This window comes from Sturnus vulgaris, chromosome 1, assembly GCF_052056855.1.
Source record: "Sturnus vulgaris isolate bStuVul1 chromosome 1, bStuVul1.hap1, whole genome shotgun sequence".
Lineage (NCBI taxonomy): Eukaryota > Metazoa > Chordata > Aves > Passeriformes > Sturnidae > Sturnus > Sturnus vulgaris.
The window spans coordinates 154,823,334-154,893,740 of record NC_142243.1 but is presented as its reverse complement, the minus strand read 5'-3'; the positions used below and the strand labels follow the sequence as shown (position 1 = coordinate 154,893,740).

The 70,407-nt window shown below is 46.1% G+C and overlaps 3 protein-coding genes across 3 annotated transcripts in view; 1 reads left to right on the top strand and 2 right to left on the bottom strand.

Annotated features, from left to right (window-relative positions):
- Nucleotides 1-4,824, top strand: part of LOC106855614 (ly6/PLAUR domain-containing protein 2-like) — a 5,793-nt gene extending 969 nt beyond the window's left edge. The window contains exons 2-3 of the mRNA XM_014880448.2: nucleotides 3,392-3,511; nucleotides 4,100-4,824. Coding sequence (XP_014735934.2) covers nucleotides 3,392-3,511; nucleotides 4,100-4,311 — 332 coding nt within the window. The 3' untranslated portion in view covers nucleotides 4,312-4,824. The remainder of the gene's footprint in view (nucleotides 1-3,391; nucleotides 3,512-4,099) is intronic.
- Nucleotides 4,825-18,084: 13,260 nt separating this feature from the next.
- Nucleotides 18,085-22,264, bottom strand: LOC106855597 (secreted Ly-6/uPAR-related protein 1-like). The gene is made up of 3 exons (XM_014880426.2): nucleotides 22,213-22,264; nucleotides 19,268-19,387; nucleotides 18,085-18,293 (listed from the first exon to the last, which is right to left on the bottom strand). The coding sequence occupies exons 1-3, from the start codon at nucleotides 22,262-22,264 to the stop codon at nucleotides 18,085-18,087; spliced, it is 381 nt and encodes a 126-aa protein (XP_014735912.2).
- Nucleotides 22,265-41,048: 18,784 nt separating this feature from the next.
- On the bottom strand, nucleotides 41,049-45,350 carry LOC106855611 (prostate stem cell antigen-like). The gene is made up of 3 exons (XM_014880445.2): nucleotides 44,961-45,350; nucleotides 42,662-42,766; nucleotides 41,049-41,483 (listed from the first exon to the last, which is right to left on the bottom strand). Exons 1-3 carry the CDS (start codon nucleotides 45,010-45,012, stop codon nucleotides 41,272-41,274), a joined length of 369 nt encoding a protein of 122 aa, XP_014735931.1. The 5' UTR covers nucleotides 45,013-45,350; the 3' UTR covers nucleotides 41,049-41,271.
- Nucleotides 45,351-70,407: the final 25,057 nt, after the last annotated feature.

Below are 70,407 nucleotides of genomic sequence, written 5' to 3'. Positions count from 1 at the left end.
TTCCCTCTGAAAGCCACGTCTCCCACTTTAGGCAGTTTTCAAGAAAAAAGAAAAAAGTCTTTGGAATATTTCCATATGTTCAGGGTGGTGATGGTGCCATTGGGATTGTCAGGTCAGGCTCTTTAGGAAGTTTCACAAGGCAGAGTGTGATTAAACCATATCATTCCTTTAATGCAAATTCCCACTCTCACTTTTCCCATGTTCGTGCTTAATTTCATTCTTTTTTATTTTTTTAATGTTATTTTTAACTTTCTGTACTTTTTTTGATACTTAGCCCTGAATGTTCCATGCAGAGTGTGTGGGAGCTCTCCAAAAATGTTACATGTGGGATTTATCCAATTATAGCTGTTAGAAATGGGAAAGATGAGCTGGGACACTGCTGGTGGCCGAGGTACTCCAGGGCTGATTTTTATCATGGAATCATGGAATGGTTGGGGTTAGGAGGGACCTTAGAGATCAAAGTGAGGCACTGGAACAGGTTACCCCAAAAAGTTGTGGATGCTCATTCCTGGAAGTGTCCAAGGCCAGGTTGGGCAGGGCTTGGAGCAGCCTGGTCCAGTGGAGGGTGTCCCTGGCCATGGCAGGGGGTGGAATTCCATGATCATAAAGGTCCCTTCCAACCCAAACCATTCTATGATTCCATTCCATGATTCCATGATCCTCCCTTCACCCTTTCTGTCCCTTGTTTCTGCCACCACACCAATTTATTGGACAAAAATGATGGTCCCAAGCTTTGTTGGTGTTCTCCTGGATGTCCAAGATAATTCATGATCAGGAACAGTCCAGGATCTGTGACTGTTCACTGGGATGTTCTCAGATCCAGACAGTGCTGGGTCTGATTTTATCATATGGTGCTTTGTTAGGATTTTTTAACTCCTATTTATTTCCTTCTTATGCAAGGACATTTTCAGTCCTCCCTCCTTGCTGAGCAGACTCTGCAGAGGAGAAACAGGTGGTGGCTTGTTCGGTTTTCTTTTCAGAGAGGAACACAAATCCTGTGGGTTGGATTTGTCCAGCATCACAAAATGTGAGACTAAGAACGATGCTTCTTCCTGAAGATGAATTTCACAACTGTCAGGCGTGGAATTAGTGCAAACAAAGCATCAGGTCACGACGGGCAAAGCACGAGAATAAAGTTTGCTTTAGCAGGAAAATTGCTGTGTTTGTTTAGAAAAGGGCTTTTTCTGGCTCATTAATTAGGATGGTGTCTATTTTCACAGGGTGACTTGTTTGCCTGAGCCTGCTGACATCCCGTTGGAGCTGTGCTGGGAGGAGCTGAATCATTTCTCCTTTTCAGCGAGGTTTAATGAATTTCAGCAGGAATGTCACACAGACGGGGTGACAAGGGCTTCCCAGACCAAAGAGGGGCTGCTGGGGTGTGATGGCACCAAAACACATCAGTGTGGTTGTAACGCACACTTTGAGGTGTCTGTTGGGGGGTGGAAGAGAGCATCTAGAGGAGAGGACTCAGATCAAATGTTGGGTTCCTCAGAAAACCCCACAGAGAGCAAAATGCCCTGAAAAACTTGTGGAAAAATGTTTTTGGGGTTTTTTTGGTGATAGGAAGCACCAGACACTGTTTTGATTTGATATATTTAGCTTGGAGTGCTCTGTGTCACAACGATCTGGGATCTTCAGTGGTTTTCTCCGAAATTTGCATCTCAGAAGACTTTAGGCACTGGAAGATTTGGGGTGTGATTTTTCTGTGGTTGTAGGAGCTGAGAAGCACCTGCAGCTCTCAAGGGCTTTACAGCTTTACAGGGATGAGGAACATCACTGAAGCAGTGATGGACAAGGCAGGAGGAGCTGGCTCAGGATGGATTTGGATTCTTGAGTAACAAATTTCGTGTCTGTGGTCTCTGCCTCTGTCACATGCAATCCATTCATGGTGATGCTGTCTGCTTTAATTCTTCTCTGTGAGGGTGGTGGGATCCTAGAACAGGTTTTCCCAGAGAAGCTGTGGCTGCCCCTGGATCCCTGGAAGTGTCCAAGGCCATGTTGGACAGGGTCTGGAGCAACCTGGGATTGTGGAAGGTGTCCCTGCTCATGGCAAGGGTCTGGAACTGGAAGTTTTTAAGGTCTCTTCCAACCCAAACTGTTCCATGATTTAAAATAACCCCTCACACATTCTTCTCACAAATCCAGAATCTCAGCACAAGGGGAAGGGTTGTGCTCAGTTTGTTCTTGTGATGGAGGCAAATTCCTCCTGTCAGGGACACCCTCCAGCCTTTGGGAAGAGCTGGAAGCACCAGAGGAAATTCTCACTGCTGCAACTCACGTCCAAGTCTGACTTTTCTTGTGTGTGTATCCAGATCCTTCACCAAGGGGACAAACCTGACCAAGGTGACAAATTTCTGTGCTGAAGTGACTGACCTGGTAGGCAAGGGATGAGCTGTGGAAATTTCCACCTGGACTTCAGGAAAGACTTTGATGCTCTCTCCTGTAAGATCATGGAATCAGGGAATGGTTTGGGTTGGAAGGGAACTGCAGACCATCCATGCATGGATGCCATGGGCAGGGAACACCCTCCACTATCCCAGGTTGCTCCAAGCCCTCTCCAACCTGGCCTGGAACACTTCTAGGAATGGAGAAGTCCACAACCTCTTTAGGAAACTTGTTCCAAGATCCTCATAGACAAGCAGTGGAGGTGTGGGCTGGGTGGACATCTCTCTTCTGAGCAAAAGCTGGGACTTCTCAGGCTGGAGAAGTGAAGGTTCAAATTGGTAATCTTATCTGTAAACTCCTGAAGGGTGATAGCAAAGAGGACAGAGACAGGCTCCTTTCAGTGATTCCCTGTACCAGGACCGGGCAAAGGACACAAACTGAAACCCAGGAAACATCAGGAAACACTTTGTGACTGTGAGGCTGACTGAGCACTGGCAGAGGTTTCCCAGGGAAGTTGCAGAATCTCCATCCTTGGAGATTTTAGAACCCCACCTGGAGACAGTCCTGGACAAGAGGCTTCAGGTGGTCCTGCCTGAGGGCAGGGATTGGGCTGGTGGAGCTCCAGAGGCCCCTTCTAACCTCTCCCATTTTGTGATTCTGGGAATTTGGGAGTCTGGGATCTCTTACTGATGCTCTACTAAAGTCAAGGAGAGACGTAGGTCCAGAAAACAGAGAATTAAATCACCCCAAGCTCCTTCCTGTGTCACAGGGTCTCCTGTGTGTGTGGCTCTGTCTTGTTTGACTCATCACAAGGCATCTGAACCCGACCTGAAGCTGTGTTTTGACCACCAGACCTTTGTGTTTCTCATTTCCACATGTCCGAACACGTTCTATTATCCCATTCCCATTCTCAGCACGATTATTTCGGAAAATCCCCCCCAGGAGACACCTGGAGGGGCACAGACAGAGCCCACACTGAGGCCAGCCTTGTTTTCCCTCCTCACAGGACACTCCTTGCAGTGTTACACGTGCAGGGATTTGACCTCAGTTGACAAGTGCCAGACAATTGAGAACTGCTCAAAGGAGGAGACCATGTGCAAGACTACGATGTATTCCCTGGAGGATGGTAAGGACAATTCCTTCTTTAGCCATGCTTTTAATAGGATTCAGTGTTTTGACAGTGCTGGTGTGGTTCCTCTTCCTACTTATATGTGGGAAAGAACTCTACTGGGAGCTCCAGCTCTCCTGCTGTTGTGGGAAGCAGTGTTTGTGTGAGGGAATATTCGATGAATGCAAGCTCCTGGTTAATGCTCAGAAATAAGATTTTAACTTTTTGCAAGGTCACGTGGTGATAGGAAAACAGGGAGTGGCTTTAAACCTAAAGAAGGTGAGTTTAGATTGGATATTAGGAAGAAATTCCTTCCTGTGAAGGTGGTGAGGCCCTGGCAGAGGTTTCCCAGAGAAGCTGTGGCTGTCCCATCCCTGGAAGTGTCCAAGGCCAGGTTGGACAGGGCTTGGAGCAACCTGGGACAGTGGAAGGTGCCCCATGGCAGAGAGACAGGGATTTGATGATCTTTAATCTCCTTTCCAACCCAAACCATTCTCTAATCCTATGACACCAACTCCCGGTCATCAGAAGACAAAAAAGAATGGTGATGCTCTCCTCTGTTTTTCCCAGTCCTAACTGCTCCTGATTTTTTTTTCTTTGCCATAGTTTATCCCCCCATAGGAGTCTCCACTGTCACCAAGATGTGTGCCTCCAGCTGTGAGCCCTCTAGTGTGGATAACATCGGGATGACACGTCCTGTCACCTGCTGCTACTCTGACCTGTGCAACTACGATGGAGCAGCAAGTTTGAACGCCAGTGCCTGGCCAGTTGGGGTCCTGGCAGGTTCCCTCTGGGCCTTTTTCTGGACAAGACTGTGAGGGGATGATGGGGAGTCGTTTATTCTGAAAATTCCATGAAGAAAATTAAACCACCCCCCCGCCACCAGCCACCAGCCCAGCTTTCTATGTGGATGCCTCGTGAACAACACTTAACAACTCCCAATTTTTTATTTTTTTTTAATATCCATGCTTTTCCCACAACTAAGAGAGAAGCAGAACTCAGGAAAGCCCAACTCAAATGTTTAATTGATTTTTCAACAACTCCCACGAAATTTACTGTAGAGTTTCTCTGCTGTGCTGGTCTGGTTGGGTTTGAAGTAAAAAATTCAAATGTGTGAAGTATATTTAAGGCAAAAAACCTTGAGTAGAGCCTTCCTTACCTCCTTAGAGCAGGCCCTCTCCACCCCATCATTTTCTGCTGTTCTTCCTAGATCTCCTTCTTTGTACCCAAAAAATTAAGGACACATTCTGTGCCCAAAACATGAGGCAGGAGACTGAACTTCCCATGCCAATGATCTGTTCCAGAGAGGTTAAAATTTCATGTTGTCTGTACCCTTTGAGCAGAATAAAAAGAATCTTGTGTTAAAATGGTTGTAATCACGTTTAATTTTCCTCTTTTTTTTTTGCTTCTAAACTCCATCTTTCAATATTGTTTAACAGTTAACAGAGTTGGGTTTTGGGGTCAGTCCCACAACAGATGGATGAGACATTTCCCATTATCCCTCACTGGCAGTGACTTTCTATCAACATTTCTTTCATCAACTCCCTTTATACAAATCTGTCTTTACTGGGAATGCTGAATTTTCCCTGAATTTGGATATCAGTGGAAAGAGTTTCCCCCTTGCTTTAATCCTCCAGCACACCATCTGCAATTCCTTGTGTGTTGCTCTGTGCTCCTACATTTTGATCCCTCCCACTCTGGTTCTGCATTTTCCCATAATCCCCTTTCCGAGGTCCAGCAAAAATATCCTCCTCCAATTATCACCCTGCTCCTGATATTTGGGATAACCAATCCAAATGTGATATAAACTCTTCCACGTGGCACGTGAGGTTTCCAAGAGAGGTGGTGCAATTCCCATCCTTGGGAAGTTTTCATGGCCTAGACCAGTGAAGTCCTGAGAAACTTGGGCTGACCTCAAAACTGGGAGGTTGGAACAGAAGTTTGGATTAGGAACATTCTGAGGTTGCCTTTCCAACCTGAGCTCCCTGTGAATCATGGTCTCACTGGGATCACTGGAACACAAACACCAGCATTTCCAGGCTTTCTACACAGGGAAGAAATTCTTCCCTGGGAGGATGATGAGGCCCTGGCACAGATTTCCCAGAGAAGCTGTGGCTGCCCCTGGATCCCTGGAAGTGTCCAAGGCCGGGTTGGATGGGGCTTGGAGCAGCTTGGGATAGTGGAAGGTGTCCCTGCCCATGGCAGGGGGTTGGAATGAAATTATCTTGAAGCTCCCTTCCAACCCAAACCATTCCATGATTCCATGGAAGCTCCTTGGTGGGGATTTCTCCAGCTCTGCCAAAGTCACAGACCCCAGAGCCAGGGATGGGTTGACCCAAGAGGTGCCCCTGGGAGAAACCTGGGAATTCCCAACACTTATCCCACGACTTCATTTGGGGCAAGAGGTGACATTTCCCACTGTGTCCTTCAGCCCTGCACGTTTATGACTCTCTCGAACCACGGAGAACATTTTGAGATCCACACCCTCCAAAAAATCATCAGACACGGCTGATTGCAGCCACCCTTCAGCCGTCATGGCTCTGAGGAGGAGCTGATCCTCCCCTCCCTTCCTTGGCCACGGGTGCCTCACCCCTTTGATCCGTGGCCAGTTTGGCAGCGTGTTTGCCACATTCCAGCTGTTCCCTGCAGGGATCGTGGCTGTGGGGGAAGATCTGGGCTGAAAGGCAGAAAATCTGTGTGGGTGAGGCTTTGGTGTCACCCCCTCCCTGGGCTCTCCAAACTCGGGGTGATGCTCCGTGGTGAAAACATCAACCTGAACCTCTCTGTGGTTTGTATCTTTTCTGATATAAAAAATAATGTATTAATTAATATATTAGCTCTGTTTCACCTGGTTTGAAGCTGTCCTCAACTTCCTGCTTCTGGAAATGTCTCTGATTATTTATTTCCCCCCAGTAGCCACATTTTTTTGGGGTTCATTTTTGCTGAAATTTAATTCCCTCCTCATCCAGTTGATCTCCAGGTCCATCTGTTTTTTCTAACCCTCCTCACTCTTGGGGGCTGTTGAAAGCTCTCTCTGAAGGTTTCCCTGCATTAGTTTAGGAATGAGTCTTTTGCTCCTTTTTTTTTTTTTTCCTCCCCAAGCTCTCCCAACCCTTTGGGTTTGCCTCTTGTGTTTGGAAGAGTTTGGCTCAGTCTTTTCGAGACCTTTTTTGAAACACTGGGAGAGGACAAGGGTTCATATTTCAGACAAAAGGCAAGGAGAACTTCAGGGAGAGATGGATAACTTGTCAAAAGCTGCCTGAGGAATTCAAGCAGGGCTTTGCTTGGTCCGTGGACACTGGCTTTGGAGCAGACATCCACCCCACACCTTCCTGACTCTTGTTTGGATCTGCAATGAGTTCCCACCTCATATTTTGTTAGTGGGAATTAGTAAAATGATCTGTGTTTTCCTCCTAGCTCAGCTTAGGCATGAAATTTTGTAGAACAACCTGGTTCTGGTTTGTTGCTTCAGCTCCCAGCCTGAGACACCTTCCCAAGGGCCTGGATCTGTCTAAACAGATTCCCTCGGGAGCAGTAGGGCTCAGGCAGGACTCTGGATAAACACAACCTCGCTGTACACTGAGATAAGCTCCCTACAATATTTATCTGAATATATTTTGGTTTTTTTTCCCTGTCCCCAGAGTCAAAAGCAGGTGAATTCCCTCTTGGAAGCCCTCCAGGTAAAATCCAATTGGTGACTGCAGGATATAGCTCAGGAATCTGGGAATCAGCAAACAGCCGTGCCAGAATGAAAAACAGGGATCTGTGTCGTGCTTCCAATCCTTGCAGGATAGAATCAGTCCAGGGTGTTTGCTAATTCTGCCTTGGAGGAAGTGTCCCAAGAGGCCAAGGCAGTTGTGATTTCCTGTTGGGATTGCAGAAGCCTTCAGTGACATCCTGAGGAGGAGGCACCGAGATTTTCTTTTATGTCCCTGCATAAAACAAGCCCTTTGCTGAAAGTCTGAATTTTAACAGTGCTTGAGTTGTTCTGTCTGGAAGTTAATCCCTCTAATTCCCTGGGACAGGGACACCTTCCAATATCCCAGGTTGCTCCAATCCCTGTTCAACCTGGCCTTGGACATTTCCAAGGATGGGGCAGCCACAGCTTCTCTGGGAAACCTGTGCCACCCATACAGGGAAGAATTCCTTCCCAGTATCCCATCTATCCCTGCTCTCTGGCAGTGGGAAGCCATTCCCTGTGTCCTGTCCCTCCATCCCTTATCCACAGTCACTGTCCAGCTCTCTTGAACCCCATTTAGGCACCAGAAGGAGCTCTAAGGTCTCCCTGGAGTTTTGTCTTCTCAAGGTGAACAGCCCCAGTTCTCCCAGCCTGTCCATGCACTTACTTTCCTGGAAAAAAAAAAACAAAAACCCACCAAAAAAATCTGGATAGATGTGCCCAGAGTGAGCATCCCAGTTTGCAAGCAGAGCCGTGCCTAGACCAGGAAGCAGAAACGTGCGCTGATAAAATCCAGGAAGTTTTTTCAAAACTGATGTTAAGAACAAATCTTCACTCCGAGGAGGCTCCCTGTGGTTATATAAGGAGATTATCTTTGACTTCAAGGCTGTGTCATGTCAATGTGACTCAGGCCCTCAAGGGCAGGGCTGTGTCACCAGGCCGTGGTTATGGATTTGCAAATCCCTGCTCCCTGTGGCAACCCCACCATCCCCTTTGCAAACAAACTGGGAAGGACTTGGACCCGGCACAGGGATCCAAGGGAGAATGGAAACTCTTGCTGATGTTTGGAGAGATATCCACCTGCATGTGACAGCAGCTGAGCTATGTGAAAGGTGTTTTGGGGGTAGAGCAGGAATAAAAGGAGTTGCCTCCCAGTATGGATCCAGAGGTTGGAAGGCAGCTCTGGAGTCTGTGGTCCAACCCCCGGGGCTAATTTGGGGGATGATTCATCTGCTTTTCTCAACATGTGGATGGAAATGCTGTTCCAAGCCCATTTTTGGTGAATTATGGAGTTTTATGGACTTTTCTTAGGCTACAGTAAGGTGAAGGTGGGGTTCTCCCTTATTCATGGATGAACAATATTTCATGGGATAATGAAATGGTTTGAGTTGGAAAGGACTTCAACATCATCCAGTTCCAACCCCCTGCCATGGGCAGGGACACCTCCCACTATCCCAGGTTGCTCCAAGCCCCATCCAAAATGTCCTTGGACACTTCCAGGGATCCAGGGGCAGCCACAGCTTCTCTGGGCAACCTGTGCCAGGGCTTCACCACCCTCACAAGGAAGAATTCCTTCCTAAATTCCAATCAAAATTTACCCTTTATTTTAAACAGAATTGTTCCTGTTTGCCGAGACATGTTTACCACCTGAATTTTTTGAGTAATTAATTATTTGAATTTCTTCACAAACCACACTGAGATTTTTTTATTTTATGAACTTCTGCAAAGGGCTTTGGTTCAGTGTCACACACAACAGTTTATGACACAGCTTCCTTGACTCTGAAATGAGGGGAATATTTATCAGCCAGATTTAATACTGAAGTTTTTCTGCCTAAATTCAGGCTGTGAGTTCCTCAGAGGAAAAGTTGTTGTAGAGCTTCAAAGCCTTGTTCCAATAATTTGTTATCTTGGCAATGAATCCTTCCCAGTGCTCCCATTTGATTGTATCCAAGGAATTTGGGACACTTTCCAGGTGCAAAGTTTTCCTGAGAGAAGGATCTCACAGAAAGCTTGGCTGGAAATGTTGCATTCTCCACCCTCCAAAACCAAGGTCTGGATGCCCAGTGCATCCTTGTCCCAGTTATCAGCTGGAATTAGAATATGCAGCTATTTATAAGGAAAACCTACATCTGGATCCCAAAAATAGAGTGGGATAAAGCCTCGTGAGGAATTTTTAAAAAAACCATTGGAAATAACAGTGCTGCATTTAAACAGCTCAGGTTTGCCATGGGCCTGCTTTCCTTCAAAAGCTGTTTACTCCAGTGGTGACTAATTCCATGTATTTTTCCAGACCTGTAGGATGGCAGGATACAGCCCAGGGACAGAACTTTGAGTTTCCAGGAGAGAAGCAATGCTATAAAATGAGGAACAGGGATGGTTCAGCCTCATTTCTCCTCCTGTGATCAGGAAAAAAATGATCCCGCTCTGGACTGGACCTGCCTGGGCTGCAGAGAGGAACCTGCTGCCACCCATTCCCATGGGATACTCATTCCCTTGGGATTGAGTGAACCCAGGACATGGCAGGGACATTTCCTGGGGTTATTTCTGCCACAGTGCTGGGAGGAGGTGACTTTGTCACTCCTTGTCTCCAAAAACAAAGCATGAGGATCTTGGAGCCAATCCAGCTGCAAACATCTGGGGGCTTATAGTCAGCTTATACAAACTCCTAACAACCTCATTAAGCTCAGGTGCACTTAATCCTTAATGGACCAATAATGTTATCACATGTTGTTCCAGAGTCTGGATGATTACAGGATTCCATAAAACCCAGCAACTCTTCCTTGGCCTCCAGGGTTGGCAAGAGGCTGCCAAAATAAACGAGGTTATTGAGCAACAAGGGAGGGAGAAACAAGAACACAGCATCCATCCATCCATCCATCCATCCATCCATCCATCCATCCATCCATCCATCCATCCATCATTCTATCCATCCATCCATCCATCCATCCATCCTTCCATGCTCCTGCTGTCCTGGCCTTCCCAGAAAAACCCAGCCACTCCCCAGGGCTCCTAATCCAAACACTGCTGGCACCACGGTTCAGAGGTTGGGACATGGATCAGGATGGATTCCATCACTGGCTCAGGAATTCTCAGCTTGAACAGAGCCTCCCTGAGCAGTTCAGGGTGAGGGACCCAGCTGTCTGCTTGTGGGGTGGAGCATGGTTGAGCTCTAAAGCTTGGAAAAATCCATGGAATCATGGCAAGCTGAGAAATGACACTGAATAAAAGACATGGATGAAAGAAAAAAAGAGGTGCTGAACACCCCATCTCAAACTAGAAATTAGGAGGGATTTATTCATAGAGGGGGCAGTCAAATATTGGGACAGGCTTCCCAGACAGGTGATTGGTGTTCCAAATCTGTCAGTGCTTAAGATATATTTGGATAATGCCATTTATAACAAGGTTTAACTTTTGATCAGTCCTTAGGTGGTCGGGCAGTTGGATTAGAGAGTCACTGTAGGTCACTTCCAACTGAAATCTTCTCTTCTCTTCTCTTCTCTTCTCTTCTCTTCTCTTCTCTTCTCTTCTCTTCTCTTCTCTTCTCTTCTCTTCTCTTCTCTTCTCTTCTCTTCTCTTCTCTTCTCTTCTCTTCTCTTCTCTTCTCTTCTCTTCTCTTCTCTTCTCTTCTCTTCTCTTCTCTTCTCCCTCAGAGACATTTCCAGATAGAAAGGGAATTCCATGCAGGAAGATCCATTTTTGCTTTGTGGCTGTTTCTCACATGACATAGAATTTCTATAGGTTTTAGATGCACTTGTGTGACCAAATGATTGTCCCCTGAGCACAAAGTGAGTGCTTGACTCCACACACGGATATTTCTTTCCCTGGTGACCTCATGGCTCATCAAAAGCAGCCTCCTGACGGGAATTGCATTTTATTCCAAAAAATTGGAGCATCAGTGGGACTCTCAGCTGTGTTTTTCTATGGAGTAAGGATTCATGAATTACCTTTTAAAAGGGGTAATATTGTAGCTCAGAGATTGTCTGAATAAAACATCTCAGCTTCTTTATCCAACCCAGGAGAGGGTAAACAACACATCCTCCAGGGACCCTTTTTGTGATATTCTCTTAACTGGTGACATCTTGCACAGAGCTTGGATTTCTCAAGGTGACAGTCACAAATAATGATAATTATTGTCTTTGGAGCGCTGATCTTCCACGAGCAGATCAGATCAGGCTGGAGCCCATGGAAATACTGCCCAAGAGCAGGGAGAAGAAGAGCAGTAATTTATTCTCCGTGTGATTTTTGACCATCGCAGCTGTGAAAGTCTGGAATATGAGTCACAGAGATCCACAGATTTCAGATGAATTTTTTTCATCAAAGAAGAAATAAGAAATGGAGCAGAGTAGAAATAGGGGTGGGAGTTGACTTTTAGAAGCTCAGGAGACCCTAGGCACGTGCTCCTTGGGTAGTAAAATCCCCTTGAGATTACCAAGACTGGCTCTCTGTGCTTGAAGAATCCCACCAGGCTGTGACATCTTTGCACACAGCTGGAACAGCAGAAATTAGATTTCAAAAAACCCCTTTTGTGATCCAAGGACACCAGAAGACAAAAACCCCTTTCTATTTGCATTCCCCAAAGTTCTTAAGCTGCTCATGGATGGTGGATGATGACATTTTGTTTAAAACTCCTAATTTTGTGGGGAAAAGTCAGATATTTTGCTATTCACTCTCCCCTCCTCTCCAGGATGACTTTCCTGCTCTGCTGTGATTGTGCCAAAGTCTGTCACCATCTCCCACGTGTTTGTTTCTCTTTCAGAATTTGGGTGGCATCTCCCAACGTGGTGACAGCTGTCTTGATGCTAAAAACACCTCTTCCCCCGTGGCTTCTCTCCCTGGAGATTGGCAGCAGCCAGGAAAGATTAGGAACAACGTCTGGCTTGTTTTCAGCCCGGCTTTGTAAGGACACAGCTCATCTGATCGTGGCTTTGTGCAGGTAACAACACAGAGCTGCTGCTTTGGATTCCTGCACAGAAGGAGTTTTTGGAGGCCCCGTGGATTTCAGGAAACAGGTTTTTGGGTGGAAAAGGTGCTGTTAAAGCTTCCACTGGGACTGGAGGCACCTTTTAAAGGATTCAGAAGGTCTGTGAGGAAGAACAGCATCAAAGCACGTCGGTAATCAGCTCACGGTGAGCCTGCTCCCAGGAATCCCACTTTGGACGGATGTTCCTCACTGGGAGCAGTGGCACGTCCCTCTGCAAGCATCTCCCATCCCTGCTGGCTCCCAGCCACCCTCTGGAATCCTGCCACTGCCCAGGGCACAGTTTCGACTGGCAGATTTCCACCCACCCCCGGGATTTCATGGAGCCCCAGCCCGTGTTTGTGCCTCGTCCAGGGAGCCCGGGGAGCAGCCAAGGAATGTGCGGAGCAGCAGGGCTCAAAGAAGGAGCAGAGCTTCTCCCACTCATCCCAAGCTCCTCACTCTGCTCCTCTGCTGAGATTTTTGGAGGTGTCCTGTGCAAGGCCAGGAGCTGGACTGGATGATCCTTGTGGGTGCCTTCCAGCTCAGGATATTTTGTGATTCCATGATTCTAAATCCAGGAGCAAATGCACTGACACTGGAGCGCCTTGACTTCACTCAACCTGATTTTCCAGGAAATCTTTTACATGTCCCCCCCCCGATTATTGAGTGAAAGCCATTTCTTTTGCAAGAACGTGAAGGGATGGATGTCCCAGTCCCAACAAGACAGGAATAACTCCTGGGTGATGAGTCCAGGGCAAGGCTGTGCATTAAAACAAGATTTGAGTTGTCCCTCAGTACAGGGGTGTCACTGCTGGTGTGACTGGGGACACATCAAATTGTCCTTGGAATGGGCAGGAAAGGCCTGAAGACATGGAAAACATCTTCACCCCTTGTATTACACAGGCCTGGAGTGCCAGGACGAGGGGGAATGGCTTCCCACTGACAGAGGGCAGGGATAAATGGGATATTGGGGAGAAATTCTTGGCTGTGAAGGTGGGGAAGCTCTGGCACAGGTTTCCCAGAGAAGCTTTCCCATCCCTGGAAGTGTTCCAGGCAAGGTTGGACAGGGCTTGGAGCAACTTGGGATAGTGGAAGGTGTCCCAAGGCAAGGGGTTGGAATTTGATGATTTATACAGACCCATCCTACACATTCCATGATTCCATTGATACCTGCTGGCCAAAGGCAGCCTGTATGATTTTTATTCAGATTCTGGATTAGGTTTTTGGGACTCTGATCCATGTATTTCATATGTTTTGGCTTTCAGTTCCCTGTAATATGTTGGATCTCATGGATTTCAGCAATTTTCCCAACCATGAGCTGGTGCAAAATTGCTTCCCCTCAAGGCACAACATCCTCACCCACATTTACTGAGGATATTCAGAAACTTAAAGCTCAGCCCTAAAAAATGTGTGGCTGGACCAAACCTGGAGCCACCAACGTGTGACATTTCCCATCTGTCCAGTGGGGGCTGAGGGATAAAAGGGATCAGGATGCAGACCAGGGCACAGAAGGATTAAAACACATCCTATGTGTTTTCCAACCTGATGGGAATGTGCAGAGTGCAGCCCCAGGTCTGTGCTGGAGGTGGAGCCCACCCAAACCATCTGCCCCAGCCCTTTTACAACACTCTGAGCATCACTCTCGTATCCAAGTGACCCAAAATGACTTTTCTAAATTAAGATCCCAACCACGACGCTGTGCTCGACTTCCTTCCCCCTCAACACATCTGCTGCTTACACTGAAAGGTTCTTTTCACCTCATTTTTAGGCTTTGTTTTCAGGCCTGGGGCTGTACAGAATAAAGAGGCTTCTGTGTTCATCTGGAATTGGGGATGGGAGAGTCAAGCAGGAGAAAAATGAAGATATCCAAGGGAGGATGTGCTGCCATGTCAGAGGCAGATACTCCAAGCCCTCCAAATCCTGATATGGAAAAATAGCTCTATTTTAAGACCGGAAAAAAGTGCACATGATAGGTTCGAGATGAGAAATAATTTGTGAGTGATATTGAAAATGATATCACTGCTGCTGTACTTCAGTGCTGCCAGGCTCATTCCATAATTAATAACTCCTTCAGATGGAGTGACTTTCCTTTGAGGGTGCAGAATTAAACATTTAAATCCCTCTCTGTAAATACAAGGCTGTGGCAGAGCTCTCCAGAAGCCTCGCAGCTACACTCTAATGTATATTTATATTCTAGATAAGTATTTTTAGCCAGAACTACAAGTCCTCTCTGTATTTGATGACATCAGAGCTCTGTTTTACATGCAATGTCCTGACTGCAAAAAATATCCCCTTCTTTTTCCTGTTCTTGGAATATTGTGATAATTTCTGCCCTTGTCTTATCTCTCTTTCGCATTTGTGTTCCAAGAGGGCTGTGTGGGGCTTTTTTCCTCTCTCTCAATCCCAAAGATGGTAAAATACACAAAATTTTTAAAAAACAAAGCAGCCAAACAGCTCCTGGTGTGTCCCACCTCTGCAATCGAGTCATGCTGGGATAACAACCAGCACTCATGGCCTGACCAGTGTCCTGCTGTGGAAAGCAACTGGAAATGATCCCTGCTGGAAAACCCAGTCCTTTAAATATTAATCCTGCTCTTCCCATGATGCTGCTCTGGGAATCCTGCTCAGGGCAAACCAGGATTGAACCCGAGTCCTTCTTCAGTTTAAATCCAAACTGAGTGCTTTTCCAGAGGAGGAATTATCTTTTGGAATGCCCACTCCGCTTTCTGGAATCGTGGAGCTCACAAGTAAAGGCTACTCAAGGCTCATATATAGCCCTGATTTTTGGCTGGAGGTGGGACTCAACAGCCTATCCCAGCTGGAATATCCACACAGATGAACCTCTCTAATTCCTGAGTGAAAAAAAACCCACTTCAGGTTTGTAACTGGAAGCAGGAGATGCAGATCAGGGAAAATTTCCTCCCTGTGAGGTTGGTGAGGCTCTGGCACAGATTACCCAGGGAAGCTGTGGCTGCTCCATCCCTGTGAGTGTTCAAGGCCAGGTTGGATGGGGCTTGGAGCAACCTGGAATAATGGAAGGTGTTCCTGCCCATGGCAGAGGTTGGAATTTGATGATCATGAAGTTCCCTCCCCACCCAAACCATTCAATGATTCTGCATCTCTCCAGTGCTGCCCCACATTTGCAGAAGGGCTGCAAGGCCATGGAAAAGACAAATTTTTTTTGGCCAGATAAATCACTGAGGAATGCCCTCAAATCTGGAGATAAAATCCCTGAATGTGCTGGGAAGAACAAGCCCTCAGACAGACAAGAAAAATCCTTCAGCAGAGCAACATCAGCTCTGGCTTCTGCTGGCTGTGAAGCCTCACCCGGCAGGGCTGAGAGGTTGCAGGTCTTTTTCTGGCCCTTTGGAGACACATTTTCCTCTGTTCTATTTTCTCCAGCCTATATTTAAACTTCTCCCTCCCCGTGTCCACTCGACCCAGTGACGCAAAAATTCGGCCAGGCCTTTGAATCTCCTGCATTTCCTGGGGCAGTGGCACTCACTGGGTTTAAATCCTAAGGAGCAAAGGGAGGGATAAATAACAGCAATAACCACAGAAACAGCAAATTCCATTTTTTAAAGTGCTCCCAGTGACGCCTGCTCAGCCTTGTGGCTGCCACAGTGTGAACAGCTGACTTGGACTTCCAAGGAAAAAAAAAAAAAAGGCATTTTGTACCCCTGTGTGTGAAGGGTTTGTCACCTCTCCTAATCAAGGAATGTATTAGAGGTGCTTTGAAGATGAAAATCTGCTTTTGAGCCTGTTTTGGCTGCAGTAGGAACTCGTGGGTCACGTTGGCAGGTGACAGGAGGCCAGGGGGGACAGGATGCTCACAGCCAGCCCTGGTGACACAAGGGGACAGTCCCTACATGGAACATCTTTGCAGCACAGCATGGTCACTCCCAGCCTCCTGTTGGCCTCAGACACTTTTTTTTTTTTTGCTCCCTGAAACCCCTCCCGTATCCCTAAAGATCCTTCTGTCCCATTGGAATGCATTTTACCCTTTCCCCCCTCTTTTTCCAGCAGGGATAGCCATAAATCTGGCTCTTCCAAGGAGGATTTTTGTGCTCTCTTGCTCATCCCTGTGTGTGGTTTTCCCCCTGTCTGGCACAGGGCAGTTTGGGAGCTGGAAAAACAAGTCAGAAACTCCCTCCCTGCACCCTGGGCTTTCCCACAGGAATATCGAGCACAAATGAAAGATGCCACAGGCTGAAAACCAGAGAATCCAACTTTATTTACGAAATTCTCACCCAGAAGGGAACCCTCATCCTCCCAGTCCCACTGTATCCAGACCCTGCCCCATCCACACGTGGAAAGCAGAGCCCAGGATCCTGCAGAAAATGTGGAAAGGCTGCTGGAGACAGAGCTGGAAGCCAGGATTAAAAAAATAAACATAAAAAAAAAAAAGAATGTGTTCTGAGGATGGCAGGGATGGAGCTTTGCTTCTGGCCTGACACATCCAACTGGTTTTGAAGCCCAGGAAAACAGAACAGACGAGTGGGAAGCAGGGATGGTGCTCAGTGTCTGCGAGGGTGGGTGGAATACTGGGATTTGAATAAATTCCAATTATTATCCCCTCCATGGCGTTTGCTCCCTGTAGATCCCAGCATTGGCAGGGGGTTTTCAGGGAAGCTGTCAGTGTTTTAGTGGAGCTCTGAGGGTTTCACCTCCAGGACAAAGGGCTCATCATCCTCCTGAGCCCACGGGGACTTCTGCCAAAGAATTCAAAATTGTCAGAGTTTTCTTCTAAATGGTACCGAGGCAGACCTTGAGAAACTATTCCCTCTGTGCAAGGAGGAAAAAGAGCCCCCTACTTTGGTTTCTTGTGGAAGGAGAGTGGAAAAAGGGGGAAAAACGGAGGAAAAATAGACTTAGCCACAGAGGAGATTGCAGGGATGCTGTGAACACCCAAGGACGGTGCACGGGGTGTTCATGCTCCACTCTACCCTTACTTCCCCACCATCTGGATGATCCCTGGCAATAGGAATAGAGGGAATGGCAAATTTCCTGGATCTCTGTGAGCTGGGCACACCTGGCTCATTCATATCTGCTTCCACTCCAGCTGCTTTTACAGCAGAATCAATCCCACATCTGCTCCAAGCAAATACCAGCTGGGATCACAGAACTTTTAACTGATTTTTCCCAAAACTGAGGGTCTGGGATAACCATTATTTTTCCTATCCTGCAGTTTCTTCTCTGAAGGGATGAAGGGAGGGAAGAATAAGAGAAGAATTTGCTTGGAATAATCTTTAAAACATCTGGAAAAGGAAATCCGGGAGCTCCAACTGCAACCTGAGCTCAGGCTGAGGGGAGGGCGTGTTTGTCTGGCCAGAGTTGGAAATTTGGGGTGCAGGTCTGACCTACCCTGGTCTGTCAGTCCAGAGGGTGTTCTGAGCTTTCCAGAAATTTTTCCCCATTCCCACATGGAAGTTGAGCCCTTCTGGACTCATTCCTTAGCTTATCCTTGGAATTAAATGCCAGCTCTCCAAAATCCTGATGGGCAGGAAGGAACTGGGCCCAGATCCATCTGCTCCTCTCAATCAGGGCATGACACAGGGAAGCTGAAGCTGTGGCTGCCCCATCCCTGGAATTGTTCCAGGCCAGGTTGGAGGGGGCTTGGAGCAACCTGGGATAGTGGAAGGTGTCCCTGCCCATGGCAGGGGGGTGGAACTGGATGATCTTGAAGGTTCCTTCCAACCCAACCCATTCTCTGTGGGTCCTGGAGAGCAGGAGCAGCTGAAGGTGAGGAACATCTGCTTAAACAGCTGGAAACTGGAGAGATTTGAGGGGTTTAAGTCCAGGTGCCCAAAGTCTTGGCTTGAATCCAGCGTTGAAGATTGGGTGAAGCCACACCTCAGCGAAGAAGGACATTCCCAAAGCATCTAAGAGTTCATGAGGCAGCTTGGCAGGGAGAGTGGTGGGCTTTCAGCTGGAGCTGGGACACCTGTGACCTCACAGGGAGCACTGGAGGACCGTGCCAGCCACCAGGGCCACCAGCCCCAGCGCTGCTGGGCTGCTCCTCACCCCACTGCTCTTGGTGTCATCCGTGCACAGGTCGGTGTAGCAGCAGGATTTGGGCCTGGATGCCCCTATCCCATCGTAGGAGAGGCATTCCTCCTCACAGTCCCTGGTCACAGTGATGTTGCCAAAAAAGGGATAACCTGGGAGAGGAGGAGGTGAGAGAGGGGGAAAAAAATAGTGAAGGGAAATGGGATTGAGAAACACCAGCAGAGGAGGTGTTGGATATCCCTAATCCATGGCTGCCTCTAATCCAGACTGTTTTTTGTGGGAGCAGGTCTGCCAGTTCTCACTGCTGACTCTCTCTCAGCCTCCTGCTCCTTCCAAAATCATTCCAGCATGGACAAAGGTCACAGTTCCCTGTAGATGTTTGCACTGCCTATAAATTCAGGGTCCTTAGAGATATTGGGGAAGGAAAGGCAACAGAGAGGGAACAAGTTCAGCGAGTCCTGATACTTCACTGTGAGGCTGCAAATCTGGTGGATTTCTCTCCTTCCTTCTTTAGGGTGGGATAATTTCACCTGGGTTTTCATGGAGATGTTAAAGGATAATCCAGGCTGGGAGTGGGAAATGAACAGATTGAGGGAGGTGATTCTCCCACTATGCTCTTGTGAGACCCCACCTGAAGAGCAGCCTCCAGCTCTGGGATGTGACAAAGACAGGGAATTCTTGGGACAGGGGTCCAGAAGAGGCCATGGAGGTGCTCCTTTGCTCTGGAGCCAGGTTGGGAGAGCTGGGAATGTCCAGCCTGGAGAAGAGAAGGCTCCAGAGAGACCTCAGAGCCCCTTCCAGTGCCTGAAGGGGCTCCAGGAGAGCTGGAGAGGGATTGGGGACAAGGAGAAATGGCTTCCCACTGCCAGAGGGTGGGTTTAGGTTGGATAATGGGAAGAAATTCTTCCCTGTGAGGGTGGTGAGGCCCTGGCACAGGTTTCCCAGAGAAGCTGTTGCTGCTCCATCCCTGGAAATATCCAAGGCCAGGTTGGATGGGGTTTGGAGCAACGTGATCTACTGGAATGTAGGGGTTTGGAGTTCAATGATTTTTAATCTCCCTCCCAACCCAAGCCACCCTGGAATTCTCAGGTGTCTCCCCAGGTGAGGGCGTGGTGGCGGCACTCACCTGTCTCCACGGAGTGCAGCGTCGTGGTGCACACGGTGGCTTTGGGGGGACACACGATGGCTGTCCTGCACCTGGAGATCTCTGTGGGCTCCTTGCACGTGTAACATCGCAGGGACTGGGCTGCAGAGGGGACAGAAGAGGTGTCTGAGGTGACACAGCAGGGAAGACAAACCCAAATCTGCAGCTTTCTGACCAAAATGAAGCGTATCTGGAGGTAATGGCAAAGCTTGGATGTGCCAGGGGGAGAAAGACCAAATGACTTTGGAGGTTCAGCAGCCCAAAAAATACAGATTTACTAGGCCCTGCTCCCTGAGGAGCTTTGGTGGGTATGAGCATCCTCTGTAAGAATTCAGCCTGGGGAAGAGGAGGCTGAGGGGAGATTTTTGGGATCTACAGCTGGCTCACGAGGGGAAGTGGAAGGGCAGCACTGATCTCTCCTCTCTGGAGCAGTGACAGAATCCAAGGAATGGCCTGAAACTGTGTCAGGGGAGGTTTAGGTTGGATATCAGGAAAAGGTTCTTCCCCCAGGGAGTGGTCAGGCACTGGAAGAGGCTCCCCAGGGAATGGTCACAGCATCAAGAGTTCAGGAAGGGTTTGGACAACTCTCAGGCACAGGGTGGGATTGTTGGGGTGTCCTGTGCAGGGCCAGGAGTTGGCCTTGGATAATCCTTGTGGGTCCCTTCCCAATCAGGATATTCCACGATTGTGGAAACCAGCTCCTTCTGCTGAGAGCAGCATTCCCCAGCTGGGATTCTCCCATCCCTCTCGTCACAGCCACGGTTCCCTCCTGCTTGTTGAAGGGAAATTCTGCAGGAATCAGTAACTGGGAGCAGGATTTAAATTTCAGAGCTGTATCAGAGATCCTGAGGGCTGAGTGTGGCCTCAGAACCACTCTCATCAGGGGCCATGCTGCTTTTTAAAGAGGTGATGTACAAACCCTTGCTGGCTGCCACCTGGGGGAGGGACATCTCTAAACATCCAAATCTTGGTCACAGCAGCTCTCAAAAACCTCAGTGTGAGTGCTGAACATCCACAGGCAGCAGACACCGAGAGTGAGGATTTTCCAAAGTCCTGCTGGTGTGGTTTGATGACAAAAAACCAGCCTGAGTTGGAGATTTTCTATCCTACCCTCCTTCCACCTGCTGAAAAACAACCTGAAAGCGTCCAGTGCCATCTATTGGTAAAAATTCACACCGACGCTGGTTTTTTTTTTTCTGTTCCCGTTCTGCTGTCAGAGGAACCTCTGGGGCTTTGTGATAAGGATAAATATTTTCGAAGGCATTTGAACACTTGAATTCAGAAGGAATTTTTAAGGCATCTACTCCTCGCGGCAGCTCCTTTGGAAAATTCAGCTGTGGGGTAGAGCCTACAAAGTGCAAAACTTCTCTTTGTCTCTTTGCAGAAGTAAAAAGGATTTTTTTCATGGGAATATTTCAATGTTCTTGTGGCCATACTCCCTGTAAACAGCGGTAGTGGAGCCATCCCTGTTTATTCCAGCTCAGGACCTCACTAGATCCCTTCCTAATGATCCACGAGGGGCTGCTTCATATTTTAACAGAGGTAACACATTATTAATAATCATTTGGGTGTCTGTAGATTTGTAGGGTGGATGGATGGAGCAGTTCTGGTTTCAAGCTCTTGAAAAAATGCCCTACAACCCTTGGGGTGAGGTAGTTTCCATTTACAAAGTTCAACATTTTCATGAGTGAGCTGGGAAGTGCCTTGGGGGAATTAATCCCAGTTAAAAGCAGGTTTAAGGAAGGAAAACCTCAACCCCCTCATCTTTCAATGGCTCTGGGTGGGGCATTTAGAGGACACGGGTTTTGTGGGAAGGTTGCATGGAAAGGGAAAGCCCAAATCCATAAGGACTGGGATAGGAGGACTGAACATCCTGATCTGCATCCTGATCTGAGCCAATAATTCCCTGTTCTTCACTGTCCAACAGGACCTTCTATTCCTTGATATCAAGCCTCAGGAATATGAACAGTCACAGACACATCCCTCAGCCACAGCAGGGGTGCCTAAACCACCTGCTTCCCTCTGGATCATCCCCCCAAAAAATTATTTCTGCTTGATTTTAACTCTAAAGCAAATGGGGTTGATAGCTCTGTTTAGATAAAATTCTTTGAGACCTTGGGTGGTTTCTCAGAAATTCCATTAAATCCAAGAAAGGACTGCAGATGGAGATGTCTGATCCCTGCCCAGGCTGCCTTTCCTTTGAGATCTTCCAGGGTCCCATGGAAACAGCCTGAGGCTCTCTGGCTGTAGGTGAAGCCCCTCTGGGGTGGTGTCATCCCTGGAATGCCTGTTCCAGGCAGGGATGTAGCCGCAGGTGGTCACATCTTCATGGAGGAAGGACACAGCCATGGCCAAACCCTGCTGCCAGCTTGCCCAAGAGCCAGACCCATCACAGACCCAGGGGAATTTCCCACCTATCTCCTGAAATAAGGGAAAATCCTGGAGCTGGGGGTTTAATAAAATTTTCCAGTGTCCTTGGAATTATTTCTCATACCCTCACCCTTATCTATGTTGAAGTTTCACCTTCTGGCTTTCAGCAATTCCAGCAGTCAGCTGGGAGGTTTTAGGAATGTCAGGAGCTCGGGATGAACATATCCCACCTCATTCCTGAAGGGACAGGGTGGCAGCTCTGGTAGAGGCTGGCACTTCAAGCTCTCACCCAGTGCCTTGTGGATGTCCCCTCCATCCCTGGATATGGGTGACAGGTATCCAAAGGATGTGCATCGCTCCCAGTCAGGAATCACAGCTCTTCCCACCAGGAATGCACCTCCCCTTTCCCATTTCACCCTCTCCTTCGATCTTCTTCAGTACAAAAAAAGCATCATTTCCCTTACCTGGGGGTTACCAGGGCTTTCCCCTCCCAGGAATTTCCCAGGGGAAGGGGGAGCCTGGAATGTTGGGAATGAGGAGGAATGAGGAGCTCTTACCCAAGTCCACGAATGCCAGGCCCAGCAGGAATCCCACCAGGAGTTTCTTCATGCTGAGAGCAGATCCAGCAGCCAGGACAGCTCCAGAGAGCTGCTCCCAGGGAGCTTTATATGTTTTCCCACCCTCCATCAGCTGTTGTTGATCCTGTGGGCGGATTCCCTCGGGGAGATCAGGGGAAAGCCCAGCTCCAGTCTGGATTGGGATTTGCAGAGGAACGAGTTCCCCGATGAGGTGACATCACCCCAGCGAGCAGACTCCTGCCATACCTCGGCTCTTCCCCAGGTTTATGTCCTGGGGCTGGTCCCATGGAAAAGGAAAAACACGGCTGGCACTGCAAGGTGTGGCCCCATGCCAGGGCTTGGATGGGGAATGTGACAAGGTTTGTTTGCTCCTTCCAGTCTGGCTCCACGAGCTCCAGAGCTGGCTTGTGTCACACGTGTTGCACTGGCCAACAACTGTCAAGAGGCAAGTGGCAGCAGGCTGGGCTTCCACGTGCTCTGGAGAAATTGTTCCACGGGCTGGCAGGACTGGGGTTGCCCAAAGATGTCGGTTTAACCAAATCCAGTTCAAAATCAAGCTTGGTTTCTGGATCTCTCGATCATTAACTGGGCTGCTGGGCATGGGAATCACTTGGAGGCCAATGGGATATGGTGCTTCCAAGTCTGGAATTGGGATCAGTCATGTGGTCTCAGGTCCTGGGTCGTGCTGGCAGAGCAGCATGCTCAGCCTTCCTTTGGAAAGCTGTCAATTATTTACCAAATTTTATCCTGAAGCTGGGAAATAAACCCAATATGGAGAAATTAATCACTTTTCCCACTCCAGCACCTCCCTGATAGCAAATTTCACTTTATCCACATCAAGGCAACCCTTTCAAACATCATAATTTATTTTGCATCTTCTCCAATATTTGGGGAGACAGCTTCAAATGCTTGGTCCTGGGAAGAAATTATTTACTTCTCCCTTTGGATTGAGCTGCTGGTATTTTGTATTTCACAGGAAAAGCTGATAGACTTTTCATTGGGTTTGTTGTGATCCAAATTGGAAAACCCAGCGTTGTGCAATTTCCCATAAAAGAGCTGAATAAGCCAAAGAGGCAAAGTTTGTGAATCACTGGAGCACTTGGAGATTTCAGGGATGGAGATGAGGTGAGTGAAGGTGCTTTAATGAGGTGCTTTGCCTGTCACAGACTTGTTACGACAACACACGTGGGAATATTGCTGCCATTCCCGGCAGCCTCTCCTCCTTCTCAGATGCAGGATGGTTCCCAGTAACCTGAGAAGCGTTGCTAATGAGAATTTCCACAGCCACGGATGACACAAAGCTGACAGAGCTGTGGGAAAGGCAGAGAAAAACCTACACCCTAATGCTTCTCTGTGAGAGTGAAAATTACCCTTTATTTTATCTTCTTGGGCTCTCCGAGTTCAGGTACTGAAAAAAAAAACAACTGGATAAAACATAACCTTCTGGGCATGCAGGAAAAAATCCACTCTGGGAAAGCCACCAGACCTGGCTACATCCAGATCCTTGCTTGGAACTGGGCAGCTCAAGGCACATTTGAGCAATATCCTAATTAACAGCCGTGAAACTGGAAAAGATCCAGTGCTTTCAGCATTCCAGGTGGTTGTGCCTCGACGGGAAAGCACGGTGGGGTTGGCACAGCAAAGCTGCTTGGTGGATTGTGGAGTGGAAATGTCCATGGAGACATCCTCTCATACCTGAAAGTCATTCCATACCGAGAAATTTTTGGGATAAATCTGTGTGGTTGAAGGAATAGAAATAGGGAATAGGGATATAAATACATAACCACTGTCTTCTCTCTGTCTTAAAGGCTTGGAAAGGTTGGAGATCTTTCCATAAGGCAGAACACTGGCAAAACACCAGGAGCTCCTGCAGAGGGGCTGGGTGCCAGACTTCAGGGAATGAGAATTTGGGAGTGTTCCAGTAAAGTTGTGGAGGCAAGGAAAGACCTTTAAGGCCTTTTACCATTAAGGTATTCCTTGATCTAAAGATAATTAGGAGCCTAAGGAGAGATGGAGCCCTGGAAACAAACCCAAAACCCAACACAAACAAGCACAGGTACTGTCCAGGTGTGTGCTGGGGTGGGAGGGAGGTTGACTTTGGAAGTGGCAACACCCTCCTGGCTTCCCAGGTGGAATTCCACGGCTGCTGTCAAGAATAAAATGGGATCCTAATGGAAAAAAAAAAAAAAAAACAAAAAAACCCCAAACAAAACAATACTGAGGAGAGTGGGACAACAGGATTCACACCGAAAGATGACACTGGAAAACACTGGCTCCTTTCAGCTTGGCAGAGTTAAGACAAGCCTAAGTTAAATGAGACTGGAAATTGAAGTTGGATGTTAAACACTGAAAAACTTGGGATTATTTCTGTAAGTGAAGGCAGGGAAGAAACCTGACCTGCTTTAAACCTGATAAATATGTGGAAGCTGTAGTTTGACAGAGCAGTTAGGTAAGGCTTAGACAGCTTGTAGGACTCAGGAGCCCTAAAAATTCCCTTCTGTCTCTCTCAGGGGTGGAAGAAGCCCTGGGAAAGGTTTTGAGCACTGACAAGCCAGAAGGGACTTTGGCTGAAATGTCACTTCAGGTCTGGAGAGCTGAGAATATCAACGAGGCGTGGTGTGTTAGGGAGAAAGGTTTGTGTGCCAAAAGCCTTCAGGAATTCTCAGTGGGATCAATCCAAACCTTCTACCAGCCTGTCCCTGGGACACTGCCCCAATTTATAAGGTGATATTGGGAGATACAATCTCTTTCTGCTTATCACAAATACCAGGAAAGGCAGATGACAGAAATTTGGTGTTTTCGGGTAAGAAGGTGAAGTGCTTCACCTGCTCTAACTTCCCTTAACAGTCAATTCTTGTTTGAATGATAAAACCCCACATTTTTATGAGATGTTCTGTGACAGGGAGTGAACACCAAGCTTTGCTCAGCTGTTCCAGTTGTTGATTATCAGCCACATGTGAAATTAGTCCTGTGTAAAAAATTTCTACTCTGATTTATGGAGTCCCTACAGCCCGTGGCTCTTGTTGCACATCTCTACTAAATTTAATTTCTCACTGCTCCAATTTTCCTCTTCTCCATATAAATTTATTTTGTCTGGGATATCCCTTGGATAGACTTTTGTGGGGCCTCTGACTCCTTCTCTGGAAAGTTTGTTCTCCAAGGCTTTAATCCCTCTGATGATCCTTCTCTGAACTCCCTGTTTCACCACCCTCTCTCCTACCTTGTCTAGTCCAAATCTGGACATTTCTTGAGCCACTCCATAGAATCCCAAAATGTTTTGGGTTGGAAGTGACCTTCAAGATCACCCAGTTTCAATGCCATTCCCATGCCATGGGCAGGGACACCTTCCATCATCCCAGGTTGCTCCAAGCTCTGTCCAACCTGGCCTTGGACATTTCCAGGGATCCAGGGGCAGCCACAGCTTCTCTGGGCAACCTGTGCCAGGGCCTCACCACCCTCCCAGGGAAGAATTCCTACCCAATATCCCATAAAACCCATTCTCCTTCAGTTTGAAACCGTGATCCCTTGTCCAAAATCCTTCTCTAGCTCTTTAGCTGCTGAGAGCTCACAATGAGGTCACCCCAGAGCCTTCTCCTCTGCAATCCCAGGAATAAACAGAATGGATCCATCTGCTGTGATACAAACACCAACCAACCCTCTCTGACACCGTGCTCATGTCATGGTAACCATGGCATCAGTCTACACCACACCAATGCCTTTCCTGAGACCTGATTTGCAGGATGGAGTCTGATCCGTTTTCCAGACATCAGATTCCAGATTCCCAAGCATCTGGTGACAACTGGTTTTTAGGAAAATACAAACCCTGTTGATCATTCCACTGAGTCACCTGGAGCTCAGCCCCTGTGATTCCAGAGGGGTAGAATTTTTTTCCAGGGGACTTTTTGGATGCTCCACTGTCTTCATGTGTGACTCAGTAGCAGGGAACCTCTCTGCCCGTGGCTGCAGTGATGTTTGATGATCCAATGGATGTTCCACCTCTCATGGGTGTGTGTCAACAACAAGACTTTGGGCTTGTTGGGGTGGAGTTGGTCTCCACCCTCCTGATGAAACTCTGCCACTGGGCAGGAAGGAATTCAGGTTTCGTTGGGCTGGAAAAGGGGGAAAGTGTGAGCACCCTTCTCCAAGGAGCTCTTTGGGTCTGTCTACCAGGGGCTGTTTGATATTAAATGTTTCTCCTCCACGGGGAGTGTCCAAAAATAATGCAGATTGACAGCTCTGATTCAGTTTTCCTTTTTTTTTCTGTGTCTCAGCTCCAGTTTGCTGCTTTGCACCCCCTGTCTGAAGATGTGAGGTGAGAAGTTGAACCTCTCCAAGCAGGAAAGGGAACTGTACTTGCATCTCCCAAATTCTGGCTTAAGATCACCAATCCTGAGGCTAAAAAGCAGGTGCTCCCAAGGATGGGAGGAAACATTCCAGACTTGTTGGATTTTTACAGAAAAAGATGTAAAGATTTTTAAAACAAGGTGAGTTGTATTCAGGGCCCTGAGAGGAAAAAGAGGAGTCCAGGGATATGGTCATGTGGAATCATTGAATCATGGAATGGTTTGGGTTGGAAGGGACCCTAAATCTCATCTCATCCAACCTCCCAGCCATGGGTAGGGACACCTTCTACTAGACCAGGTTCCTCTTCTTCCAGCCAGAGGACTGAGGACAATTCCTTCAGGCATCACCTGTGTTTGGTCCATCCTGGGAATGTAAGTCCCTCAAGCATTTTATGAAAACAGCAGAAATGTCCAAGATCTGATTCTGGATTGGATTCTGGAGGGATGAATATCCACAATTCAGGTATTTCAGGCTTCCTTTAAGCTGTATCAGTCCTAGCATGGACTTGAGACATGTCTAGCCAGTGTAAAATGATCCCTGAGTGTGTTATGTCCTGAACCCGCTGGATTTGTCCCAGGGAATGCCCAGGCACACTCTGAGGGCCAAGGATTTTTCCAGAAAAGTTGTTCTGGTTGGAAGGATGAGAAATTCAGGCACGAGCTGTGACAGCTGTGATCAGGATCAGAGAATGGATCCTGATCCCTTTTAAAGACCAGCATTGTGACAACCTGGATGTGTCCTCCAAAGATGCAAACCTTTTGTGTCCATTATTCCAGTGATTCCCTTTTCCATCCCAGGGACAGTTGCTGCCAACCCTGTATGAAAGCCCACATGACCCCTAAATCCACAGTCCATCATGTAGGGAGCATGTGATTTTCCACCTGAAATTTGGATGATTTGGAACAAAGGGATTGTTAAAAGTTAGAAAAGTCCTCTGAGATCACCAAATTCAGCCACCATCATGTTCACCATTAAACCATGTCCTCAATTGCCAGATCCACGTGTCTTTTCTGAACCAGGCATGGTGATTCCACCACTTCCATTTTCCAAGGCTTGAACACTGAAAAAGCCAAGGCTGAAGGCTGCTGGGAATCTTCCTGGGGCTGCTGTTGGCTGGGAGCCCCCAGTATCTTTCTCCACACTTTAATCAGCTGATGGCACTGTTGATCTCTTATCAACAGCACAAGGTCAACATGCAGAAACTGGCCAGCTACAGAGCTACTTCCTTCCCTTTATCAGGGAGATTTTCCCTCTTTATCAACTTCGGTTGTGCAGAGAAAGGAAACAGAGTCCTGGCTATGAACTTGTCACTTGTCAAACCCAGGGACTGTCGCTGTGACTGAGAAGTGCCTGACATCACTTTGTCAACCTTCAGCATCATCAGCAGTGCCTTTGACTGACAGGTTGTCAGCCAAGTCTGTCGCCAGACACAGATCTGGGTGAGTCAATCTAAATAAGTAACCCCTGCTAAGTAATAAAATTAGCCTGTGCTGGATGTTGCCATGGGGATCTGGCACGATAATGGGAATAGCGTGACAAGGAAGCCAATTCCCATCATCAGGGTCTGTATGGTCAAGGCATAAAGTTGTGGGAGCACCAATTAGCAGAAAACACAGCAGAAATAACCTTTGAAAACTTGCAGGGTCACGGGCAGATTGAAGCAGGACAAAAAAAAAAATCCAGAGTGGGAGTCACCTGGCCTAAGCACAGCCTTTCTTCTCTACCATAGGTGGCTCCTGGGTGACTCATTGGAGCTGTTTCTTTTTCTAGTCGGGCAGACAAATCCAGATTTTATCAAACAAAAGCTTCATCAAAAAGTGGATGGCACTGGGGATTACCTTCTTCCCTTCACTGGCATTAAAAGGAGCCCTGCAAGGGTGGAGATGAGGTCACCTGGAGGCCTCTTCTTAGTAAATGTGGGTGTTTGTGTTTTGTCATGGAATCATGGAGTGGCTTGTGTTGGAAGGGACCTTAAAAACCATCTTGTTCCACCCCCTGCCACGGGCAGGGACGCCTCCCACTGTCCCTGGTGGCTCCAAGCCCCATGCAGCCTGGCCTTGGACACTTCCAGGGATCCTGGGACAGCCTCAGCTTCTCTGGGAATTCCATTCCAGGGCCCTGTGATGCTCACAAGGAAGAATTTCATCCCAATATCCCATCTAACCTTGCCCTCTGGCAGTGGGAAGATATTCCCAGTCACCTGTCACTCCATCTCCTTTTCCAAACTCCCTCTCCAACTCTCCTGACAATTCCTTCCAGTGCCCCTGAAGGTCTGAGCTCTTCCTGGAGCCTTTTCTTCTCCAGGCTGGACATTCCCAGCTCTCCCAGCCTGGCTCCAGAGCAGAGGGGCTCCAGCCCTTGGAGCATCTCTGTGGCCTCCTCTGGACTTGCTCCAGCAGCTCCACATCCCTCTGCTGTTGGAGCCCAGAGCTGGATGCAGAATTCCAGGCAGGATTTCACCAGAGTGGAGCTGGGGATCAGAATCCCCCCTGTGTGAGGACACAGCTCAGGACACAGGGGAGTGCCAGGGCTGCCTTTCCCTGGCAGAACTCTCAGGCACACACTGGGATTTTTGGAGTGTCCTGTGCAGGGCCAGGAACTGGACTCAGTGATCCTTGCAGGTCCCTTCCAACTCTGGACTTTCCTTGAATTTTTGCCAATCCATCCCAGCAGGACCAAGCTCCTTCCTCATCCATCCAACATGTCCAGATTCAGTGACCCCCATCCAACGCTCTCTCCATTTGTTTTCCCACTTTTTGGGATCCTACATAATAACAGAGCAGTTTGGCTTTGCCAATTAATTTTGATTTAATCTGACTTCAGCTCCTTTTAGCCTCCTACACCACAGACCAACCGTGTCTTTCCTCCCTCACCCATCCCTTCCCTCCCTGCTGAGAGGTTTTTGAGGTGGCACACCCTGATTTTTGGGATCAGGAGTGTAACACACTTGGAATAATATTGTCCCCTCATCCAACCGGGTTTTGGGATGATTCAGTTTTAGATAAGCAGAAAAATGTGGATATGTGGTTGATATATAGATAAATATGTTGCTATCCAGATGTATTTGTTGATATCCAGAAAAAGAAGAAGTGAACTGGAGGTACAAGGACATAGATACAAAAAGTTAAGTTTGTGGTTCACTGAAATCAAAGATTCAGAAACCGCTTTTGTTCTTTTCCGTAAAAAAAAAGGAAAAGTGGAGGAAAAATTTCTAGAAAGAGGAACTGTGACCTGACATGGTTGAATAATTTCAAAGATTATTCCAGAAATGAGAGGGAAGCCTAAATAAATGGATGAAAAATGGACAAAACAACATGAGGGAGGTTAAGAAATATATAAAGTAAAAATTTGCAATAGTCAAAATTACTTAATCTCAAGAAAGAAATTTAATGTTATTTATTCAATTATTTAAAATGCATTATTTAAAGTTATTTAAATATTATGTAAAATTATTTAGCCTTTAAATTGAGAGGCAAAATAAAGTAGTGACAGGTGAAAACTGAATATTAAATTAACCACTTGTTTACTCAATATATAAAATGTTTTTTGAGTTTGGGAATAAAGACAGCATAGAAAAAGATGTCCAGAAAAAAAAACAACCACAACTGAGGTGGAAAAAAAAATTTCTATGTATTCAGGCTGGGACAAAGCAGAAAAGGATGTTTTGCATCCCAGAACTCTTGGAGAACTGAGATACAGAGCAGCAGGTCCAGGTCCACTCCCAAATATTGTTTATAAATTGGTCAAGGCAGAGTCATGAGGTCAGAATTTAACACCCAAATTAAAGAGAGGAGGGGTAACAGCCACTGTCTGACCTCAATAGAGTGCCAGGAGTAAAAACAGCGTTTGAAGGAAGAAAAATAATAAGAAAATACTTAAAACCTAATGTTGTATTTGCTGTTTTCATGTTAATAAAATCAGATTTTCATGAGTTTAGCAAAGTAATAACACATAATAATGTGGGAATATTTATTAAGATGGCACAGATGGAAATTAAAAGATGGGTGAGAAATTTTTTAAGGCTTAGAAGTGGAGGAGCTGGAAATATTTAAAGTGTTGGGAGTGGGATATGAGCCTGGGGATATTCATCAGAGCCTTTCCTCACTTTTGGAGTGCTCTTGCTTAATATTTTCTGTTAAGACCTTGAAAGATGCCAAATAGGACGGAATTTACCACAAATTGGGGAAGCCTCAGGAATTCCAGGAAGGATCAGGGTATCATGAACAGCCAGGTGGCTTGGATGCAAGTCCTGGATTAAGTAGGATCATCCACCATAAGAAATCGGTTTTACTGCAAACGAGGACGTCACCTGGAGATGATTGGGAGATGAAAGACACGGGAATTCTTGGATGATCCCGGGCGGAATCTCTGCCAGGCTGCTGATGGACAGTGGAAAAGGTGTCGTGGCTGGGGCTGTGCAGGGACGTTGTGCAAGGCACCAACAAGGCCACACTTGCAGCACCAGGTGCATTTCCCCAGCTGTGACTGAATTCCCGTCCTAAGGAGATGAGAATGGAGGGAATACGAAGCTAAAAGGGAAGATTTAATAAAGAGGGAGAGCAGCTTTTCACACAGGCGGGTGGTGATGGGACAGAGGGGAAATGGTTTTAAACTAAAATTTGGGAAGAAATTCTTCCCTGTGAGAGAGGTGAAACATTGGATTAAATTGCCAGAGAAACTGTGGCTCTCCCATTCTTGGAAGTGTTCCAAGCCAGATTGGAGGGGGCTTGGAGCAACCTGGGATAGTGGAAGATGTCCCTGCCCACAGCATGGGATTGGAAATAAAGGGTCTTGAACATCCCTTAACCCCCAAAACTTTCCATGATTCTAAAAGAGATGGGATTTCTTAGCAGAAGGGGAAAGGATTCCCAAATATGGACACACTCAACAGCAGGGAAGAGTTGTCTGAGATAAGAAAAATGGTGGCACTAGGGAAAAATAGTCCTTCACTTCTCTATATAAATGTTTCAGGTTTAGTGCCAGCCTGGGAGCTCTCAAGGCTGGAGAACTGATCCATGTTCATGACTGGAAAATTGGGATGGAGACACAGAAGTAAAGGCTGGTTTGGACTGAATATAAGCAGTGTTTTTGTCAGACACTGGAAAGGCTTTATGACCTTCCCAGCAGTAACATTCCAGGAAAACCTTTAGTCTTGTCAATGTCAATTGTCCAATGCCCATCTATCCGTCCTGGATGTCTGTCCTGTCATCCAAGGATGCTGGATAATGCCTCATTTGGGGTTCCAGGTTTGCAAATACCCCCCATAGCTAAAAATAAGGGTTTATGGACAGTGATCAGCTCTGGGTACAGATGAATCCAGCTTTTCCACACTCCACTGATTTGGCAGTGCCACTGCCCTGCAATTCATATTTGGATAACTCTGAGATTTGGAGGGGTAGAAGTGGGTGATGGAGGAAGAAGTGCCCAGGTAACATTTCCACTGCTCTGGAGGGGAACAGAACAGATTTGAAAGTTATTCCACGTGAGTGGAATAACTCACACATGAGTGAGGTGAGACTAAAGTTTACATCTTGTTTCTGCTGAAAGCACTCCCAAGTGTCATGGAAGCTCTGCCTGAATGGGGTTGGAGGAAGGTGACAAGGAAAATAGGGGTGACATAAGTGGAATATTAGCTTGGTTGTGATGTGTGGGATCTGTTTGTCTTAATAGCCTATTAAATATATTGAAAGGCTCAGAGGGTTGGGACTTTACAGTCTGTAGAAGAGAAGCTCTGTGGTGACCTCAGAGCCCCTCCCAGTACCTGAAGGAGCTCCAAAAGAGCTGGACAGGGATTTTGGACGAGAGATGGAGTGACAGGACACAGGGAATGGCCATAGGGCAGGGCTAGGTGGGATATGGGAAGGAATTGTTCCCTGGGAGGGTGGTGAGGCCCTGACACAGGTCTTCCCAGAGAAGCTGTGGCTGCTGCATCCCTGGAAATGTCCAAGGCCAGGTTGGATGGGGCTTGGAGCAACCTGGGATAGTGGAAGTTGTCCCTGCCCATGACAGGGGTGATGGAACTGACTGATCCTGAAGCTCCCTTCCAACCCAAACCATTCCATGATTCTGAACCTGATATTGAAGCAGATCGGACCCTTCTCCTCTTGGGCTCCTCTTGGACCCACAGCCCTGTCACGTGGGGCAGAGCAGCACATCCACCCTCCACCTTCACCAAGTGTCTGCATCGTCTCTTTGCCTCCCACATCCCTGGCTGTCCTCGGGGTGCTGCCTGCTCCTAATCCCACTGGCTGGTTGGGAAGAGGCAGCTGCGAGTTCTGCTTTAGCCAGAGGATTTGGGCTTGTTCATGTCGACATCTTAGTCCTGGAGCCTAACAAAAAAGTTTCCCTGTCATTTCCGTGACGCAGAGGTGTCCCCTGTTTTTTTTTATTTTGTGGTGAATCACCAGGGTGGTGGTGGCAGGGCATTTACCTTGGCGTAGCCACACGGTGTTGTGTGCTTTGCTTCCTGGTCTGTTTGGGCTCCACCCTTGGCGTTTTGGGGGTTCTTCACAGACAGCCTGGTGGAATCTGTGCAGGGAAAGAACCAGCTGTCCTAAACAGGTTGGATTAGATTAGAATAGAATAGAATAGAATGGAATGGAATGGAATGGAATGGAATGGAATGGAATGGAATAGAATAGAATAGAATAGAATAGAATAGAATAGAATAGAATAGAATAGAATAGAATAGAATAGAATAGAATAGAATTTTCAGTTGGAAGGGTCCTACAAGGCCCATCCAGTCCAAGTCCCTGACCAATTCAGGGCTGACTACAATTTCAGGCATATTCTGAAATCCAAATTCTGACGGATTGGAGGCATTGACCATCTCTCCAATAAACTGTTACAGTGTTTGACCACCCTCTTGGTAAAGAAATACTTCCTGATGTCCAAAAGCTTTGACCCTTTCCCACATTTCCTGTCCCTGGATCCCAGGGAGAAGAGCTCAGCACGTCCCTCTCCACTTTGCCTCCTCAGGGAGTTGCAATGAGGTTCCCTCTCAGCCTCATTTTCTCCAAACTGGGCAATCCCAGAGCACTCAAGGACGTTCTTTCCAGCCCTTCTCCAGCTTTGTTGCCCTCACGTGGACACATTCCAGGACATTCCCATCATTCCTAATTTGTGGGGCCCAGAATTGCACAGAATGTTTTAGGGGAAGCCATAGCAATGCTGGACACAGTGGGATAATCTCCCTGGACACAGCCCAGGATGTGGTTTGTCCTCTTGGACACACGGGTGACTCCTGTGGAACTCCTGTCAAATTCCTTTTGCAGGACTGGTTTCCAGTCCCTCCTCTCCCAGTTCATCTTGTGCGTGGCATTGCTCCATCTTAGGTGCAGAATCTGTCATTTAGACTTGTTAAATTTCATCCCACTAATAATTAATTTCGTTCTCTTTCACAGCTGGGCAATAAACACCCATCCCAGTCTCCATTTCCATTCTTTGCATCTTTTCCACTTTACATGAAGGCCTCTGGGAACAAGACATTTCTCTAGAACAGAGTCACAAAACTTTGGGGGAAAACAAACATTTCCAGCCTGGATATTAAGAATTCCTGCTGAGCATGGGGAATACCAACGTGCAGCCCCAGGTGTGAGGATTTTCCATGGACCAGCAACAGCAACGATCATTTTTGTAGATCTTGACGTGGGTTGAGGTAGTGACTGATTGAAGATACTTTGAAAAGGGTTTGGATAGATCCAGGTTGGGAGGGAATGGTTCAGTCTGAGAACTCCTGAATCCATTTGGAAGAGGAGTTTCCTTCATCAGATTACTCAGATTTCTCCTGCCTCAGCATCCCCACAGTTCAATGTCACATTTTTACACAAAACCCTTCAGTCTCTTCAAACATCTTCAGCCTTTTGCTGTACATCTCAACTGCAATAAATATTATTTGTTGGTTAAAATCGATATTGCAGAGAATCTAAAAAATTAAAGACTGTGGAATCATGGGAGTACTTTATTTGGGAAGGATTGCCAAAGATCATCTCATCCAACCCCCTGCCATGGGCAGGGACAGAGATGCTGAGGACAAGTCTCTGGCACTGCAGCTGACTAAAAAAAATGTGATTCTTTTTCTGGCCAAAACCCACTGATTATATCTAAATTGCCTCCTGGGAATGGTCTTTGGGTTGTTTTAACTCCTCTGCCACTCCCAGGAATTGTTTGGGAGATCCTTGATCTCAAACCACACTGGTGAGAGTAGGGATGAGGAGCCTCCAGTGCCCACAGGTGTCCACCATCCTGGAACTGAGACCTCTGGGACTTGCTGGTCCCAGTCCTAAAAGGGCAGAAAAGTATAATAAGTTCTTTATATTTTGGGTTCCATGATTTTAAAGGAAATATTTTTCTCACCCTTTATTCACTCTGCATTTCTGGGGGGAGTGTGGCTGTATCCCACCTCTGGTGCTTGTTAAGCAGGATCCTTCCAGGGAATACAATGTGTTTCAGGATGTCTTGGGCTTGATTTATCCCAAAATAGGCATCAGAACTTGTATAATAATTCTAAAAAAAAAAAAAAATCAACCATCGAAAGGGGAAAATAAATTTGGGGGATAGGCAGGAAGTGAATACATTTTAATTTTTTCTGGTAATCCAAATGTCAGGGAATTATCAATTCTTATGGATACAGGTGAGACTGATGAAAACCCTGCAAGAATTTCTGACAGGGACATACTGGCAACGAATCCCTGCTTCCCATGGATACTGTGAATCAACAGATCTCCATGGCAAAGGCAAATATTCCTTTTCCCCATCAAAAGGACGAGGGGAAGCAGGGCAGAGCTGCAGCACTTGAGCGCCTGATAACAGAACGTTTGCTGCAAAAAACATCAAAGAAGATAAATTAATTGGCTGGGATTATGAAGGGCAGGGAAACAGCTGTCTTTGATAGTCCATGGGTGTGAGAATGTTGTTAAATGCTCCGTCATTTTACCACAAGGCAACTGGAGCCAGTCCAAAGGCAATGACTGCACAGGAGCACCTCATGCATGACAAGGAATTACCATTCCCTGCCTCCTCCCTGCAAGAGCAAGAGTGGAAAAGGTGGTTTTCCTAATTGTTTTCTTTTAAATATTCCCATTTTATTTCAATAGCTAAATTCTGATGGCGAGTCTGCCTTTATTTTTCTAAATTTCCTTCATTTCGCATGCAGAGGAACAGAATAGGTCAGGTGTGTTCAAATTATCACACTCCAATTAATGATTTGAAATCTTTGCCACACCTTCCTCTCTTTTTAATTATGGCAGTTGAAAAGGTATCCAAAAAACAGTATTTTAAGTGGGATGAATGATCACCCTCCTCTTAATTAAAGAAATACTGGAGGTTACAGAGATTACATCATTTTTTCTTGAATTTGTCTGTGAGAGCAGGCAAATCTGTTATTTTTGTGAGTTCAAAGGCTGCTGTCAAATGGAAATCCAAAAGCAGACATCACAACTCATTTGGCACCTGTGTGTGGCACCACCCAGGTTTGTCCCTGCAAACAACTCAGTGTGTGGTGACCCCTGAGGAGAACAAGTCCATCCCTCCACTTTCACTCCCCTGCCCTGGGTGAAGTCCTCATTCCACAGATTCCCTCAAGGCCGGATTGTATCTGAATGAAAATAAGCAGAGAAGAAGGAGCAAAATGGTTTTTTTTTTGCTTTTTCTGACTCAGCCCCATGCCTGTCACCTCTGCTTCAGGAGAGGTGGTGACAATTACCCCAGCCAGCAGAGCTGGGAAAGGTTCCAGGGCTGGGTCATGGTGTCTTTGAGTGATTCACGTGGGGAACCACTGGCAGAGGTGAGCAGGTGCCTTTAAATTTCAGTATTCCAGGCATAGAGGTTATTCCAGTGTCAGGGGTGAACTTGTCTGGTGTAAAAAATTCTGGGAAAGGCACATTATAAGAGCTTTTTTATTGAGTTGATGTCTTTTAAGGTGATGTCTCCATAAAACATGGATGAGAAATCAGAGAAGCCATAGAGGGAGGAGGGTTGGGGTTGCAAGAGAATCTGAGAATCAAGAGCACCATCAGATGAGTCAGAGAAGTTTTACAAAGAGTCCTGAAGAGGAGTTTGGAAAGGCATTAAGAGAGCTCAGGATAAGGTGAGAAATGAGGGATCAAGGGATCTCTGGCACACGGAGCTGTCAAGGGGAAGGATGGGAGTGGGATTAGTCAAAATGCCATGGGATGAACTTGGCTTGTCCTGCAGGAGAGGCAGCTACAATTCATTGAGGGAAGTTCTGCAAAGGGCAGGAATTTGGTTTTAGCAGTAATGATGCCTTAGGATTTAAGCTTTTATATTTTTCATGTATTTATAATCCTGTAATTCTTTAGTGTATAACTCTGAAGTTCATACACAGTGTTAGCTACTGTCTTCCCATTTTGGTCAGACAAAACAATTCCTCTCCAGGCCTAGGAATCAAGGACACCTCACTTTCTCAGGCCCTGAGAAAAGTAAACAAAAGTGAATTATGGGGGAAGCAAATTTGGGGTAAATTACTTCATTACCTGAAACTGTAATTGGAAGATTAACCTCCAATATGCAAATGAACCAAACTTATAAAAGTATAAAAACCTGTGACCCGTTGTCCATTTTTTTGGGGGTAGCCCCTGGGTGTGCTTTGTCTGCCTAAAATACACCTGAAGGCCCTTCAATAAATACAACTGCTTTTTATTCTCTTAATTTTGTCTGGCCTCTGCTTTTAGGTAGCCCTGAAAAGGCATCAGTTTAGTAAGAGGCAGAGGAGAGCTAACTCTTCTCTATTCTATTTGTCCCAAAACCACCTTCATTGCACAGCAGCATGTGCATGAATCAGAGCAGGAGTGTGCCTGGGCAGCGTGGGCCTTCCCCAGCTGACTCTGTGAGATCATTTTTAGCCTCAGTGTCTCCCCTGACCCGTTAAAGTCACTATCTGAGCATCTCTCCATGTGTTGGGCCTGATAACATCTGTACAAGGCAGAGGAATGGAAATGCTGTGGAACTTGCCCCAGGCCATAAAGGAAATGTGGAGCACAGCAAGGAACTGCTGGTCCCTAAATCCAGCTCATCCAGCCTCTCTGCCAGTGGTTTCTCCAGTGCTTTAAATCCAGTTTTTAATCAGCTGCTGCAAATTGGGTTGATTTCAGAGGAACTCAGTGGGAGTTTTCAGGCTGGTAAAGGCACTGGAAGTAAATTCTAATGTGCTGTAGGAAACACTGGTTGGCCTAATCCATAGGGATGATGAATAATGTTTAATTGTACCAGGATTAAAGAGAACCATGAAGCCTTAGAATCATGGAATGGTTTTATTTGGAAGTAACCTTCAAGGTTATCTTGTGAGCAAGGACAACTTCCACTAGACCAGATTGCTCCAAGCCCCATCCAACCTGGCCTGGGACACTTGAGTTTTTTAAAGACCTTGTCCTCAACTTTAGGCCTTTTGAGAAGCCTGGAGAGGACAGAAGAATTGATAAAACTGTTCAAGAAGCAACTTCCTTGGGCAAAATTCACCCAGCCTTGTTTTCCAGATGAATATCGTGCTTGTGTGTCCTGCAGCAGCTCTCAGGATGGTTTATCAGCACCCAAAATGTGAATTATCACAGATTTCTGCACCAACAAAGCACGTTGGTAACAGAGGGTGCAGGGCAGAGCAGAAGGACCTGACCCAGAGCCTTGTTGAGATTTGTGATGATTTTAGAGCAGGAGGGGGAACCAACCCTTCTGCCAACACACAGTCCCAACCCTTGGGAAAACATCCCATCCTCTTCCTGGTCCTGCCCTGGCCCAGCCCAGGTTCTGATCCACAGCTGAGTCATTTATTTGCCCCAGTTCGCCACCTCCTTGCCCTTCCCGGAATTGAGAGGGTTGTTTTTGAGGCTGCTCTGTTGGTGACCTGGATGGAGAGTGAGGTTTGGGGTCATTCCATGTGCTCTGCCAGGTGCCATCATTTCCACAGGGAGTTCCTGCTCAGTTCTTTATTGTGTCTGTCCCAATCCCTTCTCTAAACCATCTCATCACCAAATCACAGAATCCCAGAATATCTTGGGCTGGAACCCCCCCACCATGGACAGGGACACCTTCCTCTAGACCAGGTTGCTCCAAACCCCATCCAGCCTGGCCTTGGACACTTCCAGGGATGGAGCAGCCACAGCTTCTCTGGCAAAACCTGTGTCAGGGCCTCACCACCCTCCCAGGGAACAATTCCTTCCCAAAATCCCATCTAATCCTGTCCTCTGGCAGTAGGAAGCCATTCCCTGCGTCCTGTCCCTCCATCCCTTGTCCAAAGTCCCTCTCCAGCTCTCCTGGAGCATCTTTACCACTGAAAGCTCTCCCCAGAGCCTTCTCTTCTTCAGGCTGAGCAACCCCAACTCTCCCTGCCTCTCCTTACAGGAGAGGTGCTCCATGCCATCCTGCCCATGAACTTCCAGATACATCCACAGAGAGGATTTATCTCTAGGTAAATCCAAATGAGAATCACTCAGTGGTCAATCCTGGACTCTTTCAGAGCAGAAATTGGGAGAAGAAATAATCCCTTGAGCCTCTGGGTGTTTAGACACTGGGTCTCAACCACCAGAGCTTGGAAAAGCCACCTCTTGGGCTCTGGGAAGAAGCTCCTCAATTACTCAATGCTCAAGGAAGTAGATGGCATTGCCATGGGGCCAACACGTTAAACTAGAACTGAACAGCCCCCATTTACACTCCCCTATCTTAGTTTTGGGGACAGATTCCCAAAATTCCCTTTCCTGGAAATGTTCAAGGCTAGGTTGGATGGGGATCTGAGCAACCTGACCTAGTGGAAGATCTCTCTGCCCATGGCAGGGCAGTGGAATGAGAGGATCTTCAAGGTCCCTTCCAACCCAAACCATTCCATGATTTTATGAATGTGTTTGACCGCTCCAGAAGCTGGAAGAGGCTGTTTCACCCAGCATCCCCGAGGGCTCTAATTGCTCTGGTGCCACCATGCCTTGGCCACTTCAATTCCCAGGCTCCAGAAAAGACCATTGTAGCCAAATTCCTTGCTGGGAATGGCCTCGGATGTGGACAGGCTGGGAATTGTTTCAGAAAGTGGGCACAGGGCATTTAGGTGTCAGGGACATCCCTGCAATGCAAGGAGAGGATTCCCTGGAATGGAGAGTTCATGGGGTTGGGCACCCATGCAGAGAACATCCTGACCCCTTTTCAGAGATATGACTCAGGAGGTTTGGAAAAGCCAGAATAAATCATTCCCATTGTCTCATATCCTCCCTTCACTGATAACCAGATTGGATTCCTATAAACAAGGTGGCTCATTCTTGATTTCCTCTGGGGAAACCCCTTCCCATCTTCCTCCAATTAGCAGCTTCCTTACAATTAGCCTTGCATCCCAAGGATTTACATACTTTTCTCTTTCACAACAGCAGATGCTGTCATTATCTCCTGACCTCCCTTTGACTTCACCCCAAATGGGATTTTGACCCTTGTCCCATGGCTGTGGATCCTCCATGTGACTCTTTTCCACCAGGGAAATTATTCCCTGTTATTTCAGCCAATGGGTCTTCACATCCTGGGCAGCTCCAAGAGTTTTAAGGTGGAAGAGAGGAATTTGGGGTTCTTGGCCAATCTCCTTCCCTTTTAATCCTTACTCACTGCTGTCCTGACTTCACAGCTCCTTAAATCCTGTTCTCCCACCTAGGGCTCTCCAAAATTCACTCTCCATGTTTTCCCCCCGGATTTTTACCAGATCTCTTCACGTGGGTGTAGCTTAGAAAACCCACCCGAGAGTTTCTCTCAGGCCTCCTTGTACGGTGCTTTTTCTGCTGCCTTTGCCAAAGGATCTCCCAATGCAAGGTGGGGACATCCAAGATTATATCCCTAAAATAAAACAGCTGGAGAAGGCAGCACATAACTTTAAATCTATAGCTGTAGAGAGAGGCTATAACTGTATATGAGAGATGTAAAAGTTATAGAGTCTGCCTTGCATTTAAACACCTCACGGGTGTTGTTGAATCTCAAACCATTGGCCCTGGAACGCTGATCCAGCCAGTCCAAAACCTTCTGCAGAGCCTTCCTGCCCTCCCCCAGATCAACATCCCATCTATGGATGACCAAAAGTCATCCATGAACTTCCCAAGGGTGGTCTTGACATCCTCATCCAGATCATCAATAAATGTATTGGACTGACACTAATACTGATCCCAGGAAATCCCTGATGCTGGTGACCAGTCACCAGCTGGATGTGGCACCATTCCCCACCACTCTGTGCCTGGGACCCAGCCAGTTTTTAACCCAGCCAAGAGTTCATATTCCCAAGCCCAGGGCTGCCAATTTTTCCAGGAGAATGTCATGGGAAGTAGCATCAAAGGTGAACTCCAGGGAGACACATTTCTCTCATTCTCTGGGGAGGTTGCCTGGTTATAAAAGGGACTTCAGGGCTCAGCAGTGACCTGGGCCAGACATAAAACACCCACCAGCAGCTCTGCTGTGGGCAGAAATAGGTGACTGAGTGATAGACACGTGACACGCTCACAGTTGGTGGAGAAATAACTTTATTTTAGGTGTTTTGCAGTTAACACGAGCACACATTTCCTTATCAGGGTAGCACTCGAGCTTTGCAATAAGACAAAAGCAGAAGCCGTCATACGGCAAAGAGCTGCCATCAGCTCCAACCCACCCCGCTGCTCCTGGTTACTATTCCTGTTATTAGAGGGGTGCTCCAAGACTTCCTGTGGTCATGGGAGGCATCTTTGCTCCTCAGAATTTGTTGCTGAGGATGGTCCAGAGCACTCCGGCCGCGACGCCTCCGGCCAGCCCGTAGCTGGACCTCACGGTGCCCGCGGCGTTGAGGTTGCAGAGGTCACTGCTGCAGCAGGAGATGTTCCTGTTGCCCACGTTGAAGTCCTGGTAGGATGCCTCACACGAGGAGTCACATCCCTTGCTGATGAGGCTGAAGAGCCCCACAACCCCTGGGAGGAAAGCAGGGCCGTTATTGCAAGGATTCAGCACAAGCCAAGCCTGGTGGGACTGAATAGCGGGATGCTGTTCTTAACTGAGCTCGTTCCGTGGGACGAAAATTGGAATCACAGAATGGTTTGGGTTGGAAGGGACATTCAAAATCATCTCGTGGGCAGGGAGACCTTCCCCTAGGCCAGGTTGTTCCAACCACATCCAACCTGGCCTTGGACAATTCCAGGGATGGGGCAGCCATAGATTCTTTGGACCTCACCACCCTCCAAGCGAGGAATTTCCTCTTAATATCCCATCTAACCCTGCCTGCCCTCTCTCATGTGGAGCCCAATCCCAAACATCTTTGTTACATGGAGCCTTTCAACCCCCAGGAAATTATGGAAACACAGCCATTCTCATTTCAGATGGCACAGTTATTGTTTGATTTGTTTCTGAGAGGCACAGCCCATTTTTTGGGCTCTTTTTAGCAACTTTTGGCAAACTTCTTTTTTTTTTTTATTTTGATCAAAAAGCAGATTTTGACCCCCAGGAGATTTGATCCATTCCCCTCCAGGAGACCTAAAATCCATTCTGGGCACCAAATCTTTGCCACGTGCAATCAATAACAAAGAGTTCTACAAAATCTTGTCTCTCCTGAGTGTGAATGTCATGGATTTGCACATTCCCAACTGGGATAATTCCTACTGGAGGTATCACATCTACAGCCTGACAGAGAGGAGCTTAAATGTGGCACTGATGGGTTTTGTGCCCCAGGTCTAAGAGCAACTCAGCTGTCGGCACAGATCTGGACAAGGCAAACCAGATCTAGAACAGGAGGATAAAATCCTTGTTTTTCAAGTTTCCCCACAGACAGAGATGAAATTTTGTCATTTTCATTGATTTCACCTCAGATCAACACCTCCTAACTTCACAACCAGGTTGGACCAGGCTGAGCCCCTCCCATTTTAATTCATGCTTGCAAATATTGCAAAAAAATTAACCATTGCCCTTGCAAGCAAATAATTTTTTGGTGCTGTGAAAGAGAAACAAACTTAATTTTGAGCAGGTGAAAGACATTTGCACACTGAGGTTTGCTGGCCCAAACCACCTGGTGGATCCTGACTGGACACCTGAGGCTGGGAAGATGTTTGGCTCCAACATCCCAGCTAAGGCATTTCCCACCCCTGCTTTTCCTTACGGATCACTTCTGTCTTGCACATGTTGTTCTCGCCACAGTCCTTCTTTGTCATGCACTTGGAGTTGCTGAGCTGGGATGAGCAGCTGTAACACTGCAAAGATGAACCTGCAAGAGACCAGGAGGGGTTGAAAGAGAAATCAGGGAATAATGGAATGGGTTGGGTTGGAAGGGACTTTAAAATCATCAAGTTCCACCCCTCTGCTGTGAGAAGGGACAACTTCCAGTTGACCAGGTTGCTCCAAACCACATCCAACCTGGCCTTGGGTTCTTCCAGGGATGGGGAAACCACAGCTTCCCTGGGCAGCCTGATCTCTTTTTTTACCACTCTCATTATAAAAAAGTCTTAATTATAGTTAACCCATATTTTTTCGTTTTAAAACATTACCTTTCATGTTATCCCAACAAGACCTCCTAAAAATGTATCCCCAACTCTCCTGGAGCCTCTTTAGGCACTGAAAGGGGCTCTGAGGTCTCCTCAGGGTTTTCTCTTCTCCAGAGTGAACAGCCCCAGCTCTGCCAGCTCCAGAGGAGAGAGGCTCCAGCCCTTGGAGCATGGAGACCTTCATGGACTCCTCTGGATTTGCTCCAGCTAGACCCCAGAACCAGACCCACCCCTGCAGGTGAGGAACAATTCTACACCTCTCATTTATCTTCAGTCTATCCAAAAGTCTCCAGAAAATTCAACCAAGTGCTTGCACTGGGAAACAGGACCATTCCTGGGGATCCTCAAAGGAAGATATCTCCTCTGCTTTGGGAAAAAAAAAAGTGTTTTATCCTCTTTTTTTGTGGCTAATAATATACCTGGTTGAGGTGGGAGTCAGGTTTGGCAGGTGCTGAATAGATTTTGGGTGTAGTGAGTGCAGTGAGGGAACAAAAAGAGAGCAGATGGACAGCTGGGCTTGACGGGGATCATGGAATGGTTTGGGCTGGAAGGATCATTTCATCAGGGACACATCCCTCCAGACCAGGTTGCTCCAAGCCCCTTTGACCTGGCCTTGAGTGAGGGATGAAGAAGGAATTTGCAAAGTCCCTTCCAGCCCCTTGTCTCAGCTCTTAACTTTTGACTTGCCCTTTCTAGAAATCGAAATGCAAATTTCACCCCTCTCTGACCACCAGGTCGTCCCCTGTTCCCACCCCTCATGGCAATGCCACTCCAGAGGGGATGGAAATCAGTGCTGGGCTGATCTGTGCAATCAGAAAAGGCAGGAAAAACCTGGCAACTCCCAAGAGTCCAGCCCTGGTGAAAAATTATCCCTAGAGGAGTGAGATTGTGGTGTAATTATCTGTGTCCTGTCACCTACCTGTGCCCCAGGGTGTCACTGGAGCCTTGCAACTCTCAGTTTAAATATATATATATATTTATATATATTTCCTTGAGCCCCATGGCCACCAAACTTGCATCACAAATCCTCCAACTCCATATCCTAATGCCTGAAATACACTTTTAGGACACTGAAAAGCCCTGCTTAGAAATTAGTGATTGAAGGAATTAATCTGAGGCGCTTGGTCTCCCTCTGTCCAAGCCTCTCTGGTGTAAATGACTGATGCAGTCACAGAGGTGAGGAGACAACCCCCAATTTGTCTGAGTGCTGCACTCTGTTCTCACATTGATCTGACTTTTAAAGCAATAAAAGTCAAATTTTGAGTGTTCTGATGGAAGCTGGCAGAGAGAAAGGTCTGAGGGCTGTGCAAGACCCTTGACAGTTTATTATTTAAGCATCCTCTGCTGATTGAGAAACTGCTCAAATTTGCTTCTTCTCTTTCTGGTAGTAGGGAAAAGCTGCTTTAAAACCTTTTTTTTCTCAGTGAGTCTATAAAAACCTGACATTGTCTAAACCCCACCCACTCAGTCTATAAAATAACACATCATGGTATTGTTATTTTTAATGTCCTGCTAAAATTCTATAAATCTGGGCAACGTCAGGGTCTGGTTTTGAAAGGAAGAGTCGGAAAAAAAGTTGGAGGAAAACTTTGCATAAATTTTGATAGCCCGAGAAGAAGGAAAATAATCCTCTCACCTCGCTTATCCCCTCCCTTCCCCCTTAACTGTATGGTCTGGCTTAAAAAAAAAACTTGGATTTTGATTAATTCAGGATTTACCTTTCCTGGAAGCTGCTCCCCCCAGCACTCAGATCCCACCACCCCCGGGGTGACCCTGTGCATTCTTCCCACTCAACACCCATCCAAAGGGAAACACCTTGGGGTGACAACCTGCCAGCATCTCCTCCCTCCTTGCCGAACCCCATCCTTGAAAACCTGCGGGGAGGGATGCAGGGTGGGACCCTCGGTGGGATCTTACCTGGGTCCACGCACAGCAGAGCTCCCAGCAGGAGCACAAGGAAAGCTTTCATCTTGGAATAAGCTCTCTGGGGCTGCCTCTGTGGGGTTGTTTCCTCCTGGGGCAGGTTATATATCCCGGGATGCCGGGCGTGCCCACGGGGTCATCCCTGAGAAGGCACCTGAGGCAGCTGCTGGCAGGACCAAGGGAGGGGTTGGTGCTTTGTGTGTCGGGATATTTGTGTTCCGTGCCTCTCCTCTCTCCCTGCCACTCTCTGGGCTCCTCTCCACTGCTGCCACCCCCTCCTTCCCTCCTACCCTTGGGCAAAGTGCTCACAGGAGTGGAAAAAGCCCCAAATTCTTCCCAACAAGGCTGGCCTTATGCATTTCTTCATGGCCACTGAGGTTTAGTGGCACCCTGTGAGCGAGGCTCTCCACCCCCGGTGCCACCCTGAGTGGAGCCTTTGTGTTTAAATCGAGGACAAAATGTTCTTTGAATCAACAGCTCCGGGTATTTATCTGCCTGTGTGAGTGATACTCGTGATAACAAGGTATGTGGTAGGGAGGTATGTGGGCAAATTAAAGGTGCATTGACCATTCCAGGTATTGAGGAGTTTATTCGCCCTCATTTGCATTTATTTTCTGTTAAAAAGCAATGGCCAGCTCATATTTTTGAGGTTTGAAACCCAAGGGACTTCCTGCTGGATTTATTTGGTGTTTTGAGATGTTTCATCTGTGGCTTGGTTCTCTTTTGTGTGCTCTTGTCTGGCACAAGCTGGGTACAGGTTTGGACACTTGGCTTACAGCAGATGCAACATCAACAACCCAAGCTTGCCCAAAAAATGCCACTACTCTGTCACAGACAGGGTGAGTTCAGCCACATTCCAGCCCCAAGTGTGAATGTTTGCTCTCGTGGGTTGAGCAGAGACCTCTCCCATTCCTCACATCCTGTGACCACTTAGAAGGAAATGCCAGGGCAAAAGAAAACAGGGCTTTTTTTTTTTTTAAATTCAACTTTTAATTATTTTCCCCCCCCCCTGGGATCTTGGGATTAGCGCTGTGAATTTCTTTCCTTCAGGGATTTAGTCCCATGCAGTTTAGCTCTCAGGAACTTTTCCAGATTAAAAGGAAGATGTGCAGGTGGATCATTTATCAGTGGCTGTGTGATGAAGGGTAGAGACTAAAACTCCTGCCCTGACTTAGGCCAGAGGAGAATCTGTTGCAAGAGAAGATTTGACAAATCCTAATTCCTCCATGGAGATCTTAACCACTTTGACTTTCACTCTTCTGTGTAAAAAATACCTAAAAAACCATCCCAACACCTTCTTTCTGTGTCTATTGGCTCCTGCCTCATAATATTTTTACAGACCATATAATTTACATGTTATGGATTAAAGGAAACAATTTATTTTTTCAGGCTCTGGAGTTCCTCATTCAGAAGTATTTGAGGTTTGTGTTTTTAATCCCCTGGGAGACTTTCCCTGTAGGGTTTGGCTTTTTGTGATAAGGAAGAACAGGGCAAAGGGGGAAAAAACCCACTCCCTATCAAATCCACCAAGGCCTGGAATTAAATATTTCCTAAAAAAAGCATTGATAAGGAAGAAAAAACTTTCTATCTTTCCCAGTACCATTACTTTTATTCTTTTTCTAACATCAGCCAGAAAAACTCAAAACTTGTGGTGCTGTGAAAGAATCTGAGAGCTTCTCCATCCCCCAGTCCTGCTTGCCTGAGGCTATGTGAGACCCCAGGAATTCCTGTATTCTTACATAAATTGTTGATTTTCACTGTTTTTTAGTACACTGAAGTGCAATTCCTGCCCAACTCCTGAAGATGGCAAACGTAGCCCGTTATAATTCCACATGCATTAACACACAGTTATCCATAGCACTGGGTGTACGAGGTGTTGTTTTCTTTTCCTGAGGTTATAAAATTCCCGGTTCATCTGCCTGCATGGAAAAGACCATAAATTCCCTCTGGAAATCTCATGATGTCTGCAAATCCCTAGGATTTTTTTTTTTTTTTTTTAAACACTGTTTTTGCTGCCACTCCAGATTCCTGATAGAGACAGGTCTGGAGCTCTCTGTTCAGGAAGGGAGAAGAGGAGCTGATTATTTGCTCTGTCCTGGTTCTGGATTATTTGCTCCTGCTTGGTATCAGGCTGGGAAAATGGTGATGGATCATGGTGCAGACTGTGGTGTCATGGATCACATCGAGGAACAGCCATGAGCTGGAAATTTGGGGAAAAAATAGGAGAAAAGATTCCTGGAAAATCTGGACAGAGAGACATCAAAAAGAAGTTTCTCCAATTTCCTGGTCATCTGTAGGGAAGCTTGTAGGATGACAGGGATCTTAGAATCACAGGATCATGGAATTATTTCGGTTGGAGGGGTCTTCAAGATGATCTCGTTCCACACCCCTGCCATGGGGTCTAAGCCCTGTCCAACCTGGCCTTGGACACTTCCAGGGATGGGGCAGCCACAGCTTCTCTGAGCACTGAGTTGTTTTCTCAGCATGGTCGTGCCTGTAATTCCTTTCCAGGATGTTCTGAAATCCCTGTGTGTGGTTCAAATGGGCTCCAGAGGGAATTTTATTGGCTTTTCCACTCCTGGATGGTGTTAATCGAGAGCTGATGCTGCCTGAAGTGTTGCCTGCAAATCTACTCAGGTTGTGGGGCTGTGGGATGTTAGAGAAGGGATTTTAGGGATTTTTAGGCATCCAAATGGGAATTCCTAATGGCTATTGTTGGGAACACAGCCTCAGGAGTATTCAGCTGTCCCAAATCAGAATAGGAGGGGAATAAATGAGTCAGCAGGTGGGAGTGAGGCAAATCCCGTTACAGACTTTCCTGCAAGGAGGGAAGCGTGGATCCCAAATGAGGCGTGGAACTGGGTAGGCAGGATAACAGATGGATTGATAAGGGGAGAGAAAGATTTCAAAAGGAGGAGATGTAGAGATGCTCCCAGAGATGGATGGATGGATGGATGGATGGATGGATGGATGGATGGATGGATGGATGGATGGATGGATAGATGGATGGATGGATAGATGGATGGATGGATGGATGGATGGATGGATGGATGGATGATGGATGGATGATGAATGGATGGAAGAGTAGGTTTAGATTGGATATTGGGAAGGAATTCTTCCTTTGATGGTGGTGAGGCTCTGGCACAGAGAAGCTGTGGCTGCTCCACCCCTGGAACTGTCCAAGGCCACAACAGGACAAGAGAACAAGTCTGGTCTAGTGGAAGGTGTCCCTGTACATGGCAGGGGCTGGACAAGATGACCTTGAAGGTCCCTTCCCACCCAAACCTTTCCATGATTCTATGGAAAGCACACAGGATGTCCCCTATCTCAGCCTCGAGTATTTCTTCCCCAACTCCCAGCTGTTTTCAACTTTTCTCTGTCCTGGGATGGCCATGAATGGTGCTGATCCAGCAGCAGGAAAAATGATTCCAGCTGCTCCAGAGGTGCCCTTTGCTGCCAGCAGAGAGAGGCTCCAGCCCCCACATCTGCAGATATTTAACTTTGTTCCATGTCATGGTCCACCTCCCACTCCAAGGATTTATATCCAGGTTTGCTGTTCAAATGAGTTTCAGAGCACGTGGAGGCAAGGCTGGGATTCCTGCTGGAATTCCAGAGCTCAGCCATGGGGACTGGGGCTGCCATTTAGAGCAGGACATGGAGAGCATGCAGGAAGGTTTGGGTCTCTGGGCTTTTCAGGGACCTTTGGCTCGAGCCTTTCATTCTTTGTGCCTCTTTTTCCTCCAACACCATACAGGGCTTGGAATTCCTGCATTCCAGGAGAAGATTTTGGGATCTGTGTGGCACACAGGTACAGCCAGGGTGCAATACAGAAGTTTAACGAGCAAGGAGTGTGTTTGACCTTGAGTATTTCTCCAAGGGTTTGGGCACAGAGTGAAACATCCAGCGATTCCAATTCAGGATTTCCGATTTCCGGAGCCAGCCTGACCAGCCCTGGAGAAAAAAGTTCACCTTCACATCCCACACATTCCTGCTGACAACCATGAAATCAATGCAGGGCTCCAAACAAATCCCACCACGGTGCTGATCTTGTCTGCAGAGCGAGGAGGTGATGGAGAAAATTCCAAGGGCTGCAGGGATTGGAGATTCCCATACGATGGTGCTGTTGCCACATGGCTGGAGCCCAAACCTTTCCTGGTGTGTGGGAGCAGCCCAAGATTGTTTGTTTAAAAATCTCAGCAACTTCAGAGCATCAAAAATGCATTTGACTCTTTTTTTTAAAGTATTTTTTTTACTTTTTTGTTTTATTTTTTTTTTATTTTGCTAATTGCTGAGCTCTTCTGCTTGCAGAAGACTCGGAGTGTGGGATCCCTGCCAGCTCCATGCCTGGTGCATCCCAGAGTTGTTTGCAGGGAGAAAGGAGAGCATTTTCCTGCACCCACGATTTGGAGTTGGGGTGAAGGGTGGGGAGAGCAGGCTGGGCTGGCACCACAAACAAGTTCTGTGCTTGTTCTGCCCTCACAAAAAACTTCCTGACTTTTCCCTTACCAGGCATTGCATCTTCCTGTGTACAAATGTGGCAAAATATTGGAAAAACAGTCAGGAAACGTGAATTTCCTGGGATCACACAACAGATCTCAAGCCAGGACCCTCAACCAGCCTTGCTGCTTTCCAGTCCATGACCTTCCATCAGGAAAATCAATTTTCCTGGCCCCACAAGAAACCACAGAGTATGGATGAGGAAAAACCTGAGATTTGCAGTCCAGCTGCTGCAGGATGAAACACAGAATCACAGAAAAAAAATTTAGGTGGAAGAGACCTTCGAGATCATCCAGCTCCAATGCCTGCTATGGGCAGGGATGCCTCCTACCAGACCAGGCTGCTCCAAGTCCTGTCCAACCCTGGCTTTGAATCTGGAGGGTGGAAAAGGGTGGTTCTGGGGCCAGACATGACCAGCAGGGACCATTGCCCCTCCTGTGGCCACAGCTGCACTCAATCCATGGCCTCTTGGTCTCTCCTTTCCCAGAGAATCATGCAGTCCAACAGGTTGGAGAAGACCCCTGAGGTCTTTGAGTCCAAATCCTGTTCCAATCCTCCTGGTGAAGAAGTTTTCCCAAATATCCAATCTAAACCTTCCCTGATAACCTGAGGCTGTTTCTTCTTGTCCTATTCCATGGGAGAAGAGATCAATCCCCACCTCAGGAGGGCTTTGGTCCTTCTAATTCTTTTCCCTCCATAACCTTATGGCATCATTGAAGTCCTCCTGAGTTGTCTCCCCTTCATGCAAAGGTCATAAATTCCCTTTTTTTGTCCATCCTGCCCTTAGTTTGTGTCCCCAGAAGTGGTGCTTTTCCAACATTAACAAGGTTTTGAGAAAACTTTTCTGCATGAGGAGCTCATCTCATGGATTTATGCATTGGGAAAATCATTCTTGTAAAGGCTTTTTTTGTGGCTTGGTTCTGAAGTTGCTGCCAAAGTGTTGGAAAATAGGATTCTGTGGGCAAAGAAGAATTCTGCAGAAATAATAAAGTTATTTGAAGTCCAGGATGGATTTTGGGATTAAACTCAGTTATGGAGAGCAAGATCCATCTAAACCAGTGAGTCTCCACTCAGGACGTGCCATTAAGATGCAGGAGATACAGGATCAGTCCTCTAAAGCCAGGTCTCCTTTCCCTGGAGCAGATGCTCCTCTATTTACAGAGACAGGAATTCTGATAACGCTTGTCTTTGTCCCTCTGCTTAGAACTGCTCCACTTTGTGTTAACTAATTACAAACTAATTGGGCAGGAGAGATGCAGTGGTGTGAAGCAATTTGATTTTGATGAATTGGCAATTTCTTACAAAAACTATTCCATTTAAAAAAGTTGATTTTTTTTTTTCCCCTGACTGCTTTATCAAATGCTCTGATGCTTAGGACAGCAGAAGATGAGTTGCACAAACCAGAAGAGATAATGGGAATTCTGATTAATAACTGTCATTTCCTCCTGGTTTAACTGTTTAGCTGGAAAATCTATTGGAAAAAACCAACCCTCAGTTGCTTGAAGTCATTAAGAATTTGCTAATTTGAAAGTGCAATGGCTTCAAGGCCCCCTGAAGGGGGGCAGGTTTAGATGGAATATTGGGAAGGAATTCTTCCCTGTGAGTGTGGGGAGGCCCTGGAATAGAAATCCCATGGAAGCTGTGGCTGCTCCTGGATCCCTGGAAGTGTCCAAGGCCAGGTTGGTCAGGGCTTGGAGCAACCTGGGATAGTGGAAGGTGTCCCTGCCCATGGAAAGGGGTTGAGATGGAATGATCTTGGAGATCCCTTCCAACCCAAACCATTCCAAGATTCCATGATATGCCCAGGGGAAGCCTGGTCAGAAAACCTTGGAGCATTGTCCAACAAGTCCCTAAAGCCAAACCTAAATTCGATTAAACAAATTGGATTCCCAGCTCCATTTCTTGGCTCAGTCTTTACTGATTTACAGGGGCTTGGCTTCTAAATAGGCACCACCTTGCAGATGGTTGTGTTTTGTCAGATTCTTAACAATAAATGGAAACACAAAGGGAAAAACAAAATCCTATTGTGTGATTCAAAGTTGCTCCCAGCAGTTCCACTTTTGATTTTGTCACTGGAATGAAATCATCCCTCTCAGCTCCCCAGGCAGGAGTCAAGGATCCCTTCCCCTGCCTGACCTTTACAAATTGCACATCCTGCTCAGCTGTGACCTTTTCCAAGGTGCCACAGATCCCCAGCCCAGAGGTTTTGGAATCAATAGCGCTGAGCACAGAATTAACAGCTGCCTTGTCATTCTCTCCAGCAAAAAGTGGGATGCCAAAGGATGGCCAGGAATGTGTCTAAGATTAAACAGACCTGACAGGAAGGAAATGGAGGAGAAGAATTTACAGTTCCTGCAGCCTGGGCACAGCCAGAGGTGCAATTTTCTTTGAATGCCAGAATAGTTTGGGTCGGAAGGGACTTAATGATCATCTCACTCCAACCCCTCTGCCATGGGCAGGGACACCTTCCACTATCCCAGGTGTCTCCAAGCCCCATCCAACCTGGCCTTGGACACTTCCAGGGATCCAGGGGCAGCCACAGCTTCTCATGGAATTCGATTCCAGGGCCTCTCCACTCTCACAGCCAAGAATTTCTTCCCAATATCCCATCTCTCCCTGCCCTCTGGCAGTGGAAGCCATTCCCTGTGTCCTGTCCCTCCATCCCTTGTCCCAAGTCCCTCTCCAGCTCTCCTGGAGCCCCTTTAGGCTCTGGAAGGGGCTCTGAGGTTTCCCTGGAGCCTTTTCTTCTCCAGGCTGGACATTCCCAGCTCTCCCAGCCTGGATCCAGAGCAGAGGGGCTCCAGCCCTTGGAGCATCTCCATGGCCTCCTCTGGACTTGCTCCAGCAGCTCCACATCCCTCTGCAGTTGGACCCCAGAGCTGGATGCAGAATTCCAGGTGGGGTCTCACCTGAGCAGGGCAGAGGGACAGAATCGTGTCCCTCAACTTGAAATTTTCAGAATGAATGAAGCTGAATTTCCCATTTGCTTGTTCCCTCAAAGCTCCCAGTTCTCTATTTTTTTTTTCTGCCTTTGTTCTCCTTCCCAGGATTCCTTCCTCTTGCTGAGCAAAAGGCATCATCAGGGGATGGATTTTCCTGTTGTCCACCTGGCTGCTGCTTCTAGGAGTGCTTGAGATCCTTTTGTGGCACCCTCCGTTTTAAGGTTCCTCTTTTGGACCAATTTTTACAAAACATGAGATTATTTCTAGAGCTTTGAGAGCTTTCTGCTCATTTAATTTGCTTGAATCTGGGCAGGGTGATGCCCAGTCAGATCCGTGGGCAGACAGAGGGATGGACAGGGCTGGAGCTGCATTTGCCATATTTCCATAGACCAGGTTAAGAATTATGGAACTGTTGGAACAGCATCCAAGTGTGAAGAAAAAAAAAGAAAGGAAATAGGAAAAAAACCCCAAAATAAATGTCAAGGATCCCAACAAAATATCAAGGATGATATAATTGCTGACCAGGGAATAATAGGAATGGTAATGGGAGCTCTTCCTCCCTTGTGATCCACAAATCCTGTGTGGATAAAACCAGCCAGGAGTTTGGGAACATCCTGGCCCTCCCATTTTGATGGCTCACATTGGATGGACCTTGGCTAATTTGTCTTCCCTGCACAAAGCAAGGTCGTTTACTCTCAGGGGCATCGCTGCCTGCCTTGAATTAATTTTCTATTAATTACTGGAATGATTTGAGCGTGGATAAGCAGCAGTTATTTTTAGCAGTCGGACTGATTAGACTTTGCAAAGAACTACCTGGGGAAGTTGTGGGGCTCCTGCTGCTCGGGAAGGGGAGAGCAGCAATTCCCAGCTGGATCAAAGTGTCCATCTGGGTCACGAGCCCCTTCTGTCACTGCTCCTCAGTGGCTCCACAGGGAAAGGAAAGGATTTTATCCAATTTCCACCCCTGGAAGTGCTCAAGGACAGGCTGGGTTGGGGCTTGGAGAAACCTGGTCCAGTGGAAAGTTCCCTGCCCATAGCAGGGGTTGGAATGAGATTTTTTAAAAATGAGATTGGGTTTTAAAGTCCCTTCCAACCCGAACCATTTTATTATTCCATGATCTCACCTGCACCTGGCATCCATTGAACAATGGACAGGGACATCCTCCACACCTCCTGACCTTTTATTGCAGTTATTTATTCCCACTCATCCAGGTATTTCTTGCTTTCCTTGGCCACCCTGTCCTGTCATAATTTGCTTTTTGCTCCATGTAAGGACAGCTGAGGCACCAGTTCAGCTTGAAACCCTCTTGCTTTTACATATTTCCCTATGAATTCTTCTATTTCCTCCTCTACTTTTTTCTACATCTTTTTTTTTTTTTTTATTTTAATAACACTCTGTTTTCAGGCCCCCAAACTGTCTGGTAATTACCCTGCCTTTGATAAACCTTTCTATTAAGCACAACTTGTAAATACCTTGCCTGCTCTAACTGAATTCAATTCATCATAAAAGCTCGGGGAGCCTTTGCTTCCTCTCTTTTGTGTGGAAAAAATGGAAACAAAGGTAAATTCACTGTTATTTTCAGCAAGGAATTAAGAAAGGGACTTGGATTCATAGATTATTTTTTAATTAATATGATTCTTTAAACCTCCTTCTCCAGGATTATAAATCTTAACTCCTGGTTTATATATCCCTTTATTTGTTATATTTTATCCCTAGTGGGGTTTATTTTGATTTGGTTTGATTCTTTTTTTCCCCAGGGAATCAGAAACCTCTTTGGGTGGAACCCCGGAAACTAAAAATTTTAGACTTTCTGTGCTGACATGAACTGACCCCCCCAAAAAACACTGCTTGTAACTTGAAGTCATTAAAAAAAAGCTTCCAAAATGGAATAACAAAACTAAGATGGCGAATGTGTAATTTGAATAAAAATATAATTGTTGTAATATCACATAGTGGAAAACTTAAAATTTAAAGTTTTAAAATATAATAACATATATATAAAGCAAAATGAAAAATTTAAAATGAAAATTTCCTTCTTCTTCACCTTCTTCTTCATGGGTCTAAGTACTATTTTGTAATTAGATAAAAAAAATCCACTTTGCAAACCACAAGTAATTAGTTATTAAGTTAAAAGTAAAAATAATTTAAGTAGCTTTTCTTAATTAAACAATTTGCCCTTGAAAGGCCTTATAAAGAAAAAAATACATCTCCATTTTTAACTTGGCAACTTAAAGTGCAGCAAAACTCGCAATTTGTAAAACTATAATATAAATAAAAACTAATAAATATCTATGTCTGAATAAAAAATACTGTGTCATGTATTTAATCCCAACCCTAACAAAACAAAACAAGCAACAACAACAAAAAACCAAACCAAAACAACAACAAAAAAACCAAAATTCAGTGGTACCCCGTGTGAGGAATGAATTCATGACCTTCAGATTATGAGACTGATGTGCTCACGAGGCAGCATATTTTATATTTATTATATTATAATTAAAATATAACAAAATAAATACACGAATGGATTCTGAAGCCTCCCCTGTTTCAGACCAGCCAGTGACCTGTGATTCCTGAAGGTTCTGGAGATCTCACCTGCAGCACCTCAGAGGTGGAAAATGCCAAGGGAGATGCTCAGAACTATGGGAAATTTCCCTTTCTCTCTCCTGGATGTTCCATGTTTAAATAAAAGATGCCCGTTCTTTATTTCAACCGTCTTCTGAATGAAGTTGTTGGAAAGCCTTGATAAATTTAAGAAAACCCAAAGTTTTGGGGGTCTTTTTTTCTTTTGCACATCAGGATGGAGCAGGACAAAGTGGAGCAGCTCCTCCGTTGGTTTTCCTTCTGTTTTAGACCTTTTGTGTGAAGAAACAGCTCATTAACGTGACCTCAGGGGAGGATCAGACCAAGGGAATGTTTGAAAGTTCAGCCTTTATGAAATTCTTTCTCTATTTTTCCCCCCAGCCACCAAAGTTTCAAAATTTCTTTTTTTTTTTTTTTTTTTTTCCCCCTTCTCACCTTGGCTGCATCCATGGATTTAATTATCACTTCTGCAAAGCATGTGGCATTTTTCACTTGTCTTCAGCATTTTTCTCAAGCCAGATTCAGTTAGATGGAAAGTTCACATTTTGCTGTTCAAATGGACATTTTCCATGTGTGGAAAGCAGCAAATTACCAAAATATTTAGAAGAAATTTACAAAACAAAATAAAGTTTAAATTGTTTTATTTGTGTAACTAATGTCTGTGGATGTCTCTCCAACTAAGATTTTTTTTTATTATTATATTATTTTGCTTCTTTTCACCTGGAGAAGGCCAGGGGGGATTAAGTTTCACTGAAAATTTTGTTTGCTTTTTTTGTGGCAAATAATCCTTAAATCCCTGAGTAAAAAGATCAGCCCGAAACCTAGAAAATATTTATCTTCTTAACTCCCAGTGGTGAAAAGGTCTGAAGATCTGGACTGGAGGTTTCCTGTGATCTCCTGAAGTGCACGGGAATGACTGGAATTCTGATTCCCACTGCTTTTAAATGCTTCAAGAATGGATCCCCTTTGGGTCAGAACGAGAGAATCAGTGTGGCTCACAGAGGGAAAAAAAAATTGAATTTTTCCCACCTTATCCTGAGTTCCCAGGTCACTTTTCTTCCCCAGGACTCTTTGGGGGTTTTAGTTAAGGGAATGGCTGCTGTTGGGAGGATATGGAGCAGAAGCAGCTCAGGCTCTGTTGGGAATTTTGGTCCAGAACTTGTCCCAGATGATTTGTGTTGCTTTTCTTGTGGTCCCCAAGTGGCTTTTAAAGCTGGAGCTGGGAATGTCCCCCCTAAATCATCAGTGTAAGCCAGAAATGTTTTGGCTTTGGAGGTGGGAGACAGTGCTGTGCTTTTCATTATTAATTAAAGTGGGTATTAATTGAAGGGGATGATCCAAGACCCAAAGAGATGGGGGATGATCACAGAATCACAGAATCAAAGAATCACAGAATCACGGAATGGGTGAGGTTGGAAAGGACCACTGGAAATTATCTGGTCCATGATGGTGTCATTTTGCCTCATATATGGACACATTTATATAAAAGGAGCATGACTTTATTTCCCATCTGAGTTTCAGGGTTCACAGAATTAACAGACAATAAATGCAGTGCACAAATCCCCTGTGCCTGGCCTGAGAGATGTAAAATCACTGACTTTAGGACAAATATGTGTCTTCTCAGATGGCAAAGAAACCCCTGAGCTATTCCTCACCCTTGGTTCATGCAGAGGAGCTGATGGAGCTGGAAAAAATCAACTTGCTCTCGATTTTTGTTGGGAGACCACAGAGATTTGGGATTCTGAGCGTGTGATGATGGGAAAGAGTGGGAAAATCCTGCAGGTCGTTGCCCACCCCATGGATGCTGTGCCAGGACATCCATGCACTGCTCCCCTGCACTGATTTCACACAAGCAATTGGTAGGAATTGCCTGAGTCTTGCAGGGAAAGGCGCTTTGCAGCAGCTGATTTCTCTCCCACAGATCCTGTGTTCCCTTGGAATCTCCTTGGGGATTGCTGTTCTCAGCACAGGCTTTTCTGAACGCGCCCAGTGATTGCTCCCACGGGGGTGGGAGCTTTCTCACCCTCCAACAGGGCAGGAAAATATTTGAAAAGCACTTTCCAGGTTACACAGACTCTGATTTTATTTTCATCCAGCCCCTGAAGCCAGCAGGAGCAGCAGGGATCTCACCAGGGAGGAGGTCCCAGGAAACACAAGAGGCAGGAGCTGGGTAGGAACTGGGACACTCAGGTGAACTCGGTGATCTCAGAGGTCTTTTCCAACCTTAATGATTTTTGATTCTATGATTTTTTTATTCTATAATTTTTGCACTAAATGTAACAGAGTTTCCACTTTCTCCCTTTCCTTTTGCATGGATTTAACCTCTTCTCCCTCCCTTTGCATTCCAATTATTGCCAGTCCAGGACAATATTTGTGATGCACTTGCAGAGGTCACTCGGGAAATGGGTGTGTCCAAGAGAGGAGGAGAACTGGAAAGCAAATTATCACAAACACTATGGAATTCATCCCATCACCATCCCTGGGAATGTTCAAAAAACATGGATATAGCACTGGGGACATGGTTGATGGTGAACATTGTGCTGGGCCGATGGTTGGACTTGATCTCAAAAGTCTTTTCCAACTTTAACAGTTCCACGATTTTATGAATAATTTCATTTTACCCTGATGGGATCAACACAAGAAAAATCAGGAGCCCCCCCTGGAGAGAAGAGAGACTGAGCATTGAATATAGCAAAAAAAAAAAAAAAAATTGGTTGGAAAATCCCAGCCTGCTGCTTCTTATAGTCTGGATAAACAAAGCTCATCCTAGGGAGTCCCCTGGGTAAATCCAGGCAATTCCCTTGTGGGAAAGTCATCTCCTATGAATATTTTAGCAGAGCTGCTCCTGCCAATGCTCCTGGAAATTAAGACACTCAATAGAAGTGTTCAAAATTGGCTTAAAACTGAGAGTAACTTTGGATTGGATATTAGGAAGGAATTCTTCCCTGTGAGGATGCTGAGATCCTGGAATTCCTCAGAGAAATTGTGGATACCTCATCCCTGGAAATATTCAAGGCCAGGTTGGATGGGGCTTGAAGCAACCTGGGATAGTGGAAGGTGTCCCTGCCCATGGCAGGGAGTTGGAACTGGATGATCTTTAAGGTCCCTCTCAACCCAGACCCTTCTGTGATGGGTTTTTATCAAAAAGCGTAAAAGCAGGAATATTTGGAAATTATCCAAGTGGGTTTTTCACCATTATTTGTGCTTTGGCTTTTTCTCCTTTATGTTAAATTGTTGAACTTCTATGAATGGACAGGTGGAAAACTCATCCTGCTCATTATCTGCCTCGTGGATGATCAAAACAGAACAAATCTGTTTCATCTTGAGATAAAATACTTCTGGAATTCCCAAATGTACAAAAGACATGAATTAGATGGTGTCGATCACATTTGATAAACCAATTAAAAGTGCAATTCTCCTTGAATTCTCCTGGAATTGGAATGAAATACATGACAGGAATCATCCCAAACCCACTGGAGAAAAATTGAGAGAGCAAATATAAAGTGGAAAATAGGGCTACTGGAGACATATAGCTGGAAACCATTCTGGAATACCTTTAACAGAGGACAGGATATACAATATAGAGAGAAAAGGAGAAATAATTCTAAAGGGAGAAGTTATGTGGGTTTGGATCCTCTCATACTTTGTGATCTCAGCTCCTGAAGCAATCCATCTGGAAAATGTCCTGATAGGAATATTAATCATGGGTCAGCTGTCCAGGGTCATAATTATGGGTCATAATATTATGGCAGCTGATAATGAAATCATAGCTGGTCTGATTTAGAATTCCTCAATAACTTGTCCCAAAGCATTTCCAGGATTTCAGCTCACAGGGGGAAGGAATATTGTTTATGGGACCAGCAGATGCAGCTGGAAAACACCATTGAGCTCCCAGGCACAGAACCCGAAATTGGGTGTGAAATGAAAGCAGAAGGCTTGAACGCAAGGAGAGATGAGAGCAAAACTGCTCCGAGTTTTCTGAGTGGTGTTAATTGGGGAGATAATTTAAGAGGAAAGACAGATAATTTGAGGGGGAGGACATCTTGCACTGGTGGAGGGAGCAGGTGTTGGGAGGGCTGGTAAATGATAAGGTCATTACCCTGTGGGACAGACACAAGAAAAACAAATTTATTGTTAATAGTCCCTTTAGATTCTTTGGATCTTTGAGGATCCGTGCAGTAAAAACTTACCTAAGGTCACCCCACTGGCAGTGACAAAGCCAAGGATAAAACTTGGGGGTCTGGAACCTCAATCCATGGATCCTGGGGTTTCCCTCAACAACTGCACCACTCTCACCATCGTGGGGAGTAAGGGGAGAGAAAAGGAGGTGCTGGCAGGGGATACAGGAAAGGACTTCAGGAGCTGCAGCAGGAATGTTGTTCCCAAATTCAACTCTTTGGATCTGGTGCTTCTGGAGTGGGATGTGGTGTGGTTGGACTCTCCTGAGCTCGGGATGAGGATCTGAACTTGAAGCTTGTTTTTACCTTTGTTGTTCAAATCAGAATTCACTCCACCAGATTGAGGATTCTGCCCTCATCCTCCTGCCAACATCCCCTGCACAACAAATCCTGCTGTACCTTCTTTCCTGGGTGCACGAGAACATGGAATCATGGAATAGTCTGTGCTGGAAAGGACTTGAGGGATCATCCAATTCCAATCTCTGCACCATGGGCAGGGGGATGCAGAATCCACGAAGGCTGGAGGGCAGATCTGACCATGCTGTGAGCAGGAAAACATTAAACACCAGGATTTGTTCTTGTTCTGGAGGTGACAATTGCTCCCTCTAACATCTCTGGAGGAAATAAAAGGCAGGGCCACACTGGTTCCAGTTCTAGAGTTGCCCATTGGCTCAGTGCTTCACTTCATGGTCAAAATGTGCCTCCTCAACCCTTCCAAACTTATCTAAAAGATTGATTTGGGAATAATTCCAGAGCAATGTCTGGCAATTCCTCATCTTCAAGGTATTTCAGGCAGGATATCCTCTGGAAATGAGTCAGGGAGCATTTCCATGCCAGCACCAGTGTTTTGAGACCAAAAAAAAACAGTAGAGGGAGAAAGAACTTTCTTCTTTTCCTCCACATAGGGAGCTTAGTGTGGAGCTGTGGAGATTCTCCCTGGAGACTTGGCTTTGCAGCCATCCTTTTATCCCACTTTTTGTGATCTTCCATCACGAGTCAGCCCTGATTTAGCTGTTACAGAGAAATCTGCTGCCAGTTGAAGACTTAATTGCACCAGAGGCCTTCAGCAATGTGGGCACTAATGAGGCAGAGTTCAGATATTCCTGACTTAATGAAAACCAAGGAAGGGCTGGCCATGGGCTCCAGGCAGTTCTGGATCTCACACCCCCGTGAGAAGAATTTTCTCCTGGATAGCTCATTAATAAAAGGAGAGTAGAGGAGAGTGGCTCATCACCATCTGTCAGTGGAAGCTGGAGCCCAGCCAGGAGAGCCAGCAGTTAATTAGGAATGAGAGCTGCTTCCTTTCACAGACATTTCTATATGTTTATATATAGCCATTGTATTGCCATTAGTGGAAATATCTCTTTTTTTTTCTAATTAAATGAGCCAGCCAAGATTTTTTGTTGGATGGCATTAACTCTGGAGAACTTGCTCAGCCACAGGGATCTGCCTTTGTTCTTCCCAGGCTCTAAGACTGGCTTAGGAAAACACAGCCCAAGGAATGATGGGGCACCCAGCAAACTTCTCTTTTGGAATGGGCTTCAGCAGAGTGACAGACTGAGAGGGGAAAGATGTCACCTGACTTCCAGGATTTATTCTCCTCACTGGAATCATCAACCAATGGTCTCCTTGAAATCTGGAGAGGGCATGGGGTGACTGGAGGCGGGGAGTGGCTGTCAGCTCAAAGGGAGTAGGTTTAGATTGGATATTAGGAAAAAATTCTTCTCTGTGAGGGTGGTGAGATTCCCCAGAGAAGCTGTGGCTGCCCCATCCCTGGAAGTGTCCAGGACCAGGTTGGACAGGGCTTGGAGCAGCCTGATAGAGTGGAAGGTCCAGAGAGCTTGGAACCAGGTGACCTTGAAGGTCCCTTCCAACCCAAACCATTCCATGGTAATTTCATCAGGAACTTTGGACATCCCAAGGTTTGTGATCCTCCTCCCGAATCATCACTGTTGCTTTTTTTCTTTCTCCTCTTTATGAGAACTCTCTTTGTGCACAAAGAACTTCCAGCTCACCTCTCCCACCTTCATCCCTGCTAGGAAAACTCCTTTTTTTTTTTTTTTTTTTTTTTTTTTTTTTTTTGGTGACTCCCAGAGGGAATGTGACATGAAGAAGAGATTATACAGGGAAGGAGGAAGGTGTAGAGGTGGAATTGATTTGCAGGGTCTGTCTGTGAGGTCTCTTTTTTACCTCTAAAGTGTAAAAGGGCTGGGTTTTTTTTTCCAGCATTCCCTGACAGATGTTTAACATTCAAACAAACCCAATCTGCATCCCACTACACCCAGCAGCCATAAGTGTGTGATAGAGATAAGAGATGAACTGAGGCTCACAGCTCACTTGTGGAATGACTCATCCTTTTAATTGCATCCCTTTAATTACAAATTAGCCTCCTTGACCTTTTCCTCCTCTTTCCCGAGTGTCACAGCACAGTTTGATCCCTGTGCTGCCAGGAGCAGAAGGAGGAGATGTCTCTTGGTGGAAGGGTTGGGTTGTTTGAGCCACACTCTCACCTCCCCTAATCCCACAGGTTGTGCCAAAAAAAAAAAAAAAAAAAGGTTCCTCTTCTTCTTGAAAATGTATTTGTGACTTAGAAAGAGCCGAGAAACACAAAGTCACCACCTAAAACCACAGAAAGAACAAAAGAGTGTGACAAATTAAGATACTGAAATTTGGGCAAAAAACCTCAAAGATTGGGAAGACTGAAGGCATAAAATTGTCATTCCTGTGTTGATTTGCTGTAGGTTTTCTCTCTTTTGAGGTCCTTGAAACTCTGTTGGAATCAGTGATGTTACTCTGACATAGAGCTAAAAAAATTGAAGGTTTATTCAACATGAATATTCCAGCAGAAATGCTTCTTGGCAAGTGCAGACGTGGAATACCACCAGGAAACCTCCAGAAAAGAATGGGAAAACCACCTCAAAAAATGGCAATTCCATGGCAGAAGTGGATTTGGGAAGTGGAGTTTACCTGTGAATTTCCTTTCCAACATCGAAGTCTTTGGGAGCAGAAGTTTCTAAAGAGGAGAAAACATTGTTTGAAACTCTTTGCCTTTATTCATCAGTGAATTCTTGAAATGTTCTCCCCTGTGAAAATGTTTGGAATAACACCAGATTCGCCCACTCTGTGCTGACATTTAACTCATCCCATTATATGCATTACGCCACCACTCCAGCTTTATCCAGGATATAATGTAAGGAACATATACACAGATTTAGAAAAATACAGAGCCTTATAGATTTATTTATAACAGTTCATATATTTATAATTAACTTCATTGTGAGGAAAGTTCAGCATGAGGAAGGGCAACAATGGACTTCTCAGTTATATAAAAGGGCCTTGAAAAGCTCTTCTCTCCTCAGAGAAAAGTTTCCAGAACTGCTCAGAGAAAGCTGCATTCTTTAAAAAAAAAAGGCTGAAAGTGAAAATGTTTTGTTTATAACAACTTATTCCAGTTGAAAGGTATTTTTTATTTCATTTTTAAAGTGAACTTGAGAGGAAGTTGTAGGGTTTTATCTAAATGTTGAGACACACAGGTCAAGAGAGGGATCAAGGGCACTCTCAGCAAATTTGTAGATGACACCAAGTTGAGGGTGCAGTGACACACCTGAAGGATGGTCCAGAGGGACCAGGACAAGCTGGAGAAGTGGGAACGTTGTAACAGGAGCAAATGTTGGTGCTGCACCTTAGCTGGGGTCAATCCCAGGATCAGTCCAGGCTTGGGATGAGCAGATGGAGCAGCTCTGGGGAGAAGGACTTGGGGGAGGCTGGACATGACCACTTGGAGCCCAGAATTCCAAACGTGTCCTGGGTTCATCCAGAGTGGGGTGGGCAGGAGCTGAGGGGGTTGTTCTGCCCCTCTCAGGTGAGACCCCCCCTGCAGAGCTGCCTCCAGGCCTGGATCCCAGCACAGGAAGGACCTGGAGCTGCTGGAGTGAATCCAGAGGAGGCACCAGGATGAGCAGAGGGATGGGGCAGCTCTGCCATGAGGAAATGTTGGGAGAGCAGGGATTGTTCAGCCTGGAGAAGAGAAGCTTTGGGGTGACCTTCCAGTAGCTAAAAGGGCTCATGAAAAAGACAGATTATTCACAAGGACCTGGAGTGACAGGACGAGGGACAATGGCTTCACACTGGTGGAGAGCAGGTTTGGATTGGATATTAGGAAGGAATTATTTTCTGTGAGGGTGCTGAGGCCCTGGCACAGGTTTCCCAGAGAAGCTGTGGCTGCCCCATCCCTGTCAGTGTCCAAGGCCAGGTTGGATGGAGCATGGAAAAACCTGGGATAGTGGAAAGTGTCCTGCCCATGGCAAGGGAATAGAATGAGATGAGCTGGGAGATCCCATCTGTGCATGGGAGAAGGTTTCAAAGGTTCACATGACCTTAACCCAGGATCACAGAATCACTCTGCTTGTAAAAGACCTCCAAGGACATTGAATCCATAACTCAACACTTCAAAGTTCACCACTAAGCCCTGTCTTCAAGCACCACATTCATAGGATTTTTGAACAGTTCCAGGGATGATGACTCCACCTCTGCCCTGGGCAGCCTGTTCCAATGCTTGATAATCCTTTCAGTGATTCAATTCTCCCTAATATACAATCGAAGCCTTCCCTGGCACAACTTGAGTCCATTTCTTCTTGTTCCATAGTTTGTTACCTGGAAGAAGAGACCAACCCCCACCTGGCTACAACTTTCTTCCTGGAAATTGTAGAGAACTTGTGCTGCCACTTGTCCCCAAATGAGATCCTGAATTCCTTGGGAATGGGATTTCTTTAGCTTCTGAAAACCCCCCTGTTCTGCTGTTTTCAACTCAGAGAGCTTGAGGTGTGGTTGGTGATGCAGCTGAAACCATCCCACACCAAGTGCCAACGAAATGGAAAATAACTCCCATTTTACTGAGCAGCAAGTGGGAACTTCCACCTTGCATAAGAGGCCTTTTGCCTCCTCGTGACCTAATTTCCCCGTGATTTTCACTAGAACTAGTCAAAGAATTTCGTACAAGTGGAAAAGGAAAGAACAGGAGCCTTGCTTGCTTTCTTCCTGCACATTGCATAAAGCTTTAATAGCGAGTAATAGCTGACATGGCTTTGATTTTATTGCACTTAACTGGGTAATTCTCCTGTCCCCAACTGTGCCCAGGAGGACTGAGTGGAACAGAAGTGACTGTGCCACAGTACAAATGGGTCTTTGAATTCCTCTTACATTCCCATGGCCTGGATTGTGTTCAATAAGTCATGCACAGTAAATACAGCCAGGAGACGTGAGGAGACTCATGAATACTTGCAAGGCACTCAGGTGCCACTTTGGTGAATGTGCTGCTGGCAGAATTTGGGAAATAAAATGCCCTGCTTGTGTCTCTGCCCCTCCTCTCACTTGGTAGTGAAGGCTGTTCCTCACCACAGAGATCCCCAGGCAGAGCTAATGAACAGAAAAAGCCATTTCTGATTTTATCCGTGCTTTCTTGCCACAGGGAGACACAAGTCCACATCCAAAATCTGACACCCCTACCCTGGGTTGGTTGATGAGTTCATAGAATCACAGAATATCCTCACTGGAAGGGACCCACAAGGATTGTTGAGTCCAACTCCTTGCCCTGCACAGGACAACCCAGAGAATCCCACCCTGTGCCTGAAGTGGTTTTTAATAATTTCTTGAGCCCTGGAAGACTTTGTTTGTAGCATTTTAATGTCTGTTGGTTGCTTGGAAGGGCACGAGGTTTCTTGGCCACAATGGATAATCCAAACAGCACCATGGACAACTTGAGTGGGCAACCTGGAACCTGTCCAGCTGGACACTGGGCCAGGAGACACAACTGTGCCAATCTGGTTCAGATACAGCCTGGAACTCTTGTGTCCCATCCTTATTTTCACTCTGTTCTTCCCTTTCTGGATGATGAGAATTTTGGAGATCTCTGAAGTGAAGGTCTCCTATGCTGTCCCCATCTTGCTGCATCATATTTCAATGGCTTGTTCATATTCCTGTGCTCCATTCAAATTCCAGCTTGGCTTCTTAATCTGTCCTCCCTGAATCCAAGGCCTTGCACAATCTCCTCCCTTTTGTCTCTCCAAAATCTGGCTCTGTGCACCTTCACTGAGGGAACTGCAGCAGTGTCCCTGTGAAAAATATCCAAATAAATCCCCTCTAATGATCCCAGTTTCTTCTGTGTGTTAGGCAAACCTCTGGCAGTTTTCTAGGATGCTCAGAACTGGTCTGAACTGGGGACTTGGTTAGATGGGATGGACTCTTGACCTTCCCATGGATGATTTGTGCAAATCCCCTGTAATGGAAGTGTTCCAGCCACAGAAGATCCTGTACTGGAGCCTCTGCAGCTTGTTTAATAAAGCAAAGAAGGAATTCCACTGTCTCCTTTAAAGCTTGTAAATAGTTAATGTCTCACGGCTGGCAGGTGAATAAACTGGTAATGAATATGCAAATCAGCAGGTCTTTTAAGCAGTCTGAGAAAACTCATTTTGATGTGTGTGTGTGAGGCAGGATGAGCACTTTAATGTTTGCCACACATTTCATGGCAGTGATATCCCCTCTCCTTCATGAACAGAGCTGCTGTTAATCCATGACCTGTTCCACACCAGCTTTGTCTGCAATAGAAATTTAAAAATGTCAGGGAATGTTGTTACTTGCTGTAAATTGATTTTTTTTTATTTATTTTTTTTTTTTTTTAAATCCCATGGGATTTCTAGCATGGAATTATAGAATGGTTTGGGTTGGAAGAGATCTTCAAGGTCATCTCATTCCATCCCCTGCCATGGACAGGGACACCTTCCACTGTCCCAGGTTGCTCCAAACCCCAGTGTCCAACCTGGCCTTGAAACTTTATTTCCAGGGATGGGGCAGCCACAGCTTCTCTGGGAATTCTGGTGCCTCACCACCCTCCCAGCTCTATCAGATGTTCTTTCCTCCCTTTTCCGTCTGAATTTCCTTTTGTCCCACACAGAAATCTTCCCATTCTGAGGGGCACTTCAGGGAGATGAAATTCCTTCATTAATGTCCCTGATTTCAACCCAAAATTATCACTTTTGGAGATTAAAAGGTTACTGCTGAGGTTTTAATTTTCAGTTTTCCTCCTGGTTAATGGAAATTTGGATATATCCAACTCTCAAGTACTTCTGAGGTTCTTTCTCCAATATTTTGGATGTCTCAGAAGTCTCTGTGGAGCCTCCAAAATATGCAAGAAATCAGCACCAACCCTGAAGCAACAGCTGAAGGAGACACAGAGAGGACAAAACGTATTTATTGTTTTAATTTAAATCTCATCAGACTTTACCAGTTTAACCCCTTATGCACCTCCTTCCATTCTCCACCTCCTTCCATAATCCTTTGCATCTCCAGTATTTACTGGAGGTGCTGCATTTATATATTCATTTTGTATAGTTATATATACATTTCGTATAGTTATAAATACATTTTCCACTCCCGGAAATGTGCCAAGGGTTCAACACAACTCCTCGTGTCCATCACACATCACGGATTCATCACTGCTGCTTTTCCCTCAATACTTTGCCTCTCCTAAAAGATTCTGGTCCAAGAATTTTTCAAGTTCATTTCCCAGAGTAGTGGATCTAGAAGATGCTCAGGGAGCTGAGTCATGGTTCCATGGCTTGCTTAGCCAGAAGTTATTTTTGTAGGCAGGGAATGTGCACAAATGAAGGATGAAGTCATTTTTCCCATTTGTTGCCTGGGATGATTTCAGCACTTCCATCCTTGGCGTGTTCTGTGTGCTTCCCATTTTAGTCTTGCAGGCAGCAGATTCCTTTATTTTAACAGAGGAAAGTTATTCAAAAGTCTGGAAACTGTGGATGAAGAAAAAAACTGGAAGGTTGTGATCATAGCCTGTTTTTTGGAGCAATTTCTAAAACTTTTATAACTTTATTTAGGTTGTCACTGAAGTAGTTTTGTTAGAAATTGAGGTTATTAATGATTAATCATTTTTTCGTTCAGTCTCATTTTGATTAAAGCAAGAAAAGACAGGTTGGAACTTTTTAAACTACACCTAATTTAGAAATTGAAGTTTCATTGAATATGGAAAATGATCTGGTTTTTGTAAGTCTATCCAGATACTTATGCAGCTGAATATTCCTGAACATTCCTCATGGCTATTCCTGGGTTTTTAGCTCCCAAATCAGCCTGATGGTTCACATCTCATAAAACATAAGTGGGAAGAAGAAACTTGTTGAGGATGAGAAATGTCCTGGTAATGAAGCTGCTTTTTCTGAGATCATGGAATAATGGAATTACAGAATCATGGAATGGTTTGGGTAGGAAGAGAACCTAAAAGATCATCTAATTCCAGCCCCTTCCCATGGGCAGGGACACTTTGCACTATCCCAGGTTCCTCCAAACCCCATCCAACCTGGCCCTGAACACTTCCAGGGATGGAGCAGCCACAGCTTCTCTGTGCCAGTGCCTTGCTACCCTCCAGGTAAAGAATTTCTTCCAACATCCCATCTAAACCTCCCCTTCTTGTAGTTTAAAACCATCCCCATCACCAACAAATTCCCCTTTGAGAGACAGTTTCTCTGGATGCTGATTTTCTCCTTATGCACCCCAATTCTATTTTAGAAATGAAAATTTTGTGTTCCTACATATAAAATGTGACCAGTCTCAACACTGGATGGTTTTCACTTCATTACCTTCCCTGATTTTTTTTTCCTTCTGGCTTTGCAACACTCAGCCCTGGCAGCCAAAACCTGATATTTATTAAAATGGTTTTATCTGCTTGTTTTGTCCCTCAAGAGCTGTTGAGATTTGAGAGCTTCATTTGAGCTCTGGGTCAAGCACAGGCACAACCCAGGAGAGCAGGGAGGAGATGCCAGGGGACTGGAGGGAACAGCACTCTCCTCTTTTTTCCTGCTGGCATAAGCAGTCATTAGATCCACAAAAATATTTTTGCTTAAAGGATGCAATGAAAACAAAGTTTTGCAAGATAATGATGGGCTCTACCCAGAGATAATTAATCTGCAGATGGAAACATCCATTCACTTGTGCTCTTTTTATCCATCTGTCCACTCATTATTTTTACAAAGCCCATTCAAGTCAAGAAAGGAATTCTGCTGCTTTCCAGACACAGATAAAAAATTCCCTGTGCCATTCCTGGGGTTTCTGGTAAATTCTCCTTGCACAGAGTGCTCAGCTCAGCAGTGACATGGCCAACAAGGAGCAAAAGTCACCTTTTAATGCAGTGAAGGTTTTTACTTCCTTCCCATCTATTTGAGGAAGGAAAAAAAAGGCTGCTTGAATTTGTCCTTCCAGCTGTCTGTGGTACAGAATCTCCCCAGGTTGCCACGGGAATAAATTCATTACCTGTTTCTCTAATGATGGCAGCTGAATATTTTAATGCAGTTGCATTTAATCACTTTTTAAAATCCACAGTAAAACCTCTGCAATTACCCTCAGGGCCAACAGCTGCTCAGTGAACCATGGGGTGGATTCAGCTCTTTTCTGTGGATAAAGCAAATCCATCTCTCCAGAAGAAAAGTGTTCCAGGCAGGACACACTGAGGTTTCTGCCTGTTGGTGCTGCTGTGCTGTGCATGGAAATGTGGGAATATTCACTGGAGTGAAGATGGGGATGAATCAGCTCCATAATGTGCTGGGTACTTCTCACACCTGCAAAATCCTGTCTCCATCTCCACTTGCTGTAAATAGACCAGAAAAAAAAGGGAACAACTTCAGTGGTAAGATCAGGAAGAGCTCAACTCCATTGTGGGCTGAGCACTCTGCCACCAGTTCAAAGACTGAAAGAAAATCCAGGGTCTGCTACAATTCCAAGGTGGAATTTTGAACCACGACAGGGAACTGAACAAGCTCAGTCATCACTCTCATTGTTTCTTTTCCCACTTTTAAAATTGCCTATTTCAAGCAAACATCCTCCAGGAAAGTGTTTTCCTTTGCATCAGACAAAATTATGCATTTTCAAGTGCACAAACCCCAAAACTTTCTGTTTATTTGAGCTGTTGGATAGAGGGGACAGGAACTTTTTTGGTGATGAACCAAAACTTATTTCTCAGTAGAGAAAGGGTTTCAGAACAAGCTTTCCACCCCAAGGATCATGGAATCACGGAATGGTTTGGAAGAGACCTTCAAAATCATCTAAATTCCTTCCACTAGACCAGGTTGCTCCAACTTGGCCTTGAACACTTCCAGGGATGGGGCAGCCAAAACTTCTCTGGGAAACCTGTGCCAGGGTCTCACAGGGAGGAATTTCTTAGAAATTCTTCGAAATTTCTTTGGAAGTCCTTTCTTCCTGTTCTCCCTTCTACACAGGTCTTGCATGAGGTTACCAGGGACCATAACGCTCATCAAGGAGTAATAAATGATATTTAGCTCTAAGAAATACAGATGTTCCTGGTTCCAAGGCTCTGGTGCATCATCGTCCCTGCAAGTGGGGCTGAATCCTTCTGGGATCTGTCACCTGGAAGTGGCTCTGAGTAATCCTCCCACAGCACTGTCAGAGAAACAGGCAAAGATACAACCTCTCCCCTCCTGGCTGGTGTCTGGATTTTAGGGATAACTTTTCAGGAAGTTTCCCTCTCCAGTCAGAGGTGCTGGTTCTTTTCAGGATCCGAGAGAGGTGCCAGGATAAATTTGTGCACAGGTACTGATTTCTTCCTGATCCTCTGTGTGTTCCTTTTGTCCCCTCTGACTTCCAGAGGTTCTTTCAGGAGAAATGGATCACTTGGAAAGTGATGCCTGCAAGAGGGAGAAGGAAGAGCAGCTGCCATCAGCAAAGGACTGAAAGCCAGGGAAGCCTCTAAATGCTGAAAAAAGACACAGCCTCGACTGGCTGCCTCGACTTGCTGCCTGTTTTTTTTTTTAAATGCAGGGGAAAGTTGCTGCTTGACTTTTCTAACTCTCACCCTCCTGAGAGCAGGTGAGATAGAGGAAAAAGCAGAATTTGAAGGGATCCTTATCATAGAGAATGGGTTGGATTGGCAGGAACCTCCAAGGTCATCCCATTCCAGCCTTTTTCCATAGGCAAGGACACCTTCCACTATCCCAGAGTGCTCCAAGCCCTGTCCAATCTGGCCTTGGACACTTCCAGGGATCCAGGGGCAGCCACAGCTTCCATGGGATTTCTATTCCAGGACCTCCTCACACTCACAGGGAAGAATTTCTTCCCAATATCCCCTCTAAATCCACTCACTATCTCTCTACAATATTCCTTATTCATCTCCTGAAGGAAAGTAAAGGGAATAACATTGGGTTTATATCCAATAGGGCAAAACC

Coding starts and splice junctions, on each gene's coding strand:
- LOC106855597 (XM_014880426.2), bottom strand. CDS start 22,264: ATGAAGAAACTCCTGGTGGGATTCCTGCTGGGCCTGGCATTCGTGGAC. Junction 19,388..22,212: donor CCTGGCATTCGTGGACTTGG/GTAAGAGCTCCT, acceptor TCCCCTCTGCAG/CCCAGTCCCTGCGATGTTAC. Junction 18,294..19,267: donor GCTGCACTCCGTGGAGACAG/GTGAGTGCCGCC, acceptor CTCCTCTCCCAG/GTTATCCCTTTTTTGGCAAC.
- LOC106855611 (XM_014880445.2), bottom strand. CDS start 45,012: ATGAAAGCTTTCCTTGTGCTCCTGCTGGGAGCTCTGCTGTGCGTGGAC. Junction 42,767..44,960: donor TCTGCTGTGCGTGGACCCAG/GTAAGATCCCAC, acceptor GGTCTCTTGCAG/GTTCATCTTTGCAGTGTTAC. Junction 41,484..42,661: donor GTGCAAGACAGAAGTGATCC/GTAAGGAAAAGC, acceptor CTTTCCTCCCAG/GGGTTGTGGGGCTCTTCAGC.